At 36.0% G+C, this 72089-nt stretch overlaps 3 protein-coding genes across 9 annotated transcripts; 2 read left to right on the top strand and 1 right to left on the bottom strand.

Annotated features, from left to right (window-relative positions):
- Positions 1 to 13257: 13257 nt before the first annotated feature.
- LOC306886225 (ectonucleoside triphosphate diphosphohydrolase 6-like) lies at positions 13258 to 24571 on the top strand. Of its 4 annotated transcripts, none has more exons than XM_079443172.1 (14): positions 13258 to 13411; positions 14061 to 14384; positions 15339 to 15415; positions 15532 to 15675; positions 16016 to 16091; positions 18030 to 18065; positions 18239 to 18327; positions 19980 to 20059; positions 21243 to 21307; positions 21820 to 21918; positions 22055 to 22195; positions 22317 to 22373; positions 23174 to 23289; positions 23474 to 24571. In XM_079443172.1, the coding sequence occupies exons 2-14, from the start codon at positions 14132 to 14134 to the stop codon at positions 23564 to 23566; spliced, it is 1326 nt and encodes a 441-aa protein (XP_079299298.1). In that variant the 5' UTR covers positions 13258 to 13411; positions 14061 to 14131; the 3' UTR covers positions 23567 to 24571. The 4 variants fall into 4 exon arrangements, with proteins under 4 accessions (XP_079299298.1, XP_079299297.1, XP_079299296.1 ...); XM_079443171.1 differs by having other exon boundaries at positions 13270 to 13411; positions 21817 to 21918; XM_079443170.1 differs by having other exon boundaries at positions 13270 to 13411; positions 14065 to 14384; positions 23474 to 24085.
- A 1104-nt stretch (positions 24572 to 25675) lies between these two features.
- On the top strand, positions 25676 to 38345 carry LOC306886324 (glycogen phosphorylase, brain form-like). Its single transcript, XM_079443344.1, has 20 exons — positions 25676 to 26022; positions 27334 to 27435; positions 27802 to 27880; positions 27961 to 28064; positions 28215 to 28346; positions 28936 to 29047; positions 29834 to 29916; positions 30697 to 30840; positions 30958 to 31050; positions 31413 to 31559; positions 31643 to 31806; positions 32065 to 32179; positions 32266 to 32367; positions 34109 to 34256; positions 34601 to 34659; positions 35149 to 35290; positions 35483 to 35690; positions 36007 to 36141; positions 36393 to 36459; positions 36942 to 38345. The coding sequence occupies exons 1-20, from the start codon at positions 25780 to 25782 to the stop codon at positions 37092 to 37094; spliced, it is 2532 nt and encodes an 843-aa protein (XP_079299470.1). The 5' UTR covers positions 25676 to 25779; the 3' UTR covers positions 37095 to 38345.
- A 2243-nt stretch (positions 38346 to 40588) lies between these two features.
- On the bottom strand, positions 40589 to 70389 carry LOC306886323 (lysophosphatidylserine lipase ABHD12-like). Of its 4 annotated transcripts, XM_079443342.1 has the most exons (14): positions 70220 to 70389; positions 69034 to 69193; positions 58021 to 58142; positions 55685 to 55790; positions 54535 to 54654; positions 51682 to 51712; positions 51056 to 51101; positions 50816 to 50945; positions 50595 to 50632; positions 49596 to 49675; positions 49412 to 49494; positions 48899 to 48977; positions 42600 to 42727; positions 40589 to 41659 (listed from the first exon to the last, which is right to left on the bottom strand). In XM_079443342.1, the coding sequence occupies exons 2-14, from the start codon at positions 69189 to 69191 to the stop codon at positions 41626 to 41628; spliced, it is 1155 nt and encodes a 384-aa protein (XP_079299468.1). In that variant the 5' UTR covers positions 69192 to 69193; positions 70220 to 70389; the 3' UTR covers positions 40589 to 41625. The 4 variants fall into 4 exon arrangements, with proteins under 4 accessions (XP_079299468.1, XP_079299466.1, XP_079299467.1 ...); XM_079443340.1 differs by lacking the exon at positions 40589 to 41659 and having other exon boundaries at positions 42359 to 42727; XM_079443343.1 differs by lacking the exons at positions 40589 to 41659; positions 42600 to 42727 and adding an exon at positions 43493 to 43705.
- Positions 70390 to 72089: the final 1700 nt, after the last annotated feature.

Below are 72089 nucleotides of genomic sequence, written 5' to 3'. Positions count from 1 at the left end.
TAGTGCGGTCTGCAGGGTCGGCACGAGGGTGCAGTGGGGCATGCAGATATGGCAGCGTTAGAGACCCGTCTGTCTCCCTCCCTGGGGTAAGACAGGCACTCTGTGGCTAATTTTGCACATATGCTCGATGACAGGCAGCCGGCGTCCTCTGCAGCTGCCAGGATAGAGAGATGGTGATCAGGCAATTTATGAGTTTTTTTTTTTTCTTGAAAGACATTCTGTTGTGATTATAATTTTGCTAATATGACATGGGCCTTGGAAGATATGACTTCAAAACAGGTGAAACTGATATACGCACACTGGTTAAAGTGATTTTTGAGACTCTACAGTTAAAAGTTTTTTTTTTTTTTTTTTTTTAGGAAGGGTGCATTAAATTGATCATAAGTAACATTGTGACAAAAAAAATTAAGTTTTTTATTAATCAAACTTTCTGTTCATCAAAGAATGCTGAGAAAAATGTTTCACAGTTTCCACAAAAATATTAAGCAGCACCACTGTTCTCAAAATTGATAATAACAAATGTTCCTTAAGGACCAAATTAGCATATAAATATGATTTATGAAGACTTCAGACTGCTGAAAGATTGACCATCACATTTTAAATGATTAAATTTCATTTAAAGGTATATTTAAATAGAATGGTTATTTAAAATTGTAATAATATATCACAGTACTGTTTTATTTAGGATAAAAACGATGCAAACTTGGTGAGCATAAGAGACTTCTTTCAAAAACATAACATTTTTTTACAGACCCCAAACTTTTGAAGGTTATACAATAGTACCATAAAATATTGCATTATATTAATATCTATGCATTAATAATAACTTACTTTTGTGAAACATTTTTCTTGAAATGTGTGCTTGCGTCTTGCTCTAATAATTTAAAGTACAAGAACGCACCAGTGATCTATAATGTATGTCCATTTTGTTCAAAAGTCACTATGGAAATTATTTTTGATATTTTTGTACAGTTAAACATATAAGGCCTGTGCTTCAGCAGATTCTATCATGGTGGCACGCATTAGAAATGTCAGCAATATTTAAATATCATTTCATGATGATGATAAAGAGTATCTTATTGATGGAATATCACTTAGTTTTACGGCTTATCTCAGTGCAGGCCAGAAATCCAAGTTAACACAGATTAAATTGTCAAAGGAAAGACATCAGGAGGCAGACATCTCTATGAGTTAATCTTCTCACCCACTAATGAGTCTTCTACTGGATTGCTTAAATTAAAAGCAAATGTGAAAAGCGATTTGGCAGGCTTGCTGAGCCTGTCCCACAACATAACGCATTAAGTGATTTGATTTCGCTCTCATTACTGTAATAATGCCCTGTTAGGGCAAAACAATGAAATGACCAGGTTATCCGGATATTAAACCGTTCCTGTTTGGAGCTCAATCAGGGTTAATGACAACAGGGTGGCAAAGCCAGCTGAAGACTTTGGGAGAAGGAAGATTTATGGCTTGAGTACTACTTGAGCTGCTTGAAATAATTTATTATTTACTGGCTTTGAATGGCAGTTCAATTTATTTCAAAAGTATGAGCAAAAATTGCCTCCAGAGCTCTTGTTCCACTGCTGTAAATGTCAGCTGAACTGTACAATGTCTTTAACAAGCTCTGAATGCTATTTCTCTCAAATCTGGTTGGAACAGCTTTTCCAGTAAAAGCTCCTCTCCTGTCACGTTTTAATATTGAATAAACAGTTAAGGACTCTTTACAATGATAAAGCAGAAATATGTTTTTGTTATACTTCTGATTACAGTTGAGATCATATGATTGCTGCTTTAGCGCTGATCTTTGCTCCGCCGGCTGGCTTCCTGATGCATGCGAAGGGGATTTTACACAGTGACAGTAATCATCCCCTTTATCACTGCATGTCCTTTCATTTTGGAACAAAGAACAACTAATCCTCATAATTTTTTATTGCTAATACCAAAAGCATTGTTTTTTTCTTGTTGTAATGCATGACATTGAAAGGAGATGTTAAAGTGTGGACATACCATCAAATCTCTTGCTAATACCAAATCATTCTTTTCTTTCTTGTTGTTAAGCAGAGATGTTAAAGTGGACAGTCCATTGGATCTGTTTTGTCCCTGAAATGAGTGCTATGCACTGATGCACTGCTATTTCAAAGTTTAAAAATGATTAAGACCATTATATTTTAGCAGCTACATTTATTTCTACATATTTTTAGAATAAAGATGCAAAAATTAGAATTGCTATTAAAGTGCCTATACAGTATGTGCAGTTTATACATGCTGACTCAAAGGAAATGAGGGATATTGCCATAGTTTTTAATTGCAGAAGGATTTAAAAAAACTGGGTGTGTAAAATATTGATTCATTATGGCAAACGCATGATAAATGAATTTCTGATTTATTGCAATTTATCAAATTAATATTTAATCATAAATTAAACTGTAACTCAATTGCAAATACATAGGAATACTGTTATTGTTTGATCCTAGTTATTGGTTGGTTAGTGTGAGCTGCATTATAAGATCTATTGCGCATAATGTGCAGAGGTTAGAGGTGACTTTATTCGGTCTATTCTTCATGTAGGTTTCCTCAGCGTTATCGCATGCTAAACTTCACGCACATCTCTGTTTCAGGCTTTTTGGTAGTAGAATAGATAATGTGCATTACTTCATTTGACTTATTTTTGCTCTAATCTTGTCCAAATGAATTGGTGGTGAGGGAGTCAGAGAGGATTTGCTTTTAGTTGGGATTCTCCCTGTTTTTGTGATTTATGGAACATTTTCTTTAGATTAGCTAGCCCACGCAGAGCACATTAACTAAAGTAAATTTATTTAAATTATTCCATTATTATTATTATAATTTCCCTTGTCTGCTCTCAGAAAAACATTATATAATGAATCAAGGCATTAGCTCCTTTATCCTTTTATATTCCATCTATAAAAGGTGTTGAATTGGATTTGAACAGGCTAATGCTATCTATAACAAATGAGAGTCTGGATGAGGTTTTAACGTGCAGCAGAGCATCATGGCTGACATTTCAGGGCTGTTACCTTCACTAAGGACAAATGGATCTTTTTTTTTTCTTTCTCAAAAACCATATCATGTTACACTTCAAAAATAACTCTGTGATCAAGGAAATAGTCTAAGTCTACTTTTTTGAAGTTTTACCAACATACAACTTTCAGGAACACTTTCAGAAGTTCATTTATCTTCAAGAAGCTTTTAAAAGATATTGAATTTTTGAACCGCAAGAAAAGTAAGGTTGCATAAATGTGTGGAATGTGGTTATGAATAATTAATTAACTAGCTCACCTTATTATTCTGTAATGTATTATGTTGCAATTAACATGATTTTTGAATGTTGCAAGAATTATTTGACTCTTAGTTCATAAAGGAGCTCGAATGATCTCATATAACATTACATAGCCTTTTTATGTAAGTAATGGTGGCTAAAACCTTTTGAAATGCTTTCAGAATGGGTTCTAGTTAAAAATCTCTCAGCATTTTTAAATACATCTAATACTTTGCCTTAATCAGAAAATACTGAAAGACAGGCTATACCATGTGATTTCTCCCCGCTCTCTTTACATACACTCTTTCACATACATGTAATACACGTGATGCTGTATAAAGGGGATTATTGGGAAGGATTTGGAGCAGGATTTAATTCACAATAAGTATATTAGAATAATTGTCAATCGATGACTCCTATTACATCTCTTAAATCTTCAGCTGGATTACAAGAACATCTGGACAGCGAGCAATGTCTAATTTCTTCAATTTATCCACAAATTATTGTATATATGTAGTCCACGCAGGACATATATAGTATGATTAAATGTGACCAAGGAGGCCTGCTTCTGTTCAGATACAGTATAAATTTGTTTGTAATTGCTTTTGCATCAATAGTATCTGCTCATTCTGTTAAAACAGTGATAGATGCTTTCTTAAGAGCTCAAATGAAAGTATCTGAAAAGACAAAAAAACATGACCTAATCCCATTGGATTATTTACGCTGCCTTCTACACGATTAAACTACAAAAATGATATTAAAATGTGTGTTCAATAGGATTTTCAGGGAATTTCCTGCAATGCTGCTTAAAAAAAACACTCTGATAATAAGGAACAATAACTAATTCCGTTACAGTATCTAATGTTATTTTGCATGCTCTGGGGTCTTGTATTCTCAGATTAACAGAGAAAGGTTAAATTATTGTTTCATTCTAGGAAGATCTTAGATTTCTTATTTTTTGTGTTTACATTAGACCTGAAAAAAGTAATCTATGCTATTACAAAACAGAACAATCTGTAATAAAGAAATACATTTAAAAGACTTATGTGTAAATATCAGAATTAAGTACGTATTTCAAATGCCATTCAATTAAGAGAAAAATGTGTTTGCATAGAATAAATATGCTCATTTGCTATTTAAATATGTAACATGCACATATAAGGAAATCAAATCAAATATGATTTAAATTTATTTAACAAATTTAGTTTGGCACTTGTTTTAAAAACTACAAGGCAGGTTAATAGGGCAGGGTGTTTAGGATATATCAGTGATTGTCTGTGTATTTCCACCCATTTTACATCAAATGAGTCCAAGTGACAGGATTAGTGGTCTTACTATAGAGTGGCTCTTAATAATGTGATGTAATTGCTATGAATTTGCTTTAAATGGTTATGCAGACCACATAACTAGTGGTTTAATCATCATTGTTAGAGATGAACATCATCAAGGGGAGATTAAGGGACCATTTAACATTAAATTGCTAAAAGCTATTAAGAGTTTATACAGGCACTGTAAAGAAAATAAAATCATTTTAATTGTGAAAGATTATAAAAAGGCTGTAAAAACTGTAAAAACCTATTCATTGCTTAATGGTAAGTTGCCTTATAATGTGAAACTGTAATAGATGTAACCTTACATTTTATGTAATATTACAGTAAAATACTGTTAAATGTAGAAATTCTGGAAATGAAAATGAACAAGTCATCTTATAATTTACACTGGAAAAATGTAAACTGACATTCCTAGAGTTCTCTTCATGTGTGACAGCTCACATTTGATGGTATTTTGTTTAAATAATTGTTTCTTAATAGTTTTTGTTATTATTTATGTACGTTAGGGTTTTAATTCTTTAATGTTTAATGCCCTATTTTAGTGTCATATGTGGTACCATAGTGTTTTGTGTATTTGGTATAACAGAATATGTTGACATGCTTTAATGTTCAAAAAACACATTATTTTTGTGGTTTCTCTATGCCCTGCCTCTCTCAAACGTGTCGTTTTCTACATAGTCCCTCCTTCCGACAAGCACAGTTTGTCTAATTGGCCAGCTGACACAGTGCATTGTCATTGGCCGAACACCACAAGCACTTGTCGGAAATGTAACGTCTCTTACCGTAATCGTGAGCTACAGCTTTCAAAGTAAATATAAAGACAGTTAATAATGTCCTTAGTTTTACCATCAGTTCAAGCCTAAAAGGGGAACAGAGTTGCATGACAGACACGATGATGCTCCTATGTATTTGCACACAAGCCTTGATTAAGAAAGCTGACTGCACTGTGATGGACAGTCAATAGCAAATACTTCAACTAATAACAAAACATACTTACAGTCACTGATTCAGAAGCGTCAGATTGTCATAGCAAAGTCAGAATTACCTCCTCTCCTAGGTTCACGAAACGGTCGTCCATAAAATGCGTTGCACAAATTCGAACATCTTGGTTGTGCTGTTCTGTTGTAAAAAATAATCTTAATGATCCCTAACTGCCTCTACTTTTCGGAAGGCCAAATAAAGTGGTTTTGCTTTCACATAGAAACATACAGTCTCCCTGACACGGCTGCATCAACACTACTGTGGTTACTGAAACCATGCCTTCTTTCTTTGCAAGCACATTTGGGCAGCATTATGCAAATATTTCCACATCGTGACATAGACATGAGGGGGCATGTTTGAATGAGCCGTTTTAAGGGAGTGTGGCAGAGTCTTAACTTTTATAAAGAATATCTCTTTGGGTTTGAGACTTTAGTCTTTGTACACAGATAAGATCTCTGAAGTTGCACTCCAAAGAGAAAGGAAAACTTGAAATCGCATCACATAACCCATTTAATATAGTTAATTAATCATTTCTCTTTAAAGGAATAACTCACCCAAAAATAAAAACAAAAACAGATTTACTAGTTTGGTTGTTTGTTTATTTATTCAGTTTTGAAATGTAAAATTTACAGGTTGTTTTGTAAATGTTTACATTTTCCTGTTGTTTTTTACAGAATAATTTTGCTGACCACAATTTTTTTATATATTTTTTTAACTTCATGTTTATAATAAATTCCAAAACTCTGATGCTATATTGAGAAGTTCAAACAAACAGAGTTATTGGAAGATAAATTACCCGAAAACACTGGAGTACATGCACATCGGCTCTTCAGCTGAATGAAGAAAATTAACAGCAGACGTTTTGTTAAAACATTTTTTTATCACCAATTCACCGCTGTTTGTTGATCTTCCTTTCCTTTTTTCTCTCTCTCAGTTCTTTAGAAACCCTGTGCAGTATGCAAACTGCCACTCAGACCATTGGTGAGTAAAAATAATTTTCAGCCCTGAAATTTATTCAGGGCTGAGGGGGACAAGGAGGAGACGTTGTGCTTTTTGCTGCAACTGTAGAGGTACGTCTGTAATGACTGTTTAAGATATAATGGGGGAAGTCATGTATGCATCGCTCTTTGAGGGGGGCGGTCAGAGTGCAACAGTTTGGAGGGATGGCCATCGTCCCCTTCCCCCTCAAAGCAGTACGCCCACACTGATTTTTGATAAGTGAGAATGGTCTTATATTAGGCGGGCCATTGCCCCTCACCCCTGTAGGACCTTGTGTCCTAGATAGATGCACTCACACACATACATGCACGTAAAATGAGAGCATATGGTCCTTTCAAGCTCGCACCGTGCTCGCAGACACACTCAATGGGAAGCGTCAAATGAATATCATCAAAACCATCTCCATCCCCCTCATTACGGGTCACTCATTGGCTGAAATTCGTGCTCAGATGGGGGGCGTCACATGTTGCATGAGAAAGTGTAGGAGGGAACCACAGAGTGGTCCATACAGCAGGCCTAATGATGGTTAATTAAGGTAATGAATGGAGATGTGCCACAGGTCATGCATAGCTGCCACAGCCTGGTAAACTTTAACAAAACTCACAGGGCCATGGTGGAGAGACCAGCTGGTGCCATATTGAAAACAACACAATGAAAGTGTAATTGGCTCTCTGGGTCTCAGGAGGGTTAAGAGGGAAGCATTAAATAGTGGAAATGGGCTGAAAAGGCATTTGTGCAGAACCTGTTGCTCTTATAACAAGCACACATTTTTTTCAAAACATTTCATAAACAGAAGATCATGTGGTTGTAATTTATAAAACAATGTTCAAAACGAAGACAAACATATTCAGACTAATGCCACTGCTTTTATATTTTGTTTTCTAATCCAGTGAAATTCATAAATTCTACTAAGTGACCAAATGCTTTTATGGGCCACATAATGTCTACTTAACTCAATTCAGATTAAATCTGCTCAAATAAAATGAATCAGCGGATTCAAATTATAAGCAAAACCATTATATGCGAGTGGAAAATATTTGGATACTGCAATTCAGAGCCAATTAGGCTACTTTCCTTGGGATTTCATTTTAGTGAATTGCTTTTCTCAACCAAAACTAAGAGGCTCAAATGGGTATAATAAAGGGGAAAAGTATCAGTGAAAGAATTACAATCTTTTCTTACAATCTAAACTTTTAAAAAAATCAGTAGCATTGTAAGATATCAGAGACTGAATCAGACAATTTTAAGATGCATCAGAACATTGAAACCTGAGGAGCTGGAATGCAGAGAGGCCTTAAGGAAACAGGACGTCATAAATCTAGTTTGACGCAAGCAATCTAACCAGCAAGCCTCTTTCACAAAACAGCTTGCAACATTGAGACAAAAGAACACTTATTGATAGTTCAAGAAGGAGACTGTCAAATTTGTTGCAAGTAATCAAGACTGATGTTCACATGTAAACCTGTGATAGGAAATCCCTAGCTACAGACTCTCTTGGGCAGGTCTTCCCCCATACAAGACAAAACAGACTTGAATTCCTTTCTCTAAAGAACACGCCTTCGTTCACCATAGAACTATACAAAGACTTTCTTTTTATGCACATAAAATCATCCTAAAAGGACATTTCTATGCAGAACCCCATATTATGTTTGTAAGCCAATATTATAGACTATCCATGTTTTAATCACTCATTGTGTATGTCTTGCTTTTAATAAGTATTGAATAGCTTAAGCCTTAAAGGGTAGTATTCATGTTTAGTATGTATGGGTTTGGAAAATCATGCTTTAAATGTTTCTTCCAATCAATTCTTTGTCAAATGCATCATAGTCTTGTTATAGAAATCATGTTCAAAAGTATACTTTGCAAGAGCCTGTAAAGTTCGGACCTCTGACTGAACAGATAACAAGTTGATTTACGATTTGGTGGAGACACAAAGCAACTCCCCAAGCAAGGACAGTATCTAATTGGTCAAGACATCCAGATGGGACGGTCTGAAAGCCGAGTTTAAAAGCTCAGGACATCATATTTTATTTCTCTTATTTACTTTTTTCAAAACTCTTTGTGCTTCACTTTTTGCCACCGCGTGCTGCTCTTTGAGCGTGCTCTGGCCCACATACCAGCTGCTACCACGATGGAAAGAAAACCAACCTAGTCTCGTTACATCCTTTTATTCTTTTACTTTAGTTTCTTTTCTTTCCGTGGAGTTTCGTGTTCTAATGTAAGTTTGCTACAAAGTCCAGCTCCGACTGCACTCGCTTCAAACTTCGACCAGACCAACTCCGCATCCTCAGCCAACGCCCAAGACCTCACTTCAAAGACTACTGAACTCTCAACCAATCAGACACTTCGGGGAACTCCCTGTCTGCAACGACGACACAACCCCGTTACACAGGCAAAGCAAGCAAGTACACCTCCAGATTCTAACTGAATCAGGTGCAGTTAATATATAAATTTTAGCCTCATTGAGAAACTCAAAGCGAGGGTTAAATAAGTGATTGATGGTTGTTCAGGTCTATGCAATTGAACATATTGCTGTAAACTTGGGATTTCACATTTTCATTCTCTTAAACTCATCCTTTCCTCACTTTCTCTCTTTCTGCAACGTGTGAATGCTTGTGTTCATGTGTTAGATTAGTTTATGTCTTAGGTTTATAAAAATAAAATCTGATTTATATTGAAAAGAGAAGTATCTTGTGTTTTCTGCTCACAAGTTAATGTCTTAATCTGCCGATTTTGTTACTGTGCTATTTAATAGTGTTTTCACTATATTTTGGATTTTACTATCCAGTACAGAGTTTGTTATACGGCTCATTCAGTGAATCGCCGTAACACTGATTCTGTTCAAATCCCTATACAATCATAAATGATTCCCTTTGAGCTAAATTAAACTATTTCTTTAAATTACATATTAATATTACTTGTATTACGTTTACAGCATTAATCATGTTAGTTTTTGGCGTGTCTTCACTATAGCTATAAAACATTTACATTCACATTAGTCATTTAGCAGACGATTTTATCCAAAGCAACTTACAAATGAGGACAATGGAAGCAATCAAAATCAACAAAAGAGCAATATATAAGTGCTATAACAAGTCTCAGTAAGCTTAATGCAGTACATGTAGCAAGTTTTTTTTTTTATTATATAATAAATAAAAAGAAAACAAATAGAATATAAAAAGAATAGTGTTAGAGGCCTTTTTTGCTTTTGTTAGCTGCATAATAAATAAAAAGAAAACAAATAGATAGAATACAAAAAGATTAGAAAAGCTAGTGTCTGTATTTTTTTAAAGAATAGAATTAGAATAGAGAGTGCTAGAGTTAAAGGGTCAAATAAAGATGGAAGAGGTGTGTTTTTAGCCGATTCTTGAAGATGGCTAAGGATTCAGCTGCCCATTGATTTGGGCAGGTTATTCCATCAGGGAGGAACATTTAATTAAAGGTCTGTGAAAGTGATTTTGTGCCTCTTTGGGATGGCACAATAAAGCGACGTTCACTTGCAGAATGCAAGTTTCTAGAGGCACTTAAGTCTGAAGTAATGAATTTAGGTAAAGGGGTGCAGAGACAGAGGTGGTTTTGTAGGCAATCATTAATGCTTTTAATTTTATGCGAGCAGCTATTGGTTGCTAGTGCAAATTGATAAACAGAGGTGTGACGTGCATTATTTTTGGCTCATTAAAAATTAATCTTGCTGCAGTATTCTGGATTAATTGTAAAGGTTTGACAGAACTGTCTGGAAGACCTGCCAAGAGAGCATTGCAATAGTCCAGCCTGGACAGAACAAGAGCTTGAACAAGGAGTTGTGAAGCATGTTCCGAAAGAAAGGGCCTGATCTTCTTGATGTTAAATAAAGCAAATCTGCAGTTTTAGCAATGTGGTCTGAGAAAGCTGATCATCAATCATAACTCCTAGGTTTCTGCCTGTTTTTGAAGGAGTTATGGTCAGGGATGTGCAGAGAGATCCTCAGGGGCAGGGGCTCAAATGTTAAAAAGGGGCAATATGAGGGGGAAAAAAATTATAGTTCAAAAGACTGGATACATTACTATTTTCTATTTTTGCAAGAACTCACTTATAGTCATCAAGCCTGCATTTATTTGATCAAAATTGTAATATAATTTATTAATTTACTTTATTTACTTAATGCATTTTATTCAGTGCTGATTTATTACCATTTATTTAAATATCACTTTTGTAACAATATAGCTTTAGGTCAGTATTTTTTTAATTATTATTTTTTTTAAGAAATTAGATATTATTCAGCAAGGATTTGTTAAATTGATAGAAACAGTGATAGTAAAGATTGATATTGTTAGAAAGCATCTCTATTTTGAATAAATGCTGTTCTTTTTAACTTTTTATTTATCAATGAACCCCAAAAAAAGTATCACAGGTTCCAATAAATTAAAAAAATAATACAATTACTGTAAGTGGGTCAAATTGTTCTATAAAAATCCTATAGCAGAGGTTACTAACTAATAATATAGTGTCAAAGCCGTTTAATGTTTCTAGAGGATGTAGACAAGGCTCTCCTCTTTCTCTTTTAGCCAATGAACCGTTCACAATTGCAGTCAGAAGACATGGAGATATCGAAGGTATAACAATTTCCGGTTTTGAACATAAAATAGCGCTTTTTGCAGATGATGTTATTTTATTTTTGAAGAAGCTAGATACATCTATTCCTGCTCTACTGCATCTTATCGAGGTATTTGGAAAAATTTCAGGATATTGGATAAATAACTCAGTCATCTATCATGATGCTGAATGAGGAAGAAAGAAAAAATCCAATGGTTGCAAATTTCCAATGGTATTATTGGGCAGTGCAATTGAGATTTATTATGTTTTTTTTTCCCATCTCAAGACCCACCTATATGGTTAGAACTGGAAAAAAATTCAATTAAATCTGACCTATTTCTGTATACTCGGATATTAAAGTATTAAGGAAAATGAAGGAAAATGTTTTGAATCCAATATTTAAACATGGTAAGGGTGTGGCATGAAACACAGAGATATTTGAGTATCTCGTATACAAATTCGTTATCTTGTTACTGCCCTGCATGGGGAAATCTTACATTTATTCCCGGGAGAATGGATGTGGGCTTCAAATTATGGGCAGAGAGAGGTATTAGAAATATAAAGGATTTGTATTTGGAAGATAGACTAATGTCCTTTCAAGAATTGATTACTAAATTCGACATACCTAGAAACCATTTTTATAGGTATTTGCAAATAAGGAGTTTTATTATGTCATTCCAGAAGTATACAACTATACCGCCTTTATCCAGTTTGGAAAAGGAAGTTACCAAAAACTGTTATAATAAAGGGTTGATTTCCCTTCTATATAACATGCTTGTAGAAGGATCTCAGGAGTCTGCAAACTCTCAATTAGAAACATGGAGGAAGGACCTCAATGAGGAGAGAGATGTCTGTAGAGATGCTCAGACACAAACGGTTAACACAAGATTGAAATTACTACAATATAACTGGCTAATGCGTGTTTATATAACTCCAGTATTACTCAATGACAATATCACAGACATTTGTCCTAAATGTAATTCGTGTAAAGGTACTTTCTTTCATTGTGTATGGGAGTGTAAAGAGATCCTAAAATTCTGGAAAGGAATATGATCGATAAAATAATCAATGTCACTATCCCTCTTGAACCAAATTTTTTTATATTACATCTATATTCTAGTAATCCAAAATTGAGAAGAGAATATATATTTATTGATATGTGCATTTTACAAGCGAAACGACTTATAGCGCTTCATTGGAAAAAGTTGGAGGCACCAAGTATAGAGAGGTGGCTTAAGGAAATGGCAATGAATATGTCACTGGAGAAAATACCATATATTATTAAAGGCAGATGTAAGGTTTTTGAAGATGCTTGGAACCCTTTTATGGTATTTAAAAAAAAGAAAACAATGGGGATATACTTGAAGAGATAATAGAAGATATGTAGGAGAAAATGTTTGGAAATGTTTTATAATAGGAGGGCTTTATTTAGTTATTATTTTTATTTGTGTATATATGTGTTTAAATGGGTACTTGTGTTTATGTAGGTATATATTGTTTTATTTTTATTTTTTTTGTCTTTTTGTAACCTGTGAATTTATAAGAGCATTTATGTTGAAAGTTTGTGTTTTTGTTACTTTTTGTTATGTAGAGTTAAAAGCAATAAAGATATAAATAAAATTAAAGCAGCACAACTGTTTCCAACAGTGATAATTAATCAGCATATTAGAATGATTTCTGAAGGACCATGCACTGAAGAATGGAGTAATGATGCTGAAAATTCAGCTTTGAATCACAGAAATAAATGATATTTTATTAAAATAGTATAAATGTATATTGAAGTAGAAAAACATTATTTGGTAACACTTTATTTTAAGGTGTCATAATACAGAGTAATTACGTAGTTAAGTACTTAGTAGTGTATGTGGATTTTTTATTAAATCGACACACTAGCTTTGATTATTGATGGAAAATGTTTAAAATATCGTTTGGTTAATTTTTTCCCATAGGCACCCATTGAAGTTTCCGAATATCAGTCAGTCAAGCAAAACACCGCAGGTTACCCATAGCAACGCCTCAGATTGATAGAAACAACGCGCCTGTGTATCATTGGAACGCGTGACGTGCGTATTCGCCTCGCTCCACGTCGTCATCTCCACGCTGGACGTTACTGACGTAATCAAAACGAGACGGGAAGAGTTTTGACAATCTTTTAAAGGGAGTACCGTGTCAAAATCTCATCATGGGTATTCATCGACACCGAAAATACGACTTGCACTCGAAGGAGTATGATCTTGCCACAGAGAGCTAGGTATAATGGTCTTAAATATATTTACTACATTGTTGACTCATAATACTGAGATTGATAAAGTAAAAGTGAAGTGTAAAGTTGTAATTTTGGATTATTATGCTCACCATATCTGTTTAGGGGCATCTCTAGTATTTTCGTGTAAGTTACAGTGTGTGTGCGCCTATATCGCCCAAAAACCCGGGTCAGCACAGACAGATACAAAATTAATGTGTTAAATATTCATTATAAATATTGGCAAATCTAGAATTCACTTAACTGTATAACTATAGCTCTATCTATTGAACTCTCGTCACTGCCAGAAATCAGTGTTGACAAAATAACCGTATTTTTCATATTACGCATACATTAGATGGAGCAGCTGTTTGTTTTTCAGGTGGTGCTAGGTACTAGTAGGAACTTCTTAAAATTAGTGAAGTTATCTACAAAACCCAAAACAATTATTTACAATTTGTGTGATGTTGACATCGTACTTGTGGCAGAATGTTAGTAGAATTTGTTATATTTGAATTATTCATGTATTGAGTTATAACAGGTATATAAATATGTCTACATGTAATTCTTTGTTGGTTGTAAGTCTGCTGGCTGAGTGATATTTCATACTTGTTTGTCTTATAGCAAAATAAAACTCTTTATTATTATTATTCTGGAGGTAGGGGAGAGAGCAGAGAAGCCTGCTGCATTTGGAAATTGACTCCACGTCATGAACCTCTGGCTGCCATTATGAGGTTCCCAAAGTTAGCTTTCGTCTTTATGTTTGTGGGCTTCCTGGTGGTCTTCCTCACCTACGTCAAACGCCATTCTGATGACTCCAAACCACCAGCATCTGACCAGCTGCCCCAGTATAGAATGGACACTCATAAACAGTCGACCTCAGCTCAGGTGGTCAGTGAAAATTTCCAGTATGGTATTATGATTGATGCTGGAAGCACTGGAACCCGGATTCACATCTTCAAATTTCAGATTGAGCCAAATGGTATGTTAAAATTTAAGAGGTATTTGAGTCCACTAGTCCATTTCAGTCCACTTAGAGAAACTGCCAAATTTTCAGCCTATTACACATAACAAAAGCTTTTTCATAACAATGACTACAGAATTTTCTTCTGTAAATGTAGTCTGGGAACTTTAAATATGTATAACAACAAACTAGCAAGCAGTGTTATTTTTATTAAGTAAAAAATTTTGTTGATTGATACAAAGCTGAATTAAAATAAAATGTAAATGTTAGATGAAAAACTAAAATGACATAACTGAAATAAAAATAAAGCTAAATTGAAATGTTAAAAAATAATAATAAAAAAACAAAGGCACAAAAAATACTATAATAGTTTATAAATAATAAAATATTAATTTAACTCTTTATATAAAACAAACTGGTATTTGAAAACTAGTTCTAGCCAAAACGTATTTCAACAGTTGTGGCTGTCATAGAAATACCGTAATGCTTACTCACCTAGTTATTTATGAAGTTACCTGACTGTCAAATACCATAGTATTACTATAGTAAAAACCATGTATATGTTGACTGTGTGGGCATTATCCACAGATATCAGGTTTACTGCCTAGCACAGCACTGATTGTCTAATGGCTTAGTTATCGCATCCCAATTCAGAGATAAATCAGTTAAGTGCTGCTTTAGCCTTTATTGTTAAACCTATGATTGTCATATTATAATGGACAGCAAGTAGTCTATGCTATTAGGCACACTCTCTCATGCACACACATGCATGTTCACATCCTAGCTAAGCCTCATGAGTCAAAGGTCACAATGGAGAGTATGGTTGGATTTTATCAGGGGCTGAAACATTTGTTTGTTGATATGATACAAGCCATGTGGAACCCTACTACTGCAGTTAATGTTATGAATGTCTTTATATATACACTACAAAAGTGTCAAAATTTGTTTTTTTTAATCTTTGTGTGTTAACAGAAGCTCCTAAATTAGCCCATGAGACATTTAGAGCTATAAAACCTGGACTGTCTACATACGCTGATGACCCAGAAAAGGTAACCAGTAAAATGTGTTCAAGTTTTATATTTGTGAACTCATCACAAATGCCTCAGGGTTGTGATAGTATCTTTTTTGTCTGCAGTTTAATGATTATATTAATGTTGTTGTACAGAGTAAGGAAGGACTGTTGGAACTATTAAATGTTGCTAAAGACACTGTTCCTGAGACTTTATGGAGTTCTTCCCCGCTCATGCTCAGAGCCACGGCAGGGCTCAGATTGCTGCCTGGTGAGAAGGCCACGATCCTGCTGGACAAGGTCAGAGAACCATCAGTCACCAAGTGAACATTCACTATATAGTTTTAATACTACAAATACAACAACATAATTTTGGGAGGTGTTAAATGACACTGTAACATCAGAAATGCTGTGATTCACAGCTCCAAAGCAACAGTAAATTGTCAAGGGTGGAGTAAAATCTTGTTTTATTTTTTATTCAGTAAGAATTATAGAATTGTGTTAAAGGTTATGGAGATGAGAGCTATGTCTTCAGGAATTTCTTGTTTAGCCTGTCCTCTTAGTGTTTCCTAATTATGTCACCGTTTTCAGTATCTGTAACATGTCATACCATGTTAAATCTAAAATCTCTTTTCTCCAGGTGAGGGAGTTGTTTAGCGAATCCTTGTTCTTGTATAGACCAGATAGTGTGTCAATCATGGATGGCACAGATGAAGGTAATGTATCAATTACTTCTTTGCCACATTGTAAATTAATAATGTCAGGTTCGTAATAAAAAGAGCACTTATTTTGAAATTGTAATAGATTGTACTGCAACTTTTCAAGCTTTGTGTAACCTACTGCGTATCCTACCCTGATTGAATTTCCACGGTCAACAAGATGGCAAAATTCTTAAAAACAAAAAATGAAAAGTAGGGGTAGTTTAGGGTTTCTGTTCAAACAGATGATTGTAATGATGCAGTGTTTTGCTGTGCTGTGATCCATGCAGAAGTTTGTCTGCCATGAATGTGACACCAGCAGATGTTACTGTACATCTCTAGCTCGTCAAAAGCCTCTGGTCACTGCGGTCAAGCATTTGTGCTTCTGGCAGAAAGATATAAGTTGTAAATTGAAATTTTCTTCAGTAATAGCTTGAGCTGTGTGTATATTAATGATAGATAATGCGTATATGGGACTTTAATCCAATCCTTTAAAATAGTTCCCACAAGTAATAATGAGCCCAGCGGATAATGTCCCGTGTGCACTATAATCTCAGCAAACAGATTAGCACCCATTAATTTGCTATGCTGTCAATTCTAGTGTTTAACAAAAGCCAAGTTGATACTACTTTTTTGTTGATATACAAGTTCTTTTTGATTAATGGGTAGCAATTTATATTTGAGATTTTGTTGTAAAATGAATACTTAAACTCTGCAGGTCCCTTAACCGGATAATCTGAGTCTCATTATCAGTGGAAGTCTGAACTCTCTTGAACGCACAAGCTTACCCAACCAGATTAGTCCATCACAGCAAATCATACAGACTTATTGTTAATGCTGTGTGTAAGTGGTATATGTGAGGGAGACGGCAGGGATGGAGTTTATAGACACTAAGTGAGGGCTAAAGCCCCTTACTTTAAGATGCAACCTACATTCAAAACAAACATTTTTGGCATAAAGATCCAATGATGCACTCACTCAGAGAGTCTTTGCGATCTGGCTGGACCTTAACTTTGTTAATGCTAAACTCTTTAAATTCACCAGCATATGTTGTACACTATGGTTCAAACATTTTGGTTGAATTTTTTTTTTTTTTTTTTTAAAGAAATTAATACTTTTATTCAGTGAGAATGCTTTGTGTTAATCACAAATGACAGCGAAGATGTTTATAATGTTATGAAAGATTTCTATTTCAAATAAATGCTTTTATCCGTCAAAGAATATTGAAAATTTGTATCATGGTTTCCACTAAAATATTTGGCAGCACAACTATTTTCAACATTGCTAATAATAAGAAATGTTTCGTTAGCAGCAAATCAGCATGATTTCGGAAGGATCATGTGACACTAAAGATTGGAGTAAAATGGCTGCTCATCACAGCAATTTTACAGTGTTTTCAAATAAATTGCTCCCTAGACTCTTTCAAAAACATAAAAAAAAATCCTACCTTCCCCAAACTTTGGAATGGTAGTGTAGCTTTGAGTCGTTATCCTTTAAAGGCGTCATATGATGATCTTTTTCTTTGTTTTTTTATACCTAAATGCACACTGATAATGTTGGTCATACTGTTGGTTTCTGACCCTTAAAATTAAAGTCTGTTTTTTGAAGCTGCTGTGCCTTCAGGATATTTATGAAAATTGTCCTCATCCTTTAATGACAACCTCTTGCAAAGTGGAGTCTCAAGGATGTGTGCTAAAATGTGCTACACAAACTCTTACGGTCAGACTGAAATGTTGAAGAATCTTATTAAATAAAAAAAATGTCTGCTGCTTGTTCCTGAGGTTGGGAACCGATATGACAACATTTCACATGTTTAAAACAAGATTTGTATTATTATTTTTTTTAGTTCTAAAAGTTCAAAGAAAATTTGACTTCTCAATGATATGACCTTTATATGGTCAATGGTGGTATGCAGAATTCTTGTACTAAAAATAATGCATATTTGTATTTATACAGGCATGTCAGCATGGATTACCATCAACTTTTTATTAGGTAAGCAAATTTGAGTAGTCACATAATATTTCATGACATTAGCAACAGAACAATGACAGATTAATCTTTATTTCCCTGCCCACATGCCTTTTTTTCCTGTTACTTGAAAATGTTTGGTTTGATATTAGTATAGTTAATTTAAGTGCTGTAAAAAAAGTCTCTCTACCTCTCAGGTGTTCTTCATGGTACTGAAACTGCTACAGTAGGCATGCTGGATTTAGGAGGGGGCTCGACCCAGATCACCTTTGCTCTGCAGGATGAAGTAAGCCATTTATACATATACGTATATATTTATATATATACACGGGTAGTTGGCGTATCAATGTGTCCTATGGTGTGACAGAAAAAATAAAATAAAATAAAAAAAAACTCTAACATTGAAGATAAACCTCTCTCGTGCTATTTGTAACTCTATGAATGAAGATACATTTTTCTCATGTTATTTGTATGTTTAGTTATTTTTTATCTACATTTTTGCTGTCATGCCATAGGACACAGTCCAATTTTTATTTGTCAACTACCCACATATAGCTGTATCCTCCTATAATGAAGCCATGACACTCCTAACAAACTACCATGATGGTCTCCCATCCTGTGCATTAATCCGCAAATGTCCTACTAATCCTATAGGCCTGGTAAATAAAGTTTGTTGTACATTGGGCTGAGAGAGTTAGAGAGCTTCTTGGTCTTGAACTAGGTCAGGTCTTGTATAGGGGGATTGAGGCCCAATTTATCATGTCATTACACAGTTTCTCTGAGAGCTTTAGTTCTAAACATGAGCTCAAATGAGAATTGTCCTGCAGATTGCAGCTTAGTTATAGTTGCTGTCAGATATTGTGTTAAATAAATAGTATGCACTTAAAAATGCCACAGTAGGCAATTGCGGACTAATGTTGTATTAAATAAGTATACTGGACAAGAACCTTGCGGAAGCAGGCAATGATGAGATTAATACACACTAGAAGAGTAAAAAAAACCTTTGCTTTCACTTTCTGTAATCCCTAGCTTTTACTAATCTGAACAATGTCTGAATCACGAGCACTTCCTTTGTTTATTTGCCTCTCTATGATGAATCACTTGTTGTATTCCTCAATTGTAAGTCGCTTTGGATAAAAGCGTCAGCTAAATGAATAAATGTAATATTTGTCATTCTACCAAATTCCCACTTAAAGGTTCACCCAAAAATGAAAATTCTATCATCAATTACTCACCCTCATGTCATTCCAAGCCTGTAAAACCTTTGTTTATCTTCGAAAAACAAATAAAAATATTTTTGATGAAATCCGAGAGCTCTCTGACCCTCATAGACAGCAAGGGTCCTACCACGTTTAAGGTGCAGAAAGGTGCCAAGAACGTTGACAAAATGGTCCATGAGACATCAGTGGTTCAACCGTAATTTTATGAAGCTACAAGAATACTTTTTTGCGCAAAATAACACCAAAAATAACAACTTTATACCTCTTATCATAAACAAGGCTCAGCACTTGCATGTTCTGCGTCAGCAGCACCACACGTATGCATTGTGGTACACTCCAAACGGGTGGTAGATAATTATACGGGGGAGAAGAATAGTTGAATAAAGTATAAAAAAAAATTTGTGCACAAATGTATTCTTGTAGCTTCATAAAATTACAGTTGAACCATGGACTATTTTGTTTATGTTCTTGGTACCTTTCTGGACCTTGAACATGATAGGACCCTTGCTGTCTATGGAGGGTCAGAGAGCTCTCGGAATTCATCAAAAATATCTTAATTTGTGTCCAGATGAACGAAGGTCTTATGGGTTTGGAACAACATGAGGGTGAGCAAATAATGACAGAATTTTCATTTTTGGGGGATCTAACCCTTTAAGAAGTGAAGAGAGCAACCTTTAATGCATCAGTGTTTGCTTGTTTTTGTTTTGTTCCTGTGCAGAAAACCATCCAGACCTTACCCATTGATTACGTGACATCGTTTCAGATGTTCAACACGAGTCACGCTCTCTACTCATACAGGTAAAGTGAGTGGATATTTGTAAAGTGGGTCTTACATTTTAGAGACTATATTGTCTGTGTTTTTTCTGTTTTCGCCAAGGAAAATATTTCCAAACAAAGCTGAAGCAGTTTTTGAACAACTCATTTGAGTCAATGATCCATTCATAAAGACATTTCTAAATGAATCAGCCACTTTGAATGAATCGTTTGAATGAATGATTCAATGAATTAAGGACTTGCCGCCACCTACAGGCGGTTGTAGTGTCATCTGTTCACTGAGCAGTCAGAGAAAAATAATAATTTCTAATCAATAAATGAACAGAATAAATTCCCAATAGTAAAATTCTATGTTATTTTGTTAAATTAAATCACAATGAAACTTTAAAGACAAAAATCTATTATTTTTAATGCTACAGGTGAATTTAGGCATCACAACATTATTAATTGTAAAGCAACAAAAATGGATATTCTTTTTTTTGGAAATTCTGTTTTTTTCCTCACTCAATTTGAGCCAGTAACTGATGCATTCCTCAGGCTGGTCTTCATTACATCTCACTGAATAATCCTCAACACTCAGAAATACAGTATTACCATATTACTCCATCCGTTTAAAGACTTTTTCCAGTGACGTTACATGACTTGCAGTCCTCTAGCACTAGGGTGAAACCTCTGCCCGATGTTTGACACCACCGGCCGTTGGTTCCTGTGCTTGGTCAGAGGCGTCCAGGGCTTTCTAGGTTATGTGAGCTCAGTGTTTAGTGTGGGCAGCACAAGTGTTTATGAGGCAGTGTGTGTTGGCCTCGCCTCACACTCCTGATTAGAGCGTAATCACACAAGCCTCCAATTACAATCCCATCGCAGAACTCCTCTCCAGATTACTAGAATGACTAGTTATTCATGGCAGGAGATTTGACACAACATAACCTCCACCAGGGACCAACCAAGCAAAGTCTGTACTCCTTGACATTTAAAAGGCAAGATGGTGGTGAGGACTGGATGTGGGATCACTTATGGTGTATGACAGTTGCTTCAGAAGCGTGCAATTCTCATATCATACACTCATATGAAATGCTGAAATGTTTAAGATTTATATTAATGTATATGTGCATATATATTTAAATTTCTATACTAATTTTAATAAAAAAATAAAAATATTTGTGTTTTGTATGTTCATTCCATTAATGTCTCTTCTCTTTCTCTGTAGTTACCTTGGCCTGGGGTTGATGTCAACCAGACTTGCTGTGTTAGGAGGGATTGAAGGACAGCCTTGTATGTGGTCTACAATCTCTCTTCATCTTTGGCTTTTAAAGACCTCATTCGCTCGATAAATAAGCCATTATCTAATCTCTTAATAACGCACTGAAGATTAATTCCTTGGTGGCCAGCTGTTGTACTGATTTAGCTGTGGCCAGAGAGAGAAACTGCCATCAGTGCAATAGCTTCCGCCTGCAGTTCACTACTGAGATTTACATTTAGTACACTACAAACAAATGTAATCAGATTTCTTTGTTTATAGATTTGCCCGTTGTATAAGTGTATCCTGCTTCACTTTGAGTGGGTTCTAAGGTTATTATGAGCAAAGACATGCATGTGTTTGTGTAAACGCGGTTTGTGTGTGTGTGTGTGTGTGTGTGTTTGTGTGTGTCTGGCCTCCAGGTGGCATTACAAATCTCATGTTTGGATTTGTCCTCCAGCAATGTCACAGTTATTCCACATAGTGGCAGTAAAAATGTTGTGATGTGCATAAATAAATCATTTGATTTGTGTGTGTGTTTCAGTAGCAGGACCCCAAGAGCTGATTAGTCCATGTCTAGCCCCAGATTACTCTGGACAGTGGGAGCATGCTGAAGTACTCTACACTGTTAAAGGGCAGAAAGCAGGTATGAAAAACACTCTCTGCCTGGGTTAGGTTTTTGTATGTTCAATTTTACTTACATTCAGTTTTACTCCCCTGAATTTTATCATTATAATATGATATTTGATTTTATATTTACTTGTATATGTGCTCTCTTATAGGGGAGCCCATCTATGAGACTTGCCTTACAAGAGTGGAAAAGATGATCTACAAACGAGTGAGAAAAATTGAGGGAGTAAAAGACATGGACTTCTATGCGTTCTCCTATTACTACGACAGGGCTGTGGATCTGGGCATCATTGGTATGAGATCAGCCTGAATGCTGTCATTTGATTTGAGTCAAACATTGTTTTCTAGATTTAAAAGTAACAAACAATGAGTTGAACTTTAATTTCACTAATTCACTTTCTGTCTCTGACTCAGATGAAAGCACAGGGGGGTCTGTCAGAGTCAGTGATTACATTGAAGGTGCTAAAAAAGGTAAGCGTGTTCTTGTAACAGAATGTAGGTGTATTTGTCTGATTTTATGATGTCAGTATCTGACAAATGTAATATACTATCATTTTAAAACTTGGGTCAGTCATTTTTTTGAGAAATAAATCTTTTATTAAGCAAGGATGCCTAAATTGATCAAGAGTAACAAAAAAATTTGCATTGTTAAAATAAAATAAAATTTTAAATAAACACCATTCTTTCTACCTTACATTCATCAAGGAATCCTGAAAATCAGGTTTCCACAAAAATATTAATAAGCACACCTGTCTTCAACATTGATAATGATCAGTATTTTAGAATGTTATTAGATTGATTTCTGAAGTATCATGTGACACTGAAGACTGGAATAATGGCTTCTGAAAATTGAGCTCTGCCATCATAGGAATACATTTTAAATGTTAAAATATATAAAATATAGAATACATATTTTAAATAATAACAATATTTGTCTCACTGTATTTTTTTATTAAATAAATGCAGCACTGGTGAGCATGAGAGATTTCTTTCAGAAAACAAAAAACAAAAAAAAGACCCCACATTTTTGAAGTAGGTCGTGTTCCAGTTCTGCAAAAGAAATAACATGTCATGGTGTCATTATTGCTATAATATTAGATTATTAGTCATACTCAGAACACATAAAATGTAAATGTGTACCTTGAATGTGGTTGCTTTGAATAAAAGCATCTGCCGAATGCATACATGTAATGTGAATGTACATTTTATAAATAATCCGCTCTGTTTTAATTTTGCTTTACAAAACATAAACTAAAATTCTTCTGATCCAGTGTGCAATAACATGGCAGCTGGAGGAATAAAGGAGAGTCCGTTCCTGTGTTTGGATCTGACCTATATCGCGGTACTTCTTCAAGAGCTTGACTTCCCTCCTGATAAAGAGCTGAAGGTGTGCTACTCTTGATTTATGATTCCTGACTTAAAAGGACTGTGAAATAGTTACTTCATTGTGACTTTTGGACACAGATTGCAACATGTTAACTGCAGCAGTATGGGATTTATCTGTAATATTTTGAAGAAAAATAGTGATGCTGTGATTTTTGTTTAACTCTATCGTTCCGTTTAAATTTCAGCTGGCAAGACAAATAAATAGCGTGGAGACTAGCTGGGCCCTCGGTGCCACTTTCCATTGCATAGAGTCACTCCGTAAGCATGGGACGTGCTGAAAACATAGACACTCGCAACATTTGTACCACTCCACAACCCAGTAAAGCAGCACTGACTGATTTTAATGCTCTGGGAAAAATATCAACATTGATTGTATTTGCCATTTTGTTATTCACAATGTGACTTTTTTTATACATACCTCTGACTTTCTGAATGTTTCTGTTTTCCTACTAGTATGTTAAGCTATGTGTGAAGGTAAAATGTTTGTGCTGGTTTGGGTGTTTACAGCATGTCAGAATCGTTTTAGTCAGGGGTAATTATATAAAACTGATCAAAAACTCTTGATTGCCTCAAGCTCAAAGTTCAAGTTATTTCATTTTTATTTTATATTTAATTATTCTCTAGCTTCTAGTTTGATTTAATATATTAAACAGTATGTTCAAAAAAATCATGTACTTCATATTATGTTATCTGCTCTCAGATGGAAGAAAAACAGACCAGAGCTGTTACTGTGTACTTCTCTCTTGTAGTTACAAAGAGGAAATATGTTTATATAAGATGCCCTATAAATATAATCTAAAAAAAAAAGTTGAAAACTGTGCTCTGTGTGAAGTATTTAAAAAGTGTGATTGCACATAAAGTTCACAAGAAGGTCATAAAGTGAGACAGCAGGATGTGATCTGTCTTGTGTGTGCTCCCATCACATCTTTCACCTGTTCAGACTTGCTGCTGTTCTTTACTGGCACCAGCAGGTGTCACAGCATTAAAGCCTGCAGGGGGTTGGGCACACAATGGGCAGCCCAAATGTCACAATTTATTACTACGTGTTACTCATAGGATAAGGTTTTTAGAAAGTGCAATTCATTTCCAAATTTGTATTCCTTTTCCTTGTCTGTGTACCTGAAGTAACATACATATCTATCTCTGGGATAGATTGCCTAAGAGGCAAGTGATGGTGATCTCAGCATGGCGGTTGAAGCCGTTGTGTATAAATATTGAAAACACAGTGTTTTTTGCATAAGACCACAGCAATTCCTCTCTAAACCCCATAAAATACATTCATTAATATGACCTCTTGGGTGATCTCCTTTCAGCTACGTCTGCCTGGTCTTCAGTTTTCTGTACAATTTCCCTGTTAATAGTTTGTTGTTTACAAATGTTTTATTTATTGCCACCTTTCGAGACACTCAAGGTCACCTTGCATAATATAAAAAAGTATATAATTGTTTAAAAATAGATTTAAATCAAGAATGGTTTGTCACTGCATGTCACCACTCGCATACATACGTGCAGTTTTCGCCCTGCGTCCCAATGTGAGTATTATCCACCCTATATCTGCCCTAAATAGTATTGAAAATGACCAATATAACAGAATTTAGGATGCACATTGGGACTCAGAGGCTGATCATTCTTCACTTCTAAATCAGACTTTGTTTTCTATTGATTGCTTGTGAACTTGTTCCATATACGGCCAGATTCTTCTGGCTCTCAATCCGGAATTGTAGCTATCAATAAAAAGTCTGTATAACTATAACAATGGAAACTCAGCTCAGCTCTCATCTGAGGGTTGTCCCCCCTAAAAATATGATTTAAAAAAACACGCTGTGTATTGTAAATAATGTTTTATACTTAAAATAATTGTGTAAGTAGTAAAACAACGCAAACGGGGCAAAAATATGTTTTGAGTTTAGAAACATTTCGAGTCTCCCCCTCCTTTGCCTCACAGTGCTTTGGTCCAAATGCTTTCCTCTTTTATATCACACAGAACTATTTTATTCACTTAAACATCGGATGAAGTGATTATTTTCTCTATGCGAGAGCGGCGTCCGGTTTTGTGTGAGAGCAAAGAAAATCCGCGTGCTAGGGAAGAGATTTACGCCCCTGTATGAAACGAAAGGAAATGGGCAAGGCTTTACTAGTCATCTTTACTAGAGCTAAAAGAGGAAATGCTAAAATGTTACATTGGCCTAATAGTTGATGGCCAAAGCTGTTTATACAGTAAATCGGAAATTTCAGTCCAACTCCGGGCATAGAATTCATCATAGGTCTGGATATGTTCCACTTCCTAAACCTGACATCTCACGTAGCCAATGACAATGCAATTACGAAAGCGTCACTGGCCAATAAACAGACATCATATAAAGCCCCGCCCACTTTCTTCTCCAGTTGACATAGGGGTGTGTCTCCAAGTCCTTGCACACAGCACCAACCTGGGCACAGCAAGTGAAGGGGTCCAAACTTTCATTCTTTGCTTTTTAAACGCGTTGTCAACATGTCCAAACCTCTGACCGACCATGAAAAGCGCAAGCAGATCAGTGTTCGTGGAATAGCTGGGCTGGGGGATGTTGCCGAAATCAAAAAGACCTTCAACAGACACCTTCACTTCACCCTAGTGAAGGACCGCAATGTGGCCACCCCGCGGGATTATTACTTCGCGCTGGCGCACACGGTGCGGGATCACCTGGTGGGCCGCTGGATCCGCACTCAGCAGTATTACTACGAGAAAGACCCGAAGGTACGGATCTCTTCTTCCTCTTCCCTGTGCAGGCAGCCAGGAAGTGGCATGTTTGTGCAGTAGTGGGATACACAAAAATGCATGTCAATTAATTATTGCCTGTTTTTACATACATTCGTAACTGCATAATAGTCATAAATGCGTAGTTGAATAAATGAATAATAGTTTGATGCATAAACAATCATGTTCATAGTGCATTGAAAACGGAATATACTGAATATATTGAATTTAACCTGGACATTTATTTGTTTTCTCAGCTTTGTGTTCTTTGCATTGACATCCATTTGGTCATCCTTTAACATGGGGTCAGCTGTTAGTTTGTGCTTCCTGTGATCTGTTTCTTGTCACTTTAGGCCATCATTAGTAACGAAGTATTTTGCAACCACTTGATGTTGTGTGCTCTCTAGGGCAAGTACAGATACACTATACTGTCAAACCCAGTAGAAGATATTAGACCCTATCTAATGCACTGAAATGGTCCATGTGCAGAATCACTCGGCCAATAATAGACACCTGTGACCTGGGTGCTTTATTATAATCTGGGCGGTAATGATGGGATTTTGGAGAGTGAGTTGAGGTTTGAGCTTTTGTGGTTTCACCAGTGTGGCTTGCACTATATATTCATGTTTCTGTGAAACTTTACTTGTTAGTTGATAAACATGAAGTATAGCCATGTATTTTGAGTTAAAGCAGCATTACATGGGAACTTTTTATACTTCATGCCTTTTGGGATTTTATTAATTTAATTTTTTTTAAATTCTGTGCTCAAGAATGATGCTGTTCTGGGTACTAGCCAAAATTCAGAGAGTTCGACTGCTTTCCAGAGATGTGTGTGCTTTATTTCAGCAGGCCTTTGAACCAGTAAAACACCACCTGTTTTTTCCTCCTATCTAGATATCTCTAAGTGGAACCAGATAGCTTTATATGGTTGAGCACAGCACACCAGTATGTGAAGTGTTTCCAGGAACTTCACTCTTGTCAAGCATTAAGCTTGTTGAGGTTCAGACCCTTGGAAAAACCGTAAAACACTGTGTCACTCTATTTAAACATACAATATTCTGTCATTAAGCACCGTCTCAGCACATGAAAGTGAAGCAAGCATTTATTTACTACTCTGGTATTCAAATGTTGTTCACTGTGGATTTGAGGCCTTCAGCAGGCTGTGAACTCCTCCCTATGCAGACATCTGATGAATGGGCTCTTATGAAAAATTGATCCCAAGCCAAAGACATCAAATTAAGCATGTTGCACTTGAGCAACCTGGAAGAGACATGAACCGAGATAGATTTTTCTGTGTGATTTCTGTTGCAGCGCATCCACTATCTGTCTCTGGAGTTCTACATGGGCAGAACTCTACAGAACACCATGATAAATCTTGGGCTGCAGAATGCCTGTGACGAGGCCATCTACCAGGTAAAGTGCATCACTATGACTTAACAAACGCTCTACTAAAATCTAAAGTTTGCTATTTAATTACAGAACTGGCCCACAGCTCTATTACTTAAAACATCCTGATACTTTAGAAACAGCTGTTGTTTTTTCCCCTGCTCACCCACAGAGAGCTCATTGGGGATGTAGACCAATTGCTACAGGCTCACAAAACTGTCTAAACGCTTCCTTTACTAAATGTGAAAACAGAAGTTGCTGAAACCTTAAACTGTACGAAGTTTACATAATCATTTAAAATTTTGTTGCCCAATATGGAACTTGTGTGTGTGTATGTGTATATATATATATATATATATATATTTTTTTTTACATGATGGTGCTGATCTTCAGCTTGGACTAGATTTGGAAGAGCTGGAGGAGATTGAGGAGGATGCAGGATTGGGAAACGGAGGGCTTGGGCGTCTTGCAGGTACCAAACTTAAAAAAAAAAAAAAAAACCTACACTTGTGGTACAACCTGATCATAATGGGCATTCTCCTTATCCTTCAGCTTGTTTTTTGGACTCAATGGCATCTCTGGGTTTGGCGGCATATGGATATGGCATTCGTTATGAGTTTGGCATCTTCAATCAGAAGATCACCAATGGCTGGCAGGTAAACCAAAACTGAAAAATACATTCATACACAAATATACATTTACCTTAGCCTTATATTGAGTTAGTTGGACAAAAAGCCTCAGTGTTTTTTTTGTTGTTGTTATTTTTTATATCGAAACCATTTAACTATGGGACAACTGTTTATTAGATCGAGGAAGCTGATGATTGGCTGCGTTATGGTAACCCTTGGGAGAAGGCCCGTCCGGAGTACATGCTGCCTGTGCATTTCTATGGCCGAGTGGCGCATACACATGAGGGACCAAAGTGGGTTGACACCCAGGTCTGTCAGTCATGATCTAGTGCAATGACTCTCAACTAATTTCTGAAACCATCCTGTTCTGATAGAATAGCAGGAGAAAAAAATGGCAAAATTAAAATAATAAAATGCATCCCCTTAAACTGTGTTAGTTTTTTCTTAATGTTAACTGTTAGATTTTTTTAATGTTTTAGGAAAAAAGTCTCAAAATTGTGATAGTGATAGGATTATTTAATGAATTTTTAGTTCCAAAGAGCAGCATTTATTGGAAATGGATATATTTGGTAACATGATAAATGTCTTGAATGTCACTTTTGATCAATTTAATGCATCCCTGCTAAATAAAAATATTAATTTCTTTGTGTGTGCAATAAAATTTTGCTTGCTGCATCAGGCACAAGTTCATAATTTCTTTGTAATATATTTAATTTGTTCATTTTTTTAACAATTAACAATTTTAGCACTGGGTTGGGTTGATAAAAATTAGATCCTGAAGCAAAATGAATTCAAGTGTCTATTAAGTGTCTTTTTTTCTCTATAAATGTAATTAAATAGAATTAAGCTTAATTAAAATCAGCTGATGAGAATATTTGTACCATCTTTTCTTTGGCAGGTGGTGCTTGCGATGCCTTATGACACTCCTGTGCCTGGTTATAAAAACAACACTGTGAATACAATGAGACTGTGGTCTGCCAAAGCTCCTAATGATTTCAACCTGCAAGAATGTGAGTCCACACAATAATTATGCATTTACACACACACACATTAAGTCCTTGGTCCAGTATGTCACATCTGTGTTTTGGTATCACTGAAATGCTTGAAATTTCCTTGTATCATTGAAATAGTTTGTTGTATTAGTGTTAAAGTGAACTTGTCTGAACTTGCCTTCTTACTTGAGTTTAACTTGTTTCCTGGGAGAATGGTTTCTGTGTAGAATACTAAATATAGCGTTCTTGCAGCAGCACAGAAACAGGAGAGCAGCTGGCAGCAGGCAGCAGGCCAGCGTTACCCATAGATACGCCTGCTTTTGAGAGGGTCCTTCATGATTGTCGGGCCTCTACATAGATTGTCTCATATGGTACTCTTAAGGTTTTGCGCCCAAATTAAGTAATATTTCTGCATAAAACACCATTTTCCCAATGTGTAGATTGTCTTCTGCAAATAGTTGTAAGAGACAAATTCTTTTTTCTTTAATTTTTTTTAGAAGAAATTAACTTCATTCAGCAAGGATGCATTAAATTGATAAAAAGTGATAAAGTATACAGTTACAAAAGATACATAAATGCTGTTCTTTTGAACTATTTATTTAAAAAATCCTGAAAAACAAAACAAAAAAACCCTGTCTGTCTATGACCACTAGCCTGTGAAAACAAAGGTAGTGTGGCTAAAATGTCACTGTACATGCTGAGATTATTTCTGTCTGTTGTATCATTGATTTATAATGCAAAAAATACAGTACGGTTTTGAAAGACTATTTTTTTTTTTTTTTTTTTTTTTCTTCCCCTTTGTAGTTAATGTGGGAGATTACATCCAGGCTGTACTGGACCGAAACCTGGCAGAGAACATTTCCAGGGTGCTCTACCCCAATGACAATGTAAGTACACACACCTCTCGTGTGTGTGTGTGTGTGTGTGTGCATGTTTATGTGGTTTATGAGGACACAAATTTGTATAATGACATGGGTATGACAGAGGTATTACAATATGAAGGTGGTTTATGAGGACACTGCCTATGTCCCCGTAATTCAAAATGCTTAAAAAACATAGTAAATGGTGTTTTTTTTGAAAATCTAAAAATGCACAAAGTCTCTTGTGAGGGCTAAGTTTAGGTGTAGGGTTGGTGTAGAGCAATAGCACACACAGTTTGTTCAGTATAAAAACCATTACGCCTATGGAGAGTCCCCATAAACCACAAAAACCAACGTGTGTGTGTGTGTGTGCGCGAATGTGCAGAGAGTGAGAAGAACAGAGAGCAAGAATTTGTGATATACGATATGTGTATTAGTTACCAAAATATCACTTGTGTATATTTAGACTATGTAGATGCTGGTATGCAACATATGCTTTAGTGGCCTGGCACAAGCAGACTGAAAGCTCTTGTCTTGTGCAACAGTACCACAGATATATGTAATGCAATGAGGAAGTATGAAACTGTAATATGGAGTCCTGATGAGCAACAGTTGGCTTATATCATGATACACTAGTCTAGTGTATATAGCTATTGTTCACACAGCTACTGAACTATATAACCAGAAAACACAATGCTTGGTTATTCTATCAGAAAAAATGACAGAAAATGAAATATATTGCTAATTGTAAAGCTTTCAGTGTGTATATCTTTAATATTAATTAAATTCTTTCTATATGCATGTTAGTTTTTTGAAGGGAAGGAGCTCCGTTTGAAGCAGGAGTACTTTGTGGTGGCTGCCACTCTGCAGGACATCATCAGACGCTTTAAATCTTCAAAGTTTGGCTGCCGGGATCCCGTGCGCACCTCTTTTGAGACTTTCCATGAAAAGGTGATATTACTTTAAATACGTTCAAATGGTTGCTGTTTTTAAAATTTGACCCTAAAATTTTAGTTCGAATCAACCTATATCCTTCAAAGTATAATGCTTTTAAAAACTCTCTCTCAGGTGGCGATCCAGTTGAATGATACTCATCCAGCTCTGGCGATTCCTGAACTCATGAGGATCCTGGTGGATATAGAGCAGCTAGACTGGGAAAAGGTGTGATGTTCAGGCTGTCAAACTGTGTTAAGAAAATGGAATAATAATTACTAATTTACATTTAAATTTACATTTATTCATAAACATGCATTTACTGAAATTAGTTGAAATGAAAAGCAAACTAATTCCTTGGTCGTTTTGTTGTGCTGCATTTTTCTGCTTACTCATGCTGACATGAGTAATAGACATAGTAATGCTAATGTAAAGAAAGTATTGTGCACACAACCAGCCAACTCAAAATAATGGAATTTTTGTCAAATTTTCTTTGGAAACTTATTCAAAATAGAAATGACATCAAATGAATTTAAATCAACAAATAAAATAAGTTATCAAAATTAGCATTTATGTATGTATGTGGGTAGGCATGGGAGATCACCACAAAGACGTGTGCGTACACAAACCACACGGTGTTACCTGAGGCTCTGGAGCGCTGGCCTGTCTACATGTTTGAGAAACTTCTGCCACGACACCTGCAGATCATCTACGAGATCAACCGGCAACATCTGGATGTGAGAATACGCACATACACTAACTCAAGATAATCAAGATGTTGTTAAATGAACCAGTTTGTCTGATTGAGTCTATGTTGTAGAGAGTTGCTGCGCTGTATCCAGGCGACAATGATCGTTTGTGCAGGATGTCCCTGATTGAGGAGGGCGACCCAAAGAGGGTCAACATGGCCCACCTTTGTGTAGTCGGCTCGCATGCTGTTAATGGAGTTGCACGGATTCACTCAGACATTGTCAAAACCACTGTGTGAGTAGAGTGCTTCAGTTGTTATACAAAAATATTTGACAGCAGAATTGATCATTTTCAGGGAGCCGTGATTTTTTTTTTTTTTTTTTTTTTTTTTTTTTTTAAATGTCGGTTTCAAATTTTTTGTTTCGTGTAGCGATACTAGTTAGGTCAATTATATATTGACAATTTTATATATTTTTTTCCCCATTGATATTGCTTAGATATTATAAATTTTAGACAATTTAGAACTTGGTGACATTTTTATTTTGGTTTAAGGTTTAAGGACTTTTGTGACATTGAGCCAGAGAAGTTTCAGAACAAGACAAACGGCATCACACCTCGTCGCTGGCTGCTGCTCTGCAACCCCGGCCTGGCTGACATAATCGCTGAGGTGACCTTCTTAACTTAGTAACTCTTTCTTGCTCTTCCCCCACAGGTTTTCTTTCTGTCCCTCACTGTCTTGTGTTTTCCTTTCAGAAAATTGGTGAGGACTTCCTAACAGATCTTTTCCAGCTAAAAAAACTGTTGGACTTTGTCAATGATGAAATGTTCATTCGGGATGTGGCCAAAGTGAAACAGGTCTACATTATTTATTTATTTATTTATTTATTTTTACAACCAGAGTTCTGGAAATGTTAGGACGTTTTTTTTTAAATTTGAAAAAAAATTAAAACTAAAAATTTCAAATCACATGAGCCAATATTTTTTTTCACAATAGAACATGGATAACAAATGTTAAAACTAAGAAATTACAAAAAAAAATAGCACAAAATGAGCTCATTTCAAATTTGATGCCTGCTACAGGTCTCAAAATAGTTGGGACGGGGGCATGTTTACCATGGTGTAGCATCTCCTCTTTTCAAAACAGTTTGACGACGTCTGGGCATTGAGGTTATGCGTTTCTGGAGTTTTGGTGTTGGAATTTGGTCCCATTCTTGCCTGATATAGGGTTCCAGCTGCTGAAGAGTTTGTGGTCGTCTTTGACATATTTTTCATTTAATGATGCGCGAAATGTTCTCTATAGTTGAAAGATCTGGACTGCAGGCAAGTCAATTCAGCATCCGGACTCTTCTACTACGAAGCTATGCTGTTGTAATAGCTGCAGTATGTGGTTTTGCCTTGTCCTGCTGAAATATACAAGGCCTTCCCTGAAATAGACGTCATCTGGACGGGAACATATGTTGCTCTAAATCCTTTTATATACCTTTCAGCATTCATAGTGCCTTCCAAAACATGCAAGCTGCTCATACTGTATGCACCTATGCACCCCATACCATCAGAGATGCTGGTTTTTGAACTGAATGCTGATAACACCCTGGAAGGTCTCCTTCCTCTTTAGCCCGGAGGACACGACGTCCGTGATTTCCAACGAGAATGCCAAATTTGGACTCGTCTGACCATAGAACACGTTTACATTTTAAAACAGTCCATTTTAAATGAGCCTTGGCCCACAGGACAGGACGGCGCTTCTGTTCCATGTTCACATATGGCTTCCTTTTTGCATGATAGAGCTTTAGTTGGCATCTGCAGATGGCAAGGCGGATTGTGTTTACCGACAGTGGTTTCTGGAAGTATTCCTGGGCCATTTAGTAATGTCAATGACAGAATCATGCAGATGAGTGATGCAGTGTCGTCTGAGGGCCCGAAGACTATGGGCATCCAACAAAGGTCTTTGGCCTTTTCCCTTAGGCACAGGTCCCTTATTTCTCCAGTTTCTCTGAATCTTTGATATTATGCACTGTATATGAGATTTGCAAAGCCTTTGACGTTGAGGAACGTTGTTTTTAAAGTATTCCACAATCTTTTTACGCACTCTTTCACAGATTGGAGAGCCTCTGCCAATCTTTACTTCTGAGAGACTCTGCCTCTCTAAGACATCCCTTTTATAGCTAATCATGTTACAGACCTAATGTCAATTAACTTAATTAGTTGCTAGATGTTCTCCCAGCTGAATCTTTTCAAATTTTCTTGTTTTTTCAGCCCTTTGTTGCCCCGTGCAACAAAGGGCTGAAAAAGGGCTCCAGTTTTTTTGAGACCTGTAGCAGGCATCAAATTTGAAATAAGCTCATGTAGTGGATAAAAGTGTAAAATTTCTCTGTTTAAACATTCATGTTCTCTATGTTCTATTGTGAATAAAATATTGGCTCATGTGATTTGAAAGTCTATTATTTTTCATTTTATTAAAATTTTAAAAATGTCCCAACATTTCCAGAATTCGGGTTGTATGATCTTAGGTGTTTGGTATTTATGTATTATGATTTAAAAAAAAAAAAATTAAAGTTTTATTTTTCTTGTTTACGACTTATTCATTTTTTTTAAGGAGAATAAGCTGAAGTTTGCAGCGTATCTGGAGAGTGAGTACAAAGTAAAGATAAATCCTGAGTCCATCTTCGACATCCAGGTCAAAAGAATCCATGAGTACAAGAGACAACTGCTCAACTGCCTGCATGTCATCACTTTATACAACAGTAAGAATTACACAGAAAAACACAGAAATGTGTTCACACTGGGTTGTGCCAGGTTGATCAGGACAGATGAACTGACCGAATATATATCACTGTTATTAGTATTGGTTTGTCTTTTACTGGTATAATTTTTGTTTTTGTTTTTTTAAATTCAGTTGGAAATATAAATGTCTCTTCAATAGCTGTTTTCTTGTTTTGTAGAGTTGTATTGAAATTATTCTATAAAATATTATAGAAATAAAACTTGTTGTTTATCAGAATTATGTAGGAGTTTCCTTTTTAAATAACTCCAAATAATTAGTGAGTGATTTTATAAATTTTATTTTTTTTCATTCTGCACTTTCTAGGGATTAAGAAGGAACCAAACAAGAAGTTTGTTCCTAGGACAGTAATGATTGGAGGAAAGGTATGTGTATTTAGTTCAATTCAATTGAAAATTACTTTTTAAATTATTATAATAATTGTTGTTATTATTATGTAGATAATGGTCATAACTATTTGACAAAAGCTGGTGTTCTCAAACCACTAGAGGGCCTCAGCAAACTTAAAATGATATGAAATGAAGATGTAATAAAATAATCAAACTTAACTGAAAATGTTAAAAAAAACAAAAAACAAACAGATTTTTCTGCCCTCAACAACAATTGTTTTATTAAAGAACGTACTATTCCTGAAATCATGGAATACTTTTTTCATTATTGAATTTAATGGGTAATATTGACACTTGTAGTTTCTGTTAGAGTTTGAAAACTCTAGCTTTTTCATATGAGGGTCCTTTGAATATTGTGCTGGACAGTGGCAGGCCTTCAAGGCAAAAAGTTTGAGAGCCACTGCTGTTAAGAGCCCTAAAAGTTCTAAAAGGTGTTTTTACATTGTCCTGCACTGCCTCCTGCAGGCAGCTCCAGGCTATCACATGGCAAAGATGATTATTAAACTGATCACCTCAGTGGGGGAGGTGGTGAATCATGATCCTGTGGTGGGAGACAGACTCAGGGTCATTTTCCTGGAGAACTATAAAGTCTCATTAGCTGAGAAGGGTGAGTAAATTCATAAACAATTGTTGATGTATAGCCAGAAAAAGATCAGATCGGATAAGATTTCGTTTTTTTAAGATAGCATGCAATGATTAATAAATATTTTTTGCTATAGATGCACTATAGGTTTTTTTTTAATGTTACAAATTATGTGCTGAGTATGTGATTGAATGTGTCATACGCTTTGCTCTTCAGTGATCCCTGCTGCCGACCTGTCCGAGCAAATCTCCACGGCAGGTACAGAAGCCTCTGGTACAGGGAACATGAAGTTCATGCTTAACGGCGCTCTGACCATCGGCACCATGGATGGTGCTAATGTGGAGATGGCAGAAGAAGCTGGAGAAGAAAACCTGTTCATCTTTGGCATGAGGGTGGAGGATGTGGAGGCCATGGACAAAAAGGGGTGAGAAAGAGTGAATGGATAGAAATGGGACAAGGAAGCTTTAGGCTGGAGGACTGATGTAATCAAACAATGAAGCAAAAACATAGATATAAGTCTAGATTATTCTAGATTCTGTCTTTGTGAGAACATTTTAAGATAAAAGGAGTAATTACTCTTCCTGAATTGATCAATATTTTGATATTTTCAGTTTTCTTTGTGCTTTTGGCATTTTTGTTATTATTTTGTAACATTTCTTTTTTTGATTCTATATAACTTGTATCTATTTTATTTTCAGTTTTATTTTTAGTTTAAAATAACAACACTGTTTGTCATGTAGATACAATGCCAGGGAATACTATGAGCGTCTGCCTGAACTGAAGCAGGTGATGGATCAGATCAGCACTGGATTCTTCAGCCCCAAAGAGCCTGAACTCTTCAAAGACGTTGTCAACATGCTCATGAATCATGACAGGTGAGTGTTAAAGAGTTCAGTTATCTGTATAAAACCTGTTTTACTCCCTTTTACTTTGCATTTACTTGTGTGGCTTATACAGGTACATCTAATTTTTGCTTGCACATAAGGAAAACTTGCTATGGGTTTATTTTTAAATTTTGCCCTAATACGTCTATAAAATTCATAGCTATTTTATGTAACAATTATCAGATTTATTTATGCTTTAGTCGTTGTAGTGGATGTGTCGGACTTCTGTTTTTCTCTCTCAGGTTCAAGGTGTTTGCAGACTATGAAGCATATATCAGCTGTCAAGAAAAAGTGAATGAACTCTACAGGGTGAGTTGAGATGTTGAGAGATTTACTGCTGGTTTACCAATATGGGCTTTTCAGTTGCTGAGCCCAAGGTGTCAGTAGTAATATTTTATCATTGAAAATTATTCCATTAAATGCAAAATTGTTTATTTTTCAAGGCTCTAATATAATTAATTTAATATATATCATAAAAAATATTGTCTATATAGATTGAACATTTTCCACTTTTATATATTATGATTTATAAACTATTTGAGAACAGAAAGTGTGTTTGGAAATGTTTTGTACGTGTCACAAGGGGCTCTAAATGTCAAAATGACCAATGTTCAATGACTGATTGATCTACAATACTTTCACCATATATCATTCTACTACTAATCAAAATGTATAGCTGACCTTGATGAACGGACATATTGGTAAAACTGCTTTCACAGATGCTTTCCAATAGCAGCTTTTTTAAGCTTAAATTTTGACTGTCCTTCATTATTCCCCTTTCTTTTCCTCAGAACCCAAAAGAATGGACCAAAAAGGTCATCAGAAACATTGCTGCTTCTGGAAAGTTCTCCAGCGACCGCACCATCGCAGAGTATGCACGTGAGATCTGGGGCGTAGAGCCGTCCGACGTCAAGATCCCGCCACCTAATGAACCACGTGAATGAGAGAGTGTCCACTGGGTCTGCTCTCCTGTTCCTCAACCTTTCCCTGTGTGCCTTGTCTGGCTTCACCTGATTCAGGTTTCTCTGACTATGCATAACACCACGTGGAGCCTCTTTGAACTTCATTACTGTAGTGTACCCTCAACATACACACCAAAAAAAATCTAACTCGTCCATGTTCACTTATACTGTAGCAGGTTTTAAATCACTGTTACTTTCACATGCCTATACTTAACTATCTATCATCATGGATTCATAATGAAAATTTAATTAGTTGGTCATCTGAGACTAATTTATTGAAGCTTCGTTTTGTCAAAACTTAGTCCAGCTTCAGTTTCAGAAGCATTTATTCATCAATTGGTGTAAATTCTTTGTTTTTGTGCATTCCTTGTTGCAGTCCTTTTGAAAGTGGCCGTTGTGACTGATTATAACAGAAAACACGGTGGGACCGAACAAGACCCTTTGAGTATTTTATGAAGCCAAATCAGCATTCGTGTCCTAGAATATTTCTTAAATATGACAAAATATTTGACCTGCAACCACATTTAGTCTGTTTAAATTCAGTAGAAGCAGTATATTTGCCTTAAAATACGTGATATAAGCAGTTAGAACCAATAGCCTTAAAAGTAACAAATGCAAACAGCATTGATGTAATGACTCCAGAATGCATGTGATGTGGTTGTTCAGTGTCCAAATTATCTTTTTATTCAAGCTTTCAAACGCAGGTTAAAGGGTGCCTTGTGTGCACACTGTGCAATATTAACAACAATAAGAGATTTATATTTCATAAAATAATAAGAATAGAGGATATATGGCAGCTGGCTGATGTAAACTCATGGGAATTCATCATGTGTGTCCTTTAAATAGTGTAGTTGCTCTTTTTTTTTTTTTTTTTTTGTCAGGGTCAAAGCTGATTCAGTTTGCTCTACTATTTCACATAGCATTAACAAATTATGAGATGTTTGTCCTGTTGTTCATTTTACAAAGCAGCTTGAAATTTGGCAAATGGAAATTCATAAAGCAAACCCTGGCTTGAGTTTGAACTCTAAACAGCATTTCAGATTGCGGTCTGTCATTTGAATGTATGCTTATGGATGTGTCTTTGAACATTCACACATTGCCTTGTTTTCTTGCTACATTTTACACGTACTGTATACAATTAATGGTGTTAAAACAGTGTTAAATAATAAAAATGTTGAAAACAGTATGCTGTTGATTTAAAATGACTAAAGGTAATTAAAGGTGTAACCTGTTCATTGTTTTGAAGTTTGAATGCTGATGTCATGTTGTAACGCAGCATTCATATCATTCAGAATAGTAAGAAATGGCTTGAACAGGTGCCAGGTGGGGTAAAAGTGAACACATGAATGAGGTATTGAGGCATTGCATGAGCCTGATACATAGTAAATCAGCATGTTAAAGGGATAGTTCACCCAAAAATGACATTTCTGTCATATACTCACCCTCAAGTAGTTCCAAACCTGTATGAATGTCTTTGTTCTGTGGAACACAAAGGAAGATATTCTGAAGAATGTGGGAAACCGAGCAGTTCTGGGGCACCATTGACTTCCATAGTATTTTTTTTTTCCTACTATGGAAGTCAATGGTGTCCCAAAACAGCCTGGTTACAAACTTTCTTCAGAATATCTTCCTTTGTGTTCGGCAGAACAAAGAAATTCATACAGGTTTGGAACTACTTGAGGGTGAGTAAACGATGACAGAATTTTCATTTTTGTGTGAACTATCCCTTTAATTCAGCAAAAATACCCCAAGCTTCCTACACTGCCTCCCTGTACTGCTTTAACTTGTTTTACTGGATTTGACCAGTCGGTCCCTGCCTAGTAAAATTCAACTGGTCATTATGGTTTGTGAAGGGATTATATTTGCAAGAAGAGAAGGTTATTGCTAGAGAGTTGAACTTTCTCCAAATTGAGATCCAAGGTTTTATTAGTTTATAGCCTCCCATTTGTTTCTGATGTATGTAAAAAAGGGTTAAAAATACAGTAATAGATACAAAAATTTATAGAGGGAGGAAATTATAAGAAAGCATACATTTCCAGTCTTTTATTGTTTACAAACAAACATACTGTACTTACATCTGTGCATGTGTCTGGTAAGGTTTAGCAGCTTAGAAGAAAACAAACATTGTAAACCACTCATGATATATTCTGCAAAAAGTAACAGCTGCTGTTGAAATAACTGGGCAGTATTTAATTACAAAAAATAATTTTTAAATATAATTGCTGAATTCAAATATGCAAAGTTTGGTCAACATCAACAAAGACGGCAGAATAAAATCTGTTCAGATCAGTAACTTAATATTCTGTGGTCCATTTTTACATTCTAGTACAATGGAATATATAAGTGAGCGTCTTCATGTTTATATATAAAGGTTTTTAGGGTTTTTTTGGTCTTACATATGGTTGTCCTTCAGCTTTAGATAATATTATTGCACTTCTCTAGGACCCGGTGGTCTCGATAAAATGATAATTTCTACATAGTCCTTCACAAACGAAGAGATTTTTGTTGTTCTAATTTCAGTGCATCAGTCACACTCCAGCAGAGGAAAACAAAAATTATGATACAGTTTCTGAGAATAACATCAATAACATTTGCAGAGAGCCTAGATCTACCATTGAAGCTTGCATGCACACATGACTTTATCATCCCTAAAAAATAAATACAATTTGAGAAAAAAACAAATATAACCTGACAGAGCAATAATACAGCAGATCTTGAATCTCAAAAGTGCTGTATTACAGTGAAAATTACTTTAAATATGTCAGATGGTCCGTGCACACTGAAGAAAATCATATTCATCATATATACATGACACGACAGATCAAATATGTGTTATTATTGCTCATTGTTTCGTAGAGTCGTGGATCTTGGCTTGACTTGAGTATTGCCTCATTCACTTTGTGCATGTTAAAATCCATTACACATATTCCACTAAATTAAAGAACAATAACAAAACATTGCAAGAAACAATAGAAGTGAATCGTGGATCAATTACAATGGGCTTGTTAAAGAAAGTTCCAAGTTTTGTGGCCATTTTTATTTTTTTTTAAATAAATTATTGTTCAACAAGGAGTCATTAAATTGATCAAAAGTGAGAGTAAAGACATTTGTTACCAAGCATTTCTATTTCAAAAAAGCTGTTCTTTTAAACGGTCTATTAATCAAAGGATGCTGAAAAAGGTTTACACAAAATATTAATAATAATAAAAAATGTTTTTGAGTACCAGATCAGCATATTAGAATGATTAGGAGCATGTGACACTGAAGACTGGAATAATAATGCTGAAAATTCAGATTTGCCATCACAGGAATAAATTCCATTTGAAAATATATTAAATAAAAAACTGGTATTGTAATAATATTTAACAACATTAGTTTTTACGGTACTTCTGAACAATTAAAAAGCAGCCTTGGTGAGCATAAAATACTTCTTGAACAATGTATAGCAACTGGGTACTAAATGCAATATTAATAAAAATAAGTCATTCTTTTAACATTTATCACTAAGGTTTTTGATTTTGGTATTCAACATTATGGTAATTAATCTTATTTTTTGGAATGTGCAAAGTGAGAGAATAAAGATCAAAGAAAATATGTAACCCACATGATCAAGTAAAGAAAAGGATTTTTTCATACAGTTTTCTGTTGTCTTTTCACTGTGCAACAATCTTTTTTTGTTCCAGTAACAGGCATGCAAACTAGTATTGAGCAAACAAATGCATTAAAATAATAAAACATCTGTGGATTTGGGGAGGGAGATGTCATTTCAAAAGCTCATTCAGTTCTGATGCAGTTGAGTTGCATATGCACCAACCAAACGCAAAAGCACAATACACAAAACATTGCATAAAAATATCACAGAGTTTTAATGCCAAGCACTTTAAATCATGATTCAAATTGGGAGAAAAATAAAGACGGGAAAAAGAAAAGACATTTTATTGTACACAATTCAAGTTCAACCTAAAACAACTTGCTGTTCCCATTGAGCGGATTTCAGAATTGAAATAAGGTCCATGATATTGTCATTGTTGTATGTTCATAAAAAAAAGGAGTGAATTGCAGTCAGCAAGCACTGACAATGACATCATTATAGCAAGTTTTCCTGTTTCGTCCCTTTGACCATAATCCTGATGTGGTCTTTGCAGTGCCATCGCTAAAACATCATCAGTACGTCTCTCCTTTGAAGAGGGTTGTTGACTTAAGCATTATTTAAGTGCATATCTGCATATTATTTTGCATAATTTGTGCTCCATCTGCCCCTTCAGATCTGTTACCATGGCAACAGGCGGCGGTGTAAGGAATCACCCAGCCCTGTCACTCTCTTAATGATGATAACTTTCTTCCTCCAGATTTGAAGTTAACAAAGGGAATGAAAAATTACTGGTGCATCTTCAGTCCATGCATGTGTGTGCTTGTACACATGATGTACACGGTGCAGATCACATAGATTGTGTGTGTGTGTGTGTGTGTTTAATAGAGTGTGTGAGAGGGCAGTCAGCTGAAATGATCCTGACTACACGTGAGGATGGGGCGCACTGAGAAAATCACTGAGACACAGAGACAAAGAGAACAACACATTAGACTTCTTAAAATTCCCATCTGTTTGGAATTGAAACTTTTTTTTATGCAACCAATTTTTGCTGCTTTTGCAGTTTTCAACACTTTTCTAAAAATATATAATGTTCAATTAAACTAATTTACATTAATATAAATTTCATTAAATATATATAGTGGCCCTTAAATATTTTGATGTTTTAACTAAACATCTGTGCCACTGTGTCTTTAAACAAAATAAGCACACTTTTCAAGAAAATGCTTGACGAAAAGTTAGTATATTTCCAATTATAAAACAATAAATATAAAGGTTCAAAATCAAAATAAACTATATCCAGTAAAAATGACCTTGCAACCAGTTGGTTAAAAGTAATTGAAAAAATGTCTGAGAGAGGTAATTAGTTCTGAAAAAAGTCTTCAAAAATGTATATTGTTGTCCAATGCAAATTCATATAATTAATATATGGACTCATTAAAATAACACTTTATATCTTATTAGACAATTAAACTCAATTAATAATTAAAATTCAACATTATTACTTAAAATCTCAGACTACTTCATATAAATAATTTAGATAACAGCAGTTCAGTTGACAAAATTTTTAACCTCTGGTGTTCCTAAAGACATTCCTCAAGAAATGTACAGGTTTGTCTCCCTGAAAGATCATTAGAAACAACCCCATCTCAAATAAAAACATATGTATCTGTATTCAGACATGGTTGTTGGTTCAGTATCAGCACAAACTGGAACATAAAGACAGCTGATGGTCAGGGACCTGGAGCAGAATGTAAAAACTACACCACCTGGCACAATCCTAAAAATAGCTTGTATTCCCAACCAACAGAATAAAAAGATGAATGTAGCCAAACTGTTTTGTCAGCACTGAGCAGTAGGAAAAACACGAATAGCAGCAGTTTGTAAAGAGTACACACCTGAGTATATTTGGTAGCTGTGGGCTCTTGTAGATGAACTTGTGTCTGTAGCCCAGGGAGCTGGGGAACGGGATGAACTGAACCTTATGACCGTTCAGACTCTTGCTCTGAGCCGCCAAATCATATAGCTGTGGATAAAAAGATTATTATTGTTGTTGTTGCTGCTGCTGTTACAGAGAAGAACAGACCATTTTTAAAACAGATGCATCAACAGCTACAATATATAATAATAATAATAGCAATAATTTGTTATGATAATAATAATAATAATAAATCTAACTGCAAGCAGCGATTACCGGGGTTCAAGCCCTTTTAAGGCCTTTATTGCATCTAAGCTGTTATGGCCTAGGCCAACCTGAAATTTTGGACTGACATTACAACACATCCATGATGAAGAATCTTGCAACACACAAATACTCAACCTGAAATGAAAGGGCTTAAGTATAATACTTAAAGGGGTCATCGGATGCCCATTTTGTACAAGTTGATATGATTCTTTAGGGTCTTAATTAAAAGTCTATAACATACTTTGGTTAAAATTTCTCAATGGTAGTATAAAAAAAATTATCAAAATCAGCTCTGTTTTTAGCAAGCCATTATAGTCCATGTTGCTTTAAATGCTAATGAGCTCTACTGACCCCACCCCTCTCTTCCGTAGAGTGATGAGCAGACTGTAAACTACAGCCGCGAAACTTGCTAACTAGTACATTACTAGGAAAGGTGATTTGCAAAGATTCATAAAAAACCCTTATACTCACTTCTTCTGTAGGTGAGGCTGGATCACGAATGATTTGCGCAAACAGACTCATTTAGGCAGATCGGGATCGGCACATTCACTTCAAATTGAAAGTAACGTTAATCCTCTGTATCTTCAGCGGCTCAGATGTAGGGAGTAAATGACGACTGCTATATTCATTATTACATCCTTCAACAAAGCACCTCAATCGCTTGAGACATCTAGTCTTCCCCTGCACCGGAGTCCACACAATGGCAGACTGATGACAGCTCACTCAGGGCGGGTCTAAGGTAAGACTGTCTTGTCAATCAACTATCGTGGGAGCGGTCTGTACAGAACTACGACATTCTGCCAGGAATCTCAGAACAGCCTGATTTGAGAAAAGGGATTTTAAAATAGGGATTTAAAAAAAACACTGGATTTTTATTATTATAGGATGGATGTGTACAGACTTCCAATAAACATTTATATTCAAACAACTTCAAGTGAATTTTGCATCCGATGACCCCTTTAATACAAAGTAAGCATACTCACATGCAAACACATTTTGTTGTAGATATAGAGATTTAAAGTAAATGATAGATAACAAAATGCTTACTGCAAGTCTTGTTTTTATAATGCAATTTTAATTACTAACTGTAATAATGTGTCACAATTGCAAAATGTGATTCCTCAATGTAAATGAAGTGGTAAACTTTGACAAAATGTGATGTTAAATGTTATCATAGTGACTTTATCATTTATAGACATGAATACAAATGGCAAACCTGTAAAAAGAGCTATATTAGGGAGAATAATGAGCCAATTAGTGACCCTCTGCTGCCATCTAGTGGTTATAAAGGCAATTCCAGGAATTTTGCCATTTAAATGTACAGTTTTTCACTTTTTTAACAGTTTTAGTGGCAACTTATGTCTGAGCCCCATAAATTTTGCATTTTGCATGCTTGTCTACAATAATATTACACATGTGCTCACCTTTCATTGAGTTTTGAGCTTTGATTTAGGATTTTAGGGCTTTGAATACACTATATCAAGGCCATATTTTAAAATGACCCTGTTATAGCCGTCCAAATGCAACAGTTCAACATTTTTTGATAATTATTGACCTAGAGACTTCTAAAGTATTGTACTGCACTGAATTTATTGATTTTGTGTTTAAAATGTAGAACTAGTTCACAAACTAGATTTTTTTAAAATAATCCTAAATATTTAATGAACAGTTTAATTGACAGCATTGGTCCAAGAGGCAAAGTTGTTCAGAATGAGGAGATCTATCATATCTAAGATCCAGTGTATGTTTGAATATATGAATATTTAATTACAATTTAAGGTCATTTACAATTTAAATATTTTATTTTTGAAGACTTTTTTTTACTGTTATAGCGCCACCTATAGTCCGATATCCATGAAATTTTGCAAGCTTGTTAAGTCGTCATTGACACGTTTTCACCAAGTTTTACCGGAGAAAAATAATAATTTAAAAAATCCTCACAATTACAAGAGTAATATAATAATATTATATAATAATTAATTAATACATATTAAATAAATTGTTATTATTATTATTATTATTATTATTATTATTAAAATTATTAGGGATGCTCAATATTATCGGACCAATATAATAATCGGCCGATAATGGCTTAAAATGCAACTATCGACATAGCCCCGATATGAAAAATTATGCCGATATGTCTTGCCGATAAGAGGATTAACTCACATGTGCTCAGGGTGTGCTAGCGATTAGATCACATCAGCAGTATGGTCATTCTTGAAGTGAACTTTTGCCTGAATGATGATTACATTCACTGTTTTGGATCCCTGCATTTCATTTGAGAATACACTTACAATCAGTGTTGTGCAAGTTACTTCCAAACTGTAATACATTATAGATTACTTGTTACTGTTATTTAAAAGTAATTCCTTACCTTACAATATTACTGTCTCAGAATTGTAATGCGTTACATGACTCCTGTATTACTTTTGAGTTACTTTCACCAAAATATCTACAGAAGTAGAACGTAACATTCTAAATTGACTAAATGTACTAGAGCCCTGCCCTAATGGCAAAGTGTTTATATTTCGTTCTGGCTTTTTATTAAGTTCATTTAGAAAAAACGTTTGGAGCATTTTTTGTTCATTAAATAAGTTTTTTCTTTCTTAAAGTAACGACCAAGCGGCCAGCGGCAGACCGGCAGGCTGATCGTAGCTTATGTTTGATCAATTTAGCCTTCTCAAATCATCATGACTTGCCTAAAATAAAATTTATAGATATACTAAAACAGTTCAAGCATATACCAATGTTTAAACGTTAAACCTAGATAAATGTGCGCTGCATCCAGTAGTTTGTGCGGAGAGTGGAAGCTAAAGTGCAGGACATGGAGGCACCAGCGCAATCAATTGCAATTTTTTTTTTAATGGAAACAGCTTTATGAGCAAAAATTACGGCATAAGTTAAGAGTAATACATCATTTGTAACTGTAAAGGGCCTAATTTTATTTGTGTGCACTCACAATATCAACAAAACATCGTGCTTTTATCTTGAACAGGAGCGCTTCACAAAAATTTACCTAAAATCAGCGAATACATGCCTCACTAACATGATAAATATATCTATAGAAAGCTTTAAATGACTACTTAACGAAATAAATAAAAACAAAAACAAAAATCGTCACCCGTGAAGATGTACTTCTCTCTAAAGGCGCGTCTAACCAGGAGATGGCGAATCCTTACTATTTCCCGCGGACACATTCATGATAATTACTTTTGCTGGGGCTTTTGCTTTATTGTGTGTATTTGAACGCAGAACTCTTCATCTGTGCTGACGGCTCGCTGCTGCTGCGGGACACTAAACACCGTCGAGCCGCTCTTGACAGTTGCGGCAGCAGGGACTCATGTTGTTTCCACTAGCGCGGCAATTTTTTTCATCAATAATTGATGGATGTCTAAAATATAAAGATAAGGAGAAGCCTAAAACGGGCCCGAGGACCGGCCCATGTCTGAACTATGACGTGAATATTGTTCCGAAGCCCGGGCCATAGGGACATAAAGTCGGAGCCTGACTTTAAATTAAATAAATAATAAATAAAAAATTGGGGCTAAAAGTGTTTTGTAACGCAAGCGTTACTGAACATGTACAGAGTAAAATATTACTGAAAATTGATTAGTAATGCCTTACACTACTGCATTACATCAAAAAGCTATATGTTACTGTAATGCATTACTTTTGTAACGCGTTACTCCCAACACTGCTTACAATATGATGCGTTTGGTGTGTGATAGAGTCAACCGTAACTAGCGAGTGCAGTAGCAGCAGCCTCCCCCAGGTCCTAATCCGTTTAATTTACATAACGGGTGCTGTTGGCCTACTTGTAACAAAATTAAAGTAGAATACACACATCACCAAGAAACTTGTGTTTCTGAATAAATAAAGCAGTATCAATCTCAGAAAATCACGAGTGTGTTTTGATTTAAAGGTCAGAAACTATAGCTTACACATGAATAAAAAAAAGTCACAAACATGACACATGAAAACATGACACTGCACTGGCTCCCTATTAAACATCGTATTGATTTTAAAATCTTGTTAATTACTTACAAAGCCCTGAATGGTTTAGCTCCTCAGTACTTGAGCGAGCTCTTATCGCATTATAGTCCTCCACGTCCGCTGCGTTCTAAAAACTCTGGCCATTTGATAATACCTAGAATATCAAAATCAACTGCGGGCGGCAGAACATTTTCCTATTTAGCGCCCTAACTCTGGAACAATCTACCTAACACTGTTTAGGAGGCAGACACACTCTGTCAGTTTAAATCTAGATTACGTAGACTTAACGGACATGCGCACACGGCGGCCATTGTAAGTCCGAAAGACCACAAGTGCGCATGAATTGTTCCATTTGGGACAGCGCCTTAGGCTGCATTAATTAGCTCAACCGGAACCAGGAACACTTCCCATAACCTTGGGAACCATCTATGCTTATATTAGTCTGTTTCTTTCTTATTCCGAGATCACCGTAGCCACCCGATCCAGTCCATATCCAGATCAGATGGTCACTGCAGCCACCCGGATCCATTCCGGATCCAGATCAGATGGTGGATCAGCACCTAGAGACAACCTTTACAACCCTGAACGTCAGTGGAGATCAGGACACCTAGATGAGCCTCACAGACAGATCCCCAGTAAAGACCTCGTCACCTAGACAGCCATTGGTACAAGACCACGGGAACCAGATGAGTTCTTTACACAATCTGACTTTGCTGCAGTTGGAATTGAACTGCTGGTTCGTTTGGCCAGAGGAGAACTGGCCCCCCGACTGAGCCTTGTTTCTCCCAAGGTTTTTTCTCCATTCTGTCGCCGATGAAGTTTTGGTTCCTTGCCGCTGTCGCCTCTGGCTTGCTTAGTTGGGGACACTTCATTTCCAGCGATATCGTCGACTTGATAGCACAGATACTATTTAAACTGAACTGAGCTGGACGATGACATCACTGAATTCAATAATGAAATGCCTTTAACTAAAAATTGAGTGTTTAATCTTGTAATTTTACATTATTGACACACTATTTTCCTGTTTTGATATTGGAAAGTTGCTTTAACACAATCTGTATTGCTAAAAGCGCTATATAAATAAAGGTGACTTGACTTAATTGTAAATTAAATAATTTTCTATATGCAGATTCATTCATTAATGTGTAATATGTTTGTTTGTTCTTTAAACGAATTATGAGCTCTGAAAGATTTTCAGAATTTTTTCAACTCTTTTGCCTTAGACCATCTACAAATGTTAAATCTTAAAATAATATTTTAAGGTTACCACTGCATCTTTATGAAAAAATAAATAAAATGCAGCGATTGATATATAGTTGATTTATAATTATTTTCAAAGCTTTCAATGTACTGTCATCATAAAAGAACTTCATTGTTTATTTAACTCTAACAAATAAGTTTGTTAAAAACTAACTAAAATTAAAAATAATTTGTTTAAAATTTCTGCACAGCAGAGACTTGGTGTTGGTTCTAAACAAAAGAAAATGTATCGGCATCGGCCAAAATGAGTTGAAAAATATCGGCATATCGGAGATCGGCAAAATCCAATTTCATGCATCCCTAATTATTATTATTATTATTATTATACTTCAAATAGCTATGAGTAGCAGTGTAGTTTTATTTTATAAAGTACAATAAGGTTTGATAATATTAATGAAAGTAATAAAGTGATACCAGTGGTTTATAGTGAATGGTTTATAAGTTTAGATTCTTTCTGAACAAAACAATAACATTCTACTGTAGCTTTTTATTATTCTGTTTGCATATTGTCAGAATATTCCTTTGTTTACCATTGTAACAAGTTGTTTAATTTATGTGCTTAAAAACAGTCAAATCTACCAACACCAGCATCGACTCAATCATAAAAATGTATGAAATTGTGATCTAAGTAAAATGAGCCTATCAGGTATTTTACATTAGCTCGGAATATGGCTCATCCGATCTGAATTTAGAGTCTGAAATATCCATTTTATAGCTTTAAATAAACCCTCTCATTGTCTGACACCAATATTTTACCTTCTTTCCTAGCTGGAAAGGTACGACTGTGTCATCTTCTGCGTGCAGTATCAGAACCGGACAGGATATGTGGTTGACACTAAGAGACAAAGAGACACAATTCAGTGGTTTGAGATACTCCAAACTCAAAATAAGTACTGCCTTAGATTCAGGACATGGATCATTTATGTATTTATTTTTTATAGTGTGGGATCTTCCACTAGAGCTTTGTGTAATGAATTACATGATCACTTCATCTATGACTCAAGGATCAATGCCCACATGTGGCTGAACACTAAAGCAATCTATTTATACACATGCACATTAATTCTGTTTCTAAAACAAGTTCTCAGAGGAAGATGAAGCCGCTAGCGTGTGAAAATGCTACAGAACAGAGACCCGAGATGATTATCTCAACACAGCTGCAAGGACACAGTGCTGTATAAACACGCAACAGTCTTTGTAGGTGGACAAAGAGTAAACAATCACTCACACATAGACTTACAGATAAATATAAGACTAAAAAGAACCTACTTTTCATCACTAACAAATCGGATATCATTTGCAGTTATAGAATCCAGGAAGAACCAGTCAAAGCCTGGTAGATATCTGTAAACCTGTTCAAATGAACATATATAAATGTTCAAGGTTAGTTATGTTTATTTGTTGCACAAAGGCAATAGGCTATGTGAGATTGAACAGGAACTCGGTTTCTCACCATAGAGAAGGGATGGCTCTTGGCTTCCTCTCTGATATTGGTAAAGGGTGACTCTAAAATTAGGGCGTCTGGGGGCGTTCCTGTAAGCACAAAGGAAGGAAGTATGCATCATTCCTTAATGTTTAAAACAGTGGCTCAGCTACAGGCTTATGTAACTTAAAGACTGATTAGAAGTGCTTGGCAATTACATTAGTTCACTCTTAATCTAGTTAAGACAGTGCCTATGAAAGCTTGTCTATTTCGGAAATGTCAACACAGTCGCCGCTTATGTACTGTCCTAACAAGAAATGAAGAAATTATATCCCTAAACTCTTTCTTTAGGGAACTTTAATTCATTCATTGTTCACAATATGAGCTAATTGTCATTATCGTCAACCAATTTTAAACCAAAAATACAACATCAGTTATTTTATACTCGAATTTGGATTTTCCATGACTTATCCAAAATTTTTTTGTTGATGATTAAAAATCACTTTTATAAATTTACATGTTGATTTGGTGCTCAAGAAATGTTTCTTATTTTTTTTTTTTTATTAGACATTTTTGTAACATTCTCTTTGTTCAATTTAATGCATCCTTAATAAACAAAATGTTAATTTCTTAAAAAAAAAAAATAGTACTGACTCCAAACTTTTGAATAGTACTGTATATTGACTATAGAAATTTCCATGTTTTTTTTAAAATGGTCTTAATTTCCATAACTTTTCCAGGCTTTGAAATCACATTTCCCAAATTTTCCAGGACTGTGTACAGCCACAAGAAGGTTATGCTTTTCTTTTGGGGACATTATTCATGAGTTCGGATGAATAATAATTAGGTGACAGTGTTCATACATGTATTCAAAGTGATTTGTAAATGGCTGCTTACCACTTACAGATAAAGCCACTGTTGGAAGTTTCTGCTTGGTTTTAAACTGTATTTTCATGCTGCTGGCTACTATTTGTTTTCAGTTGCAACATCTCAGCCCATAAGAAAACACATGAATGTATGTTCACGTACCCCTGTCACACAGACGTCTCACGAGGTTAGTGGCCACTCTGGAAAAACAGAAATGTACAGCATCAGCAACAGTTCAAAAATACCACAGGGAGTTACACAATCAATTCCTTTACGTCAAAGGACAAATAAAATGTTATTCCCAGAAGTAGAAAATCCACATCTAGAAAAAAAGAACACCATCAACAGTGCTCTTTCAGATGGCTCAGGCGAGTTCATCTCACCCTGTGCCGAGTGAGTGACCCCAGATGTACAGAGGCTTCTGACCAATCCGCTGCTTTATCCACTGGTAGAGGAAGAGAGCGTCTGACGTCATGCCTTTCTCCGAAGGGCTGCCCTCAGAGTCCCCCCAACCTGCACAAATAAACAAACCCATATGGTGCTTCACTCCGAGACTGGGAATGGGATTCTGACTTGAACGATATTTAAAATAATTTAAAATCTAAAATTGAAACTCAACATACCTCTATAGTCGAATGTGACTACATGGTAGCCTAATGAACTAAGAACCTGCAGAGACAAGAAGATAAAAAAGTGTCTAACATGAACTGAGACAAATGGAGTTGTTTCAAATCTTAAATGTATACTACCTTTCAAATTTTTGGGAAAAAAAAATATATATATATTTTTTGCTCACCAAGGCTGCATTTCTTTGACAAAAAACGCAGTAAAAACAGTAATATTGTCAAAGATTATTAAAATTTAAAATAACTGTTTTTGTTGAAATATATTTTAAAATGTTAATTATTCTTGTGGTGGAAAATCAGAATTTTCAGCAGCCATAACTCCAGCCTTCAGTGTCACATGTTGCTCTTTCAGAAATTATTCTAATATGCTGATTTGGTGCTCAAAATCATTTATTATTATGTATGTTGAAAACAGTTGTCCCAAATGTTTCTAATGAATAGAAAGAATATAGAAATTGTTGGAAAAGAATCGCATTTATTTGCAATATAAATCTTGTGTAACATTACTGCCACTTTTTTTTACTGAATGCAATTCTTTACTGAATAAAACAACTGATTTCTTTCATATAAAAAAAACTGACCCAAAAATTGATTGATAGTGTAAATTATTTTTATTTTTTTACCTTGTACAGCTGAACTCTGTGATCCCCTCCTCTGAAACACACATATAACCAAGCTTAAGTAAAGTGACTAGAGATTTGCATTTGATGAACTGCAAATCTTTCAAAATAAAAATGGTTACAGAGAAAACACTAGGCATCATACATTAACTGACTGAGGATCACATATTACCAGACTTTCAAATCATTCCGAACACAACAGACTCACACAGAAACATGGCCTCGATGCTAGAACACACGACAAATGAAGAATTTTTTTTTTCTAAAATCAGCTCAAAATATCAAACAAGTTTGATCTCCGACGACTGGATACAATCACAATCTGTGCACATCATACATTGCATAACTTGTGGTTAAATATGCAGACTGACTCTTCCAGATGGGCAAAAAATCTGTATAGTCTGCAAAAGTGCATTGCAGCTTTAGCTCCCACTGAATCATTTTTGACACGGAGTTGGTTTTATAAAGACTGCTTTGTAAGGAATCTTCCTGATTTATCTCAATTCCTCAGCATATCCAACAGCGCAGAAAAGCTTGATGATGTAACAGAAACTATGGACTCTCTCTTTTCTAGCACTTTAGATACGGTTGCTCCTTAAGCTTAAGGAAGATTAAGGAAAAGAGTCCAACACTGTGGTATAATGAGCACACTCAGACCCTAAAGAGAGCAGCCCGGAAAATGGAGCGTAGCTGAAGGAAAACAAAACTAAAGGCATTTCGTATTGCTTGGCGGGAAAGTACCCTATCCTACAGAAAAGCATTAAAAACTGCTAGATCTGATTACTTTGTCTCTTTTAGAAGAAAACAAACATAACCCCAGGTATTTATTCAATAAAGTGGCTAAATTAACAAAAAATAAAGCATCAGCAGGTGTTGACATTTCCCAACAGCACAGCAGTAATGACTTTATGAACTATTTTACATCCAAGATCGATACTATTGGAGATAAAATTGTAACCATGTAGCCGTCAGCTACAGTATCGCATCAGATAGTGCACTATAGATCCCCTGAGGAACAATTCCACCCATTCTCTACTATATGAGAGGAAGAATTGTATAAACTTGTTAAATCATCTAAACCAACAACATGTATGTTAGACACTATTCCATCTAATCTACTAAAAGAGCTGCTTCCAGAAGTCATAGATCCTCTTTTGGCTATTATTAATTCGTCATTATCATTAGGATATGTCCCCAAAACCTTCAAACTGGCTGTTATTAAGCCTCTCATTAAAAAAACACAACTTGACCCCAAAGATCTAGTTAATTACGAACCGATCTCGAATCTCCTTTTTCTGTCAAAGAAACTAGAAAAGGTAGTATCCTCACAATTATATTCCTTCTTAGAGAAAAAATGGTATCTGTGAGGATTTCCAGTCAGGATTTAGACTGTTTCATAATACTGAGACTGCTCTCATTAGAGTTACAAATGACCTGCTCTTATCATCTGATCGTGGTTGTATCTCTCTATTAGTGCTACTGGAATTTAGTGCTGCGTTCGACACTATCGACCACAACATTCTTTTGAATAGACTAGAAAATTTAGTTGGCATTAGTGGAAGTGCATTAGTATGGTTCAAATCGTACTTATCTGACCTCCATCAATTTGTAGCAGTGAATGAAGAGGTATCATATCGAAGTGCAGTATGGAGTACCTCAAGGCTCAGTACTAGGGCCGTTACTTTTCACGCTTTACATGTTACCCTTGGGAAATATCATCAGGAAACACGGTGTTAGCTTTCATTGTGATGCTGATGATACTCAGCTCTATATTTCTTCACGGCCCGGTGAAACACACCAAATTGAGAAACTAACGGAATGCATAGTCGATATAAAAAAACTGGATGACGAGTAATTTCTTACTGCTAGATTCTGAAAAAACAGAGGTGTTAATTATCGGACCTACAACCCCCACATGTAATAACTTAGAACACTGTCTAACACTTGATGGCTGCTCTGTAAATTCTTTGTTATCAGTTAGGAACCTAGGTGTGCTATTTGATAGCAATCTTTCCTTTGACAGCCAAATTTCTAGCATTTGTAAAACTTAATTTTTTCCATCTTAAAAATATATCTAAATTGAAACCTATGCTCTCAAAGTCAAATGCAGAAATGTTAATTGAGGCATTTATGACCGCAAGGTTAGATTATTGTAATGCTTTATTGGGTGGTTGTTCTGCACGCTTAATAAACAAACTCCAGATGGTCCAAAATGCAGCAGCTAGAGTCCTTACGAGAACCAGGAAGTATGACCACATTAGCCCGGTTCTGTCAAAACTGCACTGGCTCCCTATTAAACATCATACAGATTTTAAAATCTTGTTAATTACTTATAAAGCCCTGAATGGTTTAGCTCCTCAATACTTGAGCGAGCTCTTATAGCATTATAGTCTTCCACGTCCACTGCGTTCTCAAAACTCTGGCCATTTGATAATACCTAGAATATCAAAATCGACTGCGGGCAGCAGATCCTTTTCCTATTTAGCACCCAAACTCTGGAACAATCTACCTAACACTGTTTGGGAGGCAGACACACTCTGTCAATTTAAATCTAGATTAAAAGACCCATCTCTTTAACCTGGCATACACGACACACGAATACGCTTCTAATATTCAAATCTATAAAGGATTGTTAGGCCCTGTCCCAAATGTCACCCTAAACCCTCGCAGTCTTCCTCGGAGTTCGCACTTTCGTGATGTAATGCTGCTTTGACTGTCAGGATTTACATTATTGACACTATTTTCCTATTTTGATATTGGAAAGTTGCTTTGACACAATCTGTATTGTTAAAAGTGCTATATAAATAAAGGTGAAAAAAAAGAAAAGGTGCTGATCACACCTGACTGTTTGTGTACCTTGTTCCAGCATTGCCATGGAGATACAGGATGACTGGATGACTGGACTGGAAGCTTATGTCATACCATTCAGCATCTTTTGCCTGAGCCTCTCTCCACATCACTGAAGGTACTGTGTGCCTGAGAGAGAGAGAGAGAGAGAGAGAGAGAGAGAGAGAGAGAGATGGAAAGAGAGATGACAGGATATACAAAAGAGATATGCAGCTGCTACAACACTGCTTCCTACACATGAAATGGTGAACAAGAGGGCAATAAGAAGACGTAGTAGCGTTCAAAAGTTTGAGGTTGGTCAATTTTCTTCTTTTTTTTCTTTTTTAAAAAGTCTCATGTTCATGAGGCATTTATTTGTTAAAAAATACAGTAAAACAGTAACATTGTGAAAAATTACTGCAATATCAAGTGACTATTTTTTATTTTAATATATTTTAAAATTAATTCGAATTTTCAGCAGCCATTACTCCAGACTTCAGCATCACATGATCTATCAGAAATCATTCTATAATAATAAGAAATGTTTCTTGAGCAGCAATGTTGAGAACAGTTTTACTGCCTTATATTTTTGTGGAAAATTGTGATACATTTTATTCAGGATTCTTCTGAAAGTTCAAAAGAACAGCATTTATTTGAAATAATTTTTGTTATAAATGTCTTTACTAGTCACTTTTGATCAGTTCAATACTTCCTAGCGGAATTAAAAAACAATTTTTAGTAAAAAATCTTACTGAACCCAAACTTTTGAACAGAAGTGTATTCTTTTAGGACTGTTCATTTCACCGAGACTTCATTATCAATACTGCATCTGACCAGTGCACAGACAAGCTTTATGCAGAGAAAACTACAGCATCAGCTGCAGGAAGCTAATGTGGCCCTTCCCACTGTTACTCCGTAAAAGTCAAACACACACACACAGTCACATCCAATGGCCAGCAGTCAAATGTCCATGAAGTCCTCTGTCACCACAGATTTACACACTTTGGGCCACAGGCTAGGTTTCAATAAGTGCAGCACTTTTTCCACGCCCTTCAGAAAGACAGCCATGCCCATAAGGCAGATAAAGTGGGACAGAAACCTGTAGGGTAGAGAACGTGAGGACAGAGGCACAGCCAGGCTGTGTCTGTATTTTAGCCGTAATCTGTGTCTGTGCTCTCACCACACTCCAATGTTGATTCCCTCCTCTGGCTGCAGGTAGAAGTTGCGAGTGTGATTCAAGCCCTGATCCTGTGGTCTCTTCAGATCTATAAAATACGGCACTCGCACTGAAAGAGAGAGACAAAAGATAAGTCAACATGAAACTGAATCTGATGTATTTATGAGTTAAACAGGATATTCCACATGAAAAAACAGTAGGTCAGAACTTGATTTTTTTTTTTTTTTCCCCATCGGGAATTGATGGGAAAATGATGGATAAATTTATTGCATTTCGATTATGAAATGGTACCTTTTTTTAAATAATACTTTTAATCAGCAAGTATGCAATAAATGGATCAAACAGTACAGTAAAGACATTTATAAGTTTACAAAAGATTTCTATTTAAAATGAATGCCATTCTTTTCAACTTTCTATTCAAAGAATACAGAAAAAATATATCATGGTACCCACAAAAATATAAAGCAGCACAACTGTTTGACAAGTGTCATTATCATTGATAACAATAAATGCTTTTGAGCAGCAAATCAACATTTTAGAATGATTTCTGAAGGATCATGTGACACTGAAATCTGGAGTAATGAAATATGAAAAATTAAATGATTTTGAAATTGAGATTTATAAATCAATAAATAATCTTTCCATTGATGTATGGTTTGTTATGATAGGACAATATTTGGCTGAGATACAACTATTTGAATATCTGGAGCAAAATAAAAATCTAAATATTGAGGAAAAAAAAAACGCCTTTAAAGTTGTCCAAATGAAGTTCTTAGCTATGCATATTACTAATCAAAAATTAAGTTTTGATATGTTTACGGTGTAAATGCACAAAATATCTTCATGGAACATGATCTTTACTTAATATCCTACTGATTTCTGGCATAAAAGAGAAATTGATCATTTTGACCCATACAAGGTATTGTTGTCTATTGCTACAAATATACCCGTGCTACTTAAGACTTTAAGGTTTTGTGCTCCAGGGTCACATATTACAATACCATATTTTCACAAAAGTAGTTTTTTCTTTGTTGCTTTTTTGGTCAGATAAATGCAGCACAGTTCACAGATAAGTTCACAGACCTTAGTCACAGATTTATCTCTGAGTAAAGCAGACATGTGGATGCTTACAGTCACACTTTTACACCCATTTTGTCCATTATTAGCTCATACTGCAAACCGAAGCACAATATGTGGCGAAACACATCAGCTGACAGAAACAGTGCAACACTGCTGACATGCTAACTAATGCTAACATCAGCCCAAAAAACACCACAGAACATGACTAATATCAGAGAAATGAAACTATGATGTGACAACATAGGAATTGAGAGGCGTGTGTGAGAGGCTGTTGAAATGAGACAGGACCTCAGCAGCAAACAGAGTGGGCATTTATCTGGACTGATGGATGAATGACGGCTTTGTTTGGTCGTTTCAGCTAAAGGCTGATGATGGATCCAAACTGCAACTGTACATCAAACTTTAATGTTTCAAAAGATCTAGCAGATTCTGTTCTGTGATGGACATCACTTTAACCAAAACATATTATATTGCAAAACAGGTGCTGAGGCATCAGTTCTTAAGGACAAAGTAGAGAATGCTGGTCATTACATTGATCAAAAGTGAGCACCCGAAAAGTTTCTTTACTAATTTTCAGATGCTACAGTGTGCAGTTATTATATCTTGAATACAAAAGAGTGCTTGACTGAATGTATCTAAGAGTTGTTCTGAGCATGCTGAATATTTCACAGGGGAAAATGCAGTGTAACAATCTCCTTGGATACTACATTTCCCTTGAGGCTAAACGCCCTAAGCTCGTCCTTTCACTACATATGCAGCAGCAGAAAATTATAGAAACTGACTCATGTTACAGTATTACATTTTAAAATCAACAGGAAATATGTAAAATCCAAAATAATGACAATTTACATGGCAGTTTAGCTTGAATAAACAAAATGCAAATGGAAAAATGACTGGTCTAAATATAAAAGGTTAAATAGGTCAGGCTAGACACTCAAAATGAAAAAAAAAAATACTCACTAAAACAAAGAATCTAAATAGTTTACAAAGAGAGGCCCAAATACTTTTAAAATTTAACAAAGACACTCACAAATGTATACAAAAACTAGACTAAATGCTCAAAGTGCTAAAAACACTGACATAAATAAGTTGACTTAAGTCACTCATCAACAAATGTATGTCAATGAAAATAAAAATAACTTTAATAACTGACATGTCTGAATACCAAAGTATACAAACACTGGCATAAATATAAATGTTTACACACAGTTTGGCCAAAATATTCTCCAGTTAAATAAAAATAGTTTGCAAATACTTACCAAAGTTTAAAAATACTAATTTTGCTTGTATTGATGGACAGATTTTGATGATAACAGGGATGGTGATATAGATTCCCAGCACCCAGATCAGTATACTCCTTAGCCTCCATATCAGACCACCCCTGCAGACAGAGAGAAGAACTGGTTACATAAAACACGGATTCATTTAACACACATATAGTAAATCAAGTAATAAATAAAGCAGTATTTTGTCCTATTCATGCAGTGAATGGTTAAGAACAACATTCTCTCAAATTTAATTGGCTGAAAGACTTTGGACAGTTGAAGCATATATTGTGGCAATATTAAATTGTTTTTAAATTAAAATCAGGTTTGTCATGTGTAAGTACAAGATGTGAACAAGTGTTAATTTGGGAATGTTTTCAGACATGCTCTTCCCTTTTGAACCGAAAGGTTAACGGTCCTCATAACATGGCCTGTCCTCTCTCGGCCTCCCTCACACACAGTGTGCATCTTTGCGGCCAGCAGTGACCTCTAAATTGTGCCGGGGAGTATAAAGTGTCATGATTAAAATGAGAGAGAAAGCAAGAGATCACTTAGAGGAACAAACTCACCCTGTCTGACTTACTGCCCTGAGCTCTACTGTACGCGTTTGCGTGTGCCTAATATACAAATTAGTGTGCCTTTCCAATTCTAGGAGGTTTGTGGTGAAAAGCTGCTTTATTAAGCTGGTTTCATTTCCTTAAACTGCATAAGGATTTTTTCCTACCCAATTCATGACCAGGGGATTACTTAAACACTCAGATACTAACACACAGACACAGGTATACAGATGCAAGCTCTCTCATACTCATATTTATGTACAATTGTATCATGGTTTCCACAAAAATACTAAGGAGCACAGCTGTTTTTAACATTGATAGTAATAAATGTTTCCTGAGTAGCATATTACAGTGATTTCTGAAGGATCATGGGGCAATGAAGACTGGAGAAATCGATGTTGAAAATTCAACTGTGCTTCATAGAAATAAAACATTTCAAAATATACTAATATTTTACAATATACAGTTTTTACCTAGTATTTTAATAAAATAAATGCATCCTTGTTAAGCATAAGAGACTTCTTTAAACAGCAGTGTATATGCTGTATACACTTTAGTTTCTTCACGGTAAATGGCAACCTTATAGGTGCAGTCATATGAAACCTCGAGAATATTTCTAAAACTATTAATAATGCAGAACTGAGAGAGAGAGAGTCAGCAAAGACAGGACATGAAGAAGACAGGGTGAAAGAGGAGTAAAAGCAATAATCCAGAAAGTGGGCAAAGCTGAGCATCCGGTTTGATCCAGCTGACCCTGGATCAGTTCCACCATGGCATCTAACATCCCTACAAGCTTTCCTCTGACTCCTTCAGAGTACAACTGCTCACTTTGATCAACAAATACTGTACTTAACTACCTAAACATGAAGAACTAAAGATAGGTCAGAATTTCAATTTATAAATGTAAACAAATTGGAACAAACTAAATAAAAGAATCAATTGTTTTCTGTGATTATGGAAACGAGTAGTAGAAAGAAGATAGGAAATGATGGAAGACGAGTATAGAGAACTCAAACCCACATATCAATGTGCCTGCATGCAAATAACCAATAAATCACATCTCTAAATGCACTTGTAACTTGCACTATACTTATTCCAGGTGATTAATGCAGCAGGCGGCTGATCTTGAGTTCCCTGCAGAGATAATACGGTGTGGTCACCTGGCAGTGAATCACTGAAGGGTTGATCTGAGGGTGTGTGTGTCTCCATGTGGTGTGTGTGAGAGTTTCTGCTTGTAAGTGAGAGTGCAAGGTGATTGTGATAAAGAGAGAGCAAGACTATTGTGAAACAGCAGAGCTAAATACAGCACACACAGGCTGCATTGAGACTCATTACAGTACAGTGCTTACACAAATACCGCCAAGGTGCTGTTTTTGCATGCGTCTGTGTGTGTGCATAAACTTAATGTTGATAATATATACTTTTGTATCCAGTACAACAAGCCATTTATTTGTTTATGTGGCTGGTTAGGTTAAAAGATTGTGCAGTTCTGTGCTTGTACACTGTTTTTGCAGGTACATATCTGAACAGAGCATCCGAACTAGAGCTTCAATACCTTCAGGGTAACACTAATATGTTAAGTCATGCTGATCCAATGACATATGGGCATTATTACGGCTGTCTGGGCATCAGGAGTCCAGACTGCACTGGGACAGAGTGTTTCTGACTAGTACATTCAGCAAAAAGATGGGAAGGAATGAGAGAAAACATGCTAAAAATATTGGTTAAAAAATATTAACAGAAATATATTTAACAGATTGGATAACAGAAAGTTTGTTCATATATTGAATGAAATGTCACAACAAAGAGCAGTTTCTGCTCTAAAACAGATTGCACACATCTCATGTAATATATTGTAGCATACAGATGTGCTTGTACACTACCGTTCAAAAGTCTGAGGTCAGTAAGTTTTTATTTTTTAAGAAAATAATTATTTTATTTGGCATAGATGCATCTATTTATTAATAGCGACAGTAAAGACTTTTATGAATGTTAAAAAGATTTCTATTTTGAAATAAATGCTGTTCTATTTAAATTCATAGCCAAGAATCTTTAAAAATGTGTCACCATTTCTACAGAAATATTAAGAAGCACAACCATTTTCAACACTGATAATAAGAAATTTTGAACACCAAATTAGTATATATTTTAGCATATTATTTCTGAAGGATCATGTGATGAAGACTTTTCCAGATCATGAATAAATTATATTTTAAAAATATATTAATTGTTAAAATATTTCAAATGAATGTAGCCTTTGTGAGCATAACACAATTTTATCCCCAAATTTCTAAACAGTACTGTGAGTGGAGAGATGGGAAGGTTTACTCAGTTTACAATCATGTCTTAAATCATAGCATGCATCATGAATCACTGCACTGATTCATTTTTCAGTGCTGATTGCTGTTTAACTTGACAGATTTGGTTCTGTTCTAGTGCACCTCCTTGGTCATTTACTTCCATTTGTGTGTGTGTTTGTGTGTGTCGGTCTCTGCATTTGACAAGATGCATCTCTCTAAAAATGATAGCCTCCAACACACTATTCCTACACACCCAAGCACTCTTACATCACGACATTCAGAAACACACTCTGAAATCACCAAGTCAAGAGCATACATCTTAAAATAGAGACGAGATCTTAAAACTTTAAAAACCACTAATGAGTTTATTCAGAATTCGCAAATTGCCAGCAGTCTTCATACCATATTTACGAAAGCATCAAACTCTGAGAAGACTATCGTAGTTACCCAATAACCTATTAATAACCCATTAGCTATTAATTCAGAATTTATAAAAGAGAATTCCCCCTCACTCCATTTCTTTAGTCAATCTGAAGCCAACTGTGACATCAGCAATGCTCAAATAATAAAACTAAGCAGTTGTTTGACTATTATTTAGCCATTTTAGTGTAATTGTATATACCTAGCATTAACCATGCAGAAAAAGTGAGACCCTAAATGCACGTCTGATTCAACATGAATAAATGATTGGGTCATTTTCAGATCAGCGTATTTGGCAAAGAACAGATACATAATTCTGTGTATTACCAGAGCAGACAGGCAGTAAAATCCAGTAAGACTTTAGGATTACTTGAACTACGCAAGAACACTGAAGTGTGCAAGAAACAACCTGAACAACATTTCATACCCATTCTACAATACAACACTATTAGATCCCAGTGATTTTCTCAGTATGGACAAAAAATCCTGGGACAATTTTCAATATCTCTTCTTTTGTATTCCACAGAAGAAAGAAATTCAGGCTAAATTCTGCTAAGACTTGTTTTTGACGGATCTCATGGGAGTTAGATTCAAACGTATCTTTTAAGCCCAAATAAAACCAACATATTCCCAAACTCAACCTCAAACTCTGATCTTGAAAGTCGCAGTTAGATCACTTCCACTTGAAAACATAACCAGAAAACTTTTTTTGTCTCTTACTTCTCTTTCTGTCCGACGCCAAAGGCTTGCCTCATGTCTGTGGGTACCAGACAACAGCTCCTAAGTAGCAGACGTTGGCATAGGATATGCTTTTAGAGCTCTTAGCTGCCCGGATCAATGTCCCAAATATCCTGGTATGGCTGTAGAGCACCGACTGCCAAATACTAGCTCTATCAATGACCATGATCAATTAGCGGCCAAAGCCCTGACTGCCAAAAACGTCTGCATGGAGTTAAGAACATAAATATTTTTACATTATATTGCATAATGCTCAGTAGTTAAAACACTAACAAATAATTAGCTAGAAACATTAACATTGAGAAGGTTGGGGTCGGTAAGAATTTTTTTTGCATCGGACATAGATTGGATATTGTTCCACAAACATCAGCTTTTTTGCATCCATTCTGAGCCACTTCCAAATGTGGTTTTACAGTGAATCATATCCAATATCATCTGACCTACATATAAACATACATATCCCTTTTCCATTGGGATTCAAAGCCCCCACAAGGTGAGGGTGACAAGTGTGCCCATAAAGATAGCTTTTCTTAATGACTTATTGGGAATCAGACATACCCCAAAGTGCCCCAACAAACTCACAAAAAAATTAAAACCTGTCTCTATTTCAGAAAACGTCAGATTTGAATAACAAAAATAAAAAAAAAGGACTAGATGTGAGACCGGGATAGGCTTACAATCAACGGTTAAACTGTGCAGAATGAAGAAGATAAAGAAGAAGCAGTAGAAGTAGAGAAAAGTGGAGCACTTTCAAAAACCTGCAGCTACAGTTACATGTAATAGATAATGACAGGTCTAAGAGACACTGAGGTGACACTGAGAAAAGGAGGTCTGGTAACACTGCTTGGGGTAGGAAGAGGCCTCTAATGCTTCCTGCTTTTAACACAGCAAAAAAACAGTGTCTTCTGGTAACATAATACAGGAAGTTATCTGTTAGCTTCCCCATTAGACAAAATGAAATGGCATTCATAATGCATTTAACTTTAGTAATGTGACATATTTACAGAGGAAACTAGCTTTACAGTGGTAATTCCCCTCTTACTGAACTGAATACTTCGATTCTTGGAATAAATGAATCAAGGCGTGAATCTGAGCATTTATATAAAGGCATCGGAAACTGAAAACAACATAACATTTAAAATAATATTCACAAACAAGATCAAGGACATTTATTAAGGAAGTATTTCCTGTTGTCTATAGACATCAGCTGATGTGGAATTGCATGGCACACACAGTCTGCCCTCGCATCGAACTATGTAATAATGTAAATGGGATCAGATAAGGCAAAACAGACATGCGAAAGATACGTGAAACTGGAGACCCTGCACTCCTAAGGACGAAAAAGAGAGACACGTGCTATATCTCAGGCTCTCTACTTCCTTCCTCGCTCCTTTTGTCCTCCCTTTCACTCTTTTCTTCTTTCACACATCCTAATGAGTGTCTCTGACTGCTCAGCGGAGCTTAGAAGAGCAGTTTTGACAGAGATGCCAGAATTAGATCTCCTTCAAACGGCCTCAGGAAGGACCACCACCAACCCAGTTTAGAGCGGTGCAAAACTACATAATTATTTTCAGTATCAACAAATGGGTGGGTACCTCAATGACTAGCTGTCCTTAAGCGGTTTCAGATTCATCTAATGGAGCTAGGGTATCTGTATGGCTGTGAAGTCTTCGCTGAGGTGATGCAAACTGTGTAACAGCTAAATCACAGCACACTGTTACCATGCTAACTACAGCAATAAAACGGAAAAAACTGACTGAACTAGTGGTTATTAGATGACTAGATGACCATCGTGACTTCACAGCAACTTCACTACATTAACACACCCTTGATTTGTTTCTCAAGACAAGTCATTGTCAAGATAAGTTTTCAGTCCTCCTGAAATCTAAAAAAAGATTTCAGAGGATGACACCTTGTCAAGACTTCTTTTCTTTTCCTATCAAACCTGACACACTTTCCCAAGAAGAGCTAAAATAAAACACCAAATTGTCACGATTAGATGCCTCTTGGGCCTATGTTTGATCTAGAGCTCCTGTTCCCAGAATGTAAGAACAGACCAGAATTTCAGGTTGAAATGTGCAGTGTAGCCTATAACTGACATGGTTTAGAGGGAAGCAGAGGTTCATTATTTAGGCTGAAGGCTAGTCCACCCCTCTTTTAAATGGATGTCTTAAAGCTGCAGTCAGTAAGTTTTGCCTCTTTGTCGCCATCTGTTTAAAAACCTGGAATTGCAGTTTCTTGCGGAATTATCATGGGTTGTGCTCCAGTACGGATGAATCTATGTTTTGAGGTGTTTGTGTGGATGTCAGTCACCGCACCGGTACTTCGCAATCACAGATTTTAGCCTACGTCTTGGAATTTATGACCAAAATAAGAATTGTCACCGTATATTGTCATCTGAACAAGTAAGTAACAAGTCTGCCACGTTTGTTCTGCCCAACTGAGGAAAAAAGCATTACCATAAATCGCGCTACCAATGGTGATTTAATCTAAAGAACGGTTAGCTCATATCACATCAAACCGTGCAAATTATTATTATTGTTATACTTCAGTGGCGCAACGGATCACAAAACTCACGGTTCAGATCATACTATGGATTTTGAGTCACGGATCGGATCATTTTTCGGATCAGCAAAAAAAAGTGACCTTTTCATTAATTACTAAAAGCTTACTTTAAGTACTTCTATACCCCAGCAGAAACTACTATTAACTACTAAAGTCAGTAATAAAACAAGAACAATTAAATTACAAGCATAGATGAACAGCCTACAACATAAAATTATAAAGACAGTAACAGTAGTATTCAGGTGCAGAAATGTAAAAATTAAGTGTAAAATAACACAATGCTTACTGTATAAGTTAAATACAGATTAATCTTTGTTAAAGCTGTGTTGTTGTTTGATTAGCAGACAAAAGCAGGTATTATAGGCTGCTGTCTCTTTAAGACTAACGTTAAATGCATGGACCTAATACTGACACACATCCGGTTTCTTTCTCAGCTGTATACATTAACTTAAGACGTAACCGACTGTATTTACCAGAATACTTGCCAAAACGGATATTTTAACAGAACTTTTTGTGTATGTATCAATCCATCTGTTGAAGCGTTGTCTGAAACGCGCCTCTCTCTCTCTCTTTCTCTCTCTCTCTCGCGCGCTACCTGTGCTCGCTTCAGTGTGTGTGGCTAAGCACAGAAAACGGTTTGCTAGTCCTGATTCGACTTTAGCAAGACAAAACACGTGCAGATTTATTAACTTTCACTCTATGATGGTTATAACGTAAAGGAACACTCCACTTTTTTGGAAATAGGCTCATTTTCCAAGTCCCCAAGAGTTAAACAGTTGAGTTTTACCGTTTTTGAATCCATTCAGCCGATCTCCGGGTCTGGTGGTAGCACTTTTAGCTTAGCTTAGCATAGATCATTGAATCGGATTAGACCATTAGCATCTCGCTCAAAAATGGCCAAAGAGTTTCGATATTTTTCCTATTTAAAACTTGACTCTTCTGTAGTTACATCGTGTATCGATTTTCTAGGCCGATATGGCTAGGAACTATACTCTCATTCCGGCGTAATAATCAAAGAACTTTGCTGCCGTACCATGGATGCATCATGCAGCAGACGCAATGACATTACGCAGCGCCTGAAAGTAGTCCAGCTAGGTAACTAGTTATGATATAGCTGGGGACTACTTTCAGGTGCTGCATAATATCATTGCGCCTGCTGCACCTCAACTGTTTAACTCTTGGGGAGTTGTAAAATGAGCTCAAATTAGAAAATATTATTATAAGCTAACCGTTGTGAATCGGGCTAAAGTAAGGCATTAGTTTTGAACACTGGCTGGTTATGTACTTGCTCAAATATTGATTTCCGATCATTTTTAACCAAAAAAAAAGTTACGGACTGCAGCTTTAAAGAACAAGAGAATGCAACTAACCAAACTATTTTAAAAGACCCCATCAAATCAAAACTGACATTTTGTGGCTTTTAGACTTTTTTTGTCTTTAAGGTTTTAAAGTCTTTGCAACAGATCTTTTCTTCCATATTGTCACGCACATCCAGGTGAAACGAATTATCGAAAAAAAAAAAAAAAACGTAGGACAGAGAGAGAAAAGAGGGAAGTCTGTCGCTTCACTGCAAGATCAAGTTATGACATTTTAATTAATTATGAGGTCAAAAAAAAGTTAAAAATTAAATGCTTGGATGAATCATTCGGAATAAAATCAATCACATGAATTTAGAAAAAAATTTCATTTCATGCCAACTTTAAGTCATCTGTTGATGGTTGTCCTCCATTGTCCTCCTGGAAAACATATTGGCAACCAAACTTCCTCTTTCCATAAAAAAAACGCATCAACAAGGACAGAAAACTGTTCTTCGAGCTATTTAATGTTGTCTTTAAATTTGATGTACAGAATTTTACAGGGGATTTAAGCTAATTGAATTTAACATATTCTGTGAATTAAAGCTAAACTGACACTTTTAACCTTGAACCCGGCCTGCCACACAAAGGTCACTGCAACTAGACTAATCAACAGCAGCTCCTGTCTCGGACACATGACCGGCTCCAGCACCCAATACCCCAGACCCATACCGCACCGGAGGGGAGTCCGATTACTGCACCATCAGAGACATAGAGTAGCATTTCAGTTCAAATGAGATGTGATGGTAGAACTTTACAGTACCATTTCCTGCTAGTGTTTCATGCTAATTTGGCAAACAACGTCTTATTTAGAAGGGAATTTTCCAGGTTTATTATACTGGAATCTTTCATAACATCAGCTCAGTTGCTCCTACCTGAAATATTTTTTAACAATATTGTAGTTAAGAGTTATAAGTGTTTCCACATACAGCTAAATCCCAATATAAATCAGATCAGAGCATACAACCACTTATCAAAAAGAAGTCTCATATGCTTACCAAGGTTGCGTTTAGCTAATCAAAAATACACTTATTTTATTACTATTTAAAACAACTGTTTTCTATTTGAATATATTTTCAAATGTAATTTATTCATTTGACAAAATGCTGAATTTTAGGCAGCCATTAATCCAGTCTTCAGTGTCTGATCCTTCAGAAATCATTCTAATATGATGATTTGGTGCTCAAGAAACATTTCTTATTATCGATGTTAAGTTTTATTTGAATCAGGAATCTTTTGTAACATTATAAATGTCTTTACAGCCACTTTGATCAATTTATTGTGCCCCTCCTGAATAAAAGCACTACTTTTTTTATTACTGCTTTAACCTCTTTTGAATCATGGTGTACATTAAGCAAACATTAGCAAACATGAGACACAGGTCTCTAACTGACCTCCAGGGTCAAAAGTCACAGGCAATTCACTCAAAACCAGTTACTCTTTCCATGTGACATGGCAACCATGAAACCTAATATAATCCTGTTATCTTAAAAGCATTTTGGGGTTGCAATCCCCACCAGCTGAGAAGCACTGATCTGTGGGAAATCCTCCAGGATCCCAATTGGCAACATGTTCTGGCAGTACATAATGTCTCTTTGCTGAGCATACAATGTTTTACCACCATATTGCTGGACCAGAATGTCCAACTTCCACCCACTTTGATCTGCAGAGAAAGCCCTGGCTGAGAAGAATGACATCACTAAGCATACACCTGTTTAAACTCAGCCTTGGCAAGACCAAACAAACCGGAGAAATAGAACCTTTGTATTTAAGGCCTAATGTTGTGCCTGAAACCTGCATTATGTGCAGGGATATGCCGAGACAACAGCTGAACACGACTATTCCCACCATGCATCCTCCTACAGTTATGCAATCTTATATTATTTTAAATAAAGCAGTAAAAACACGAATTGTATGACTCAGCTCTGCTTTGAGGAAACCTCCAAAAGATGTCACCTTGCTTCCACTTTAGCATTTAACCATGCATTAGAAAAATAACTCTCTCTTTGCATGCAAGCGACCTCCGATGGGCTCTAAATATGGCTTTCTAGATTTTTCCACTCTACTGAGACCGAACTAAAGCAAAAGAGCTACTATGTACAAGGTCGGTGTGATTTAAAAAAAAACAAATCACAATACTTGTGTGACAATTGTGCCTCAAAATGTATATACAATGTTAATGCAAAACCATATTTCAGGGTTTGTCATCTGAACTAGGATTTGATTTACAGTAAACAATGCCTGACAAAAAAAATCCCACAAGCAGATCAGACCTCAAGGAAGTTGACATTCTTGTGTTGACAGATTTTTTACTGAAACAATAAGTTTAGACAAGACATATTAATGGTTGTCACATATTAATAAAAAAATTAAAAAATAATCTAGTGCAAAATGAGTCATCAATATTTTGGGTTTCCCAAACATTACAAACAGATGTTGACAGGCCACAAAACTATTATTTAGTCTTCACATGGTTTTTACACTTTGCACAAATATTTCAAACTTACAAACATCTGCCATAAGATTGCCATACTATGAAACAATCACTTCACACCCCACCCAAAAGTTGCTGATTTAGTTTGGGACAGCCTAAATACTATTTAGAGTCTCAAGAGAATCACATGGGACTGTGATTCAATCATATAGAATAATCTTTGTAGCTTCATGCCTCAAAAGAGTTTCAAGCCACTTGGATATGACAAGAATGACAATAATGCATGTAATATCATATTAACAAGCATCAAACTTATTAATACATATGATGATGCTGAAAATGCATAACTTAAAAACAACACAGAGCCATGGGTTTTAACTAAGAGTCAATGTAGAAGATAAACATCTGATAATTTTTATATAAAACGGTTACCTGCCATGTTTAACTATGAACTGATTTTGAACTAATGCAGAATTGTTAATAAAAGTTATTATACGGCTAGACTGTGTTTAATACTGGGTCTGTACAGGTTGAAAACCCAAAGATAAGTTTTTGCAAGCTTTCCAGAAACTTATACTGGTCAAATCAGGTATATAGCCAGAGAACATGAGTGCCACCTGTGCAGCTGTCAGTCTCACCTCCTGTAGCGTCTCCCCATCGCTGTCCCCGGACCTCCTGGATCAGAAGCGGCGTCTGTCTTTTTGTGGCACTGCTTTAGATCGGAGCTGCCGTCCAGTAGTGTAACGTTACCCGTGAACGAGCTGTCATTGTCTGCGCTGCCTTTTCGCTTTCGCATCACTGAAACGTGAAACAGCACAGGTAAACACACACACAGATGAGAGTGAAGGTATAACACTGCAGTCCCGCGCGTTTTCTCGCTGAATCGAGCGGAAGAGCTGCAGAAAAAATCTTGCAGCCGTGCTGGATCCGGTTGTTCCGCGACGGTGTGTGTGATCCGGTGTTTCTCCTCCCGGCGATTGTGACATTCAGCACTTTTTCTCCCTACGTTGTTATGCAGGAGTCCGATATCTGCAGAGACCAGCTGATCAGCGCAGCCGCTGTCCTTCCCTTCAGCCAATCACAGATAGCGGCTAAGCCCACTCCGACGCTTCAACAGCCAATCACACAGAGCTCTGCTCCGCCAACGACCAATCACACAGAGCCGTAGCGCCCTCTCTCGTTCAGTTAAATCGTGTAGTGTAGGGTTGCCAGATCAGCCGATCAATTCTTCTTTGTTCGTAACATGCAATGTTGTATATATTTTTTAATTACATCTCTGTAAGTATGCAGCAACAGCTTGACTTCTATCTCTAGAGGGAGCTGCACGCTTTTTCATATAAAAATGTTACATTACAAAAAGAAAAATAGAGCGATTTATTTAAAGAGATCTGGCAACATCGCATTTGCCCTACAGAGATTACTTCCGTACAGACCAAGCCTGCTCATCCTGCTATACTGGGCCACTTAAAACACGTCCGCGTCAATGTAATTATAGACAATAAGTGGCCTTGCCACGTTTTTAACAAAGAAGTCTTAGATTATTTAATAACATGCATGGTCTATGTTAGTTTAACTATCGAGCACAACCATCGCACCCTTGCCCATATCAAAATAAACAAACACATACTGTACATGTCAAACTACAAAGGGATTCAAGAAACTGTATTTTTACATTTTAAAATATAAATGCACATAGCCTCAATAGCGTCAACGTGACAGCACGATAATCAAAATAATGCATAAAAACATTTGTATAAGTATCCGAATCCATGCATATGAAGTTGTAGTGATGAATTCTGTATTATATGAATCATAAAACCCAACCTGTTCATTATGATGGGATTTTATTGTAGATGGTTTGACAGGACGCGTGGACTAGTAAGTTTTTCCAGTGCGTTTCCTCTCACGTGATCATAACCCAACAATTAATGCAGAGGAAGGAGCATGCAAGCGTGCAAGAGTCCTCACTGCAGAACACAAGATCCAGGTGGCGTGGTTGGATCTAGATCCAACTCCTCCCACCTTACATAGACCTAAACCAACCCGTCTCCACCCCCTTATCCCTAAACCCACCCATCCCCACCCCTAAACCTACCAGTCTCCACCCCCTAGATGTGGCTCCAACCCCGCCCCCTGGATCTTTGTTCTGCAGTGAGGGGCTACTGAAAAATAGTGGCAAAATATGGCAAGTGGTTGACACATTTTTTCGAAATAATGATGTTTAAGATTATTAAATTAGATTGGCCTATGCTATAATATGTAAAAAAAAAATTAAAAAAAAAATAAAAATATATATACATACAGTGCCCTCCATAAGTATTGGAACAGTGAGGCCAATTCCTTTATTTTTGCTGTAGACTGTAAACATTTGGGTTTGACATCAAAAGATGAATATGAGATGAGAGATTAACATTTCAGATTTTATTTACAGGTATTTTCATCTGGATCTGATACACAATTTAGAAGATAGCACCTTTTGTTTGAACCCACCCATTTTTCATGTTACCAAAAGTATTGGAACATGTGACTGACAGGTGTGTTTTGTTGCCCTGGTGTGTCCTATTAATTGATTATTCAAACAATAAATAGCACTGAATGTCTGCGCTCAGTTTCAGATCCGTGCAGACTGCATTTATAGTTAGTTAGACGTGTAACCAACATGAAAACCAGAGAGGTGTCTATGGGTGAAAAACGAGCAATTATGAAGCTGAGCGAAGATGAAAAATCAATCAAACCATTGCACAAACACTGGCAATAGCAAGTACAACCATTTGGAATCTCCTGAGGAAGAAAGAAACCACTGGTGTACTAAGTAACACACCTCAAACGGGTAGATCAAGGAAAACATCTGCAGTTGATGACAGAAACATTGTGACAGCTGTAAAGAAAGACCCTAAAACAACTGTTAGTGACATCAGCAACAACCTCCAGAGGGCAGGAGTGAAGGTATCACAATCTACTGTTCGCAGAAGACTTCATGAACAAAAGTACAGAGGCTACACCAGAAGATGCAAACCACTCATTAGCAAGAAGAATAGGAGACGAGCCTCAAAAATTCTGGGACAAGGTTTTATGGACTGATTTTATGGACCAAAGTGATGGAAAGGCTAAAGTTTGGAGAAAGAAAGGATCTGCTCATGATCCCAAACATACAAGCTCATCTGAAACACAGTGTACACAGGTGTACATTATAGTATCAGGGGCAAGAAGTGGAAGGTTTTAGACTGGCCAAGTCAATCTCCACACTTAAACCCTGTAGAGTATGCATTTTACCTGCTGAAGAAGAGACTGAAGGGAGTAACCCCCCAAAACTGAAAGAGGCTGCGGTGAAAGCCTGGAAAAGCATCACAAAAGAAGAATGCAAAAGTTTGGTGATGTCAATGGGTCACAGGCTTGATGCAGTTATTGAAAGCAAAGGATTTGCAACTAAATATTAAGTCTTTTTCACTTTAATCTATGTTAATTCTGTCTGTTCCAATACTTTTGGTAACATGACAAATGGGTGGGTTCAAACAAAAGGTGTTATCTTCTAAGTTGTGTATAAGATCCAGATGAAAATACCTGTAAATAAAAGCTGAAATGTTAATCTCTCATCTCAAACCCAAATGTTTTCAGTCTACAGCAAAAATAAAGGAATTGACCTTACTGTTCCAATACTTTTGGAGGGCACTGTATGTATATCTATATATACACA

This window comes from Barbus barbus, assembly GCF_936440315.1.
Source record: "Barbus barbus genome assembly, chromosome: 20".
Classification (NCBI taxonomy): Eukaryota; Metazoa; Chordata; class Actinopteri; order Cypriniformes; family Cyprinidae; genus Barbus; species Barbus barbus.
Note: the sequence above shows the minus strand (reverse complement) of the source record. Positions and strands in the feature narration are given on the sequence as shown.

Bases quoted from the DNA above. Each gene is read 5' to 3' on its own strand.
- LOC306886323 (XM_079443340.1), bottom strand. From the start codon at position 69,191: ATGCGAAAGCGAAAAGGCAGCGCAGACAATGACAGCTCGTTCACGGGT. The intron at 50,633-50,815 runs GTGAGATGAACT...CTGTTTTTCCAG, and splicing joins GGTCACTCACTCGGCACAGG to AGTGGCCACTAACCTCGTGA. The intron at 49,676-50,594 runs GTACGTGAACAT...TTGTGCTTACAG, and splicing joins GAGACGTCTGTGTGACAGGG to GAACGCCCCCAGACGCCCTA.
- LOC306886324 (XM_079443344.1), top strand. From the start codon at position 25,780: ATGTCCAAACCTCTGACCGACCATGAAAAGCGCAAGCAGATCAGTGTT. The intron at 34,257-34,600 runs GTAAGAATTACA...TGCACTTTCTAG, and splicing joins TGTCATCACTTTATACAACA to GGATTAAGAAGGAACCAAAC. The intron at 36,460-36,941 runs GTGAGTTGAGAT...TCTTTTCCTCAG, and splicing joins AAGTGAATGAACTCTACAGG to AACCCAAAAGAATGGACCAA.
- LOC306886225 (XM_079443169.1), top strand. From the start codon at position 13,389: ATGATCTTGCCACAGAGAGCTAG. The intron at 14,385-15,338 runs GTATGTTAAAAT...GTGTGTTAACAG, and splicing joins ATTTCAGATTGAGCCAAATG to AAGCTCCTAAATTAGCCCAT. The intron at 18,328-19,979 runs GTAAGCCATTTA...GTTCCTGTGCAG, and splicing joins CCTTTGCTCTGCAGGATGAA to AAAACCATCCAGACCTTACC.